The sequence below is a fragment of the Cervus canadensis genome, chromosome 4 (genome assembly GCF_019320065.1).
Source record: "Cervus canadensis isolate Bull #8, Minnesota chromosome 4, ASM1932006v1, whole genome shotgun sequence".
Classification (NCBI taxonomy): Eukaryota; Metazoa; Chordata; class Mammalia; order Artiodactyla; family Cervidae; genus Cervus; species Cervus canadensis.
In genome coordinates this window covers 11,915,186-11,987,274 of record NC_057389.1, presented here as the reverse complement: position 1 = coordinate 11,987,274, position 72,089 = coordinate 11,915,186, and the positions used below count along the sequence as shown (strand labels likewise).

General features: G+C 38.7%; 1 long non-coding RNA gene across 1 annotated transcript; it reads left to right on the top strand.

Moving 5' to 3' along the window:
- Nucleotides 1–29,581: 29,581 nt before the first annotated feature.
- LOC122439500 lies at nucleotides 29,582–50,216 on the top strand. Its single transcript, XR_006268881.1, has 3 exons — nucleotides 29,582–29,694; nucleotides 46,996–47,068; nucleotides 49,882–50,216. It is a non-coding gene; the product is annotated as an uncharacterized LOC122439500 (long non-coding RNA).
- Nucleotides 50,217–72,089: the final 21,873 nt, after the last annotated feature.

Here is a 72,089-nt window from a genome sequence, read left to right as displayed (position 1 = left end):
AAAATCCACCCGCAATGTGGGAGACCTGGGTTTGATCACTGGGTTGGGAAGATCCCCTGGAGGAAGGCATGGCAACCCGCTCCAGCATTCTTGCCTAGAGAATCCCTGTGGACAGAGGAGCCTGGCAGGCTACAGTCCGTGGGGTCACAAAGAGACAGACGTGACTAAGTTCAGCACACACAGCACATGCTTTTATATTATCAAGGAAACGTGAATGATTTTAATTTCTACCTATTCAGTATGAAGCTGAACATGACAGATCAATTTCATTAACTTCAGTTCAAGAAATATTGTTGCTACAATGTAAGAGACGCTCTATGAGGTATTACGAAGAATACAGAGATAACCAAGACAGGATCTCTGAGTTCAGGGCACTCTCCCCTACTCCCAGGTTAATTCAACACTTCCTTTTGATCTTTCAGAGTCCTTTTAGTTTGGACATACCCTTTTACAGTTTGGAGAGATTCATCCTCAGGCTTGTATTGGAGTCAAGTACCACTTTATTTGTTTGTATATCTCTGAAGTGGGGCTACAGTACTTTTAACTATTGGAAACTTTGTTTTTAGATCCTATGCCCAAATTATTTTCTGCCTGTGCATGTAGTCACAACAGAGAAATGAAGATGTTGCTGCTAGCAGAATCTTAAGAAGGGAACACAGGTCGCAAAATCAATTTCTGGCTCGAAAGTCATGTTAAATATTTTTTACACATGCACACACACATGAGTCAGAGCAGCATCTTAAGTTAACCACAGATGCTGGACTGTGGTTGAACCAATGAGGTAGGCCCTCAGGAAGGAAAAGAGGATTTGGATGCAATTTACGACATCCCCTTTTCTAAAGAAAACAAGGAGCCTCAAGACTTTTTAATAGTTTCAGGGAATGTTCTAAAGGCAATTGCATGATTGAACTATCTTGAAAAATGAAAGAGATGTAATAGGTAGAACTATTAAAATGCCTTTATTGGTAAGCGAGTTTCTCTGCTGCCATTGGCTTCTCTGTGTAAAAGAAACTAAGGACAAATATAATAGATGAAATCACTGTTAAGGAAGGAGGGGAAGGAAGATAAAAATCTGCTTCTCCTGGCTCGAGGGATTTAGGGGAACAAAAAGGAGCAGATATAAGAGAGATACCCAGTTGAGACGGGTAAGTCCCAGTGAAATCCCAGAACAGAAGGTATTTCAGATGTTGGAGGGGGCCACTGAAGCAGAAGCCACTTTTTCTCCTCTTCCCGTATGGGATTCTTTAAGGGACAGCTGGTAGCATGCTGTGGTCTGGAGCCCCGGCGGTCCTGGAGAGACTGGACTGCTCTAGTCAGTAATGACCTCCTCCGCACTCCTGAGTGACCCTGGGTTTTCTTTAGTCATGAGGCGCCAGGGTTTCCTCCTTGTCCCCTCCCAGGGGATGCTGAAGGCACCTGAGCCTTTGTGTGCGTGTCATGCATCAGAGCCTAGATGTGCTCACCGCAGACTGTCTCACAGACCCAGTCTAGGACCTCGTGATGAGCAGCGGGGAGGAAAATCGGAGTCTGTGTACATTGCCAGCAGGAGCCCCAGTCAGACGGCAGGTCTCACCGAGGCCCGGTCAGGTTGAGAGAGACAAAAACTCCAAGCTACTCCAGGCAGCAGTTGAGCGGCGGGAACCATCCCATTGCCCAAGGATGGGAACTCAGACAAGGATGCCTCAGAAACCCCAGCCAGCACGGCGTGAGGCTGTTTGCTTTCTGCGGATGCTGTGATGCCAAATAAACTACCTTTAACAAACCTAGAGGCCTTCTCAGAATGGAGTGAATGTAGAATACGGAGTGTCATTTAGACAAGAGGCTGCTTATTGAAAGAGATTGTTAGAAACATTTTATTATGTTGGCAGGTTTATTAATTTTTTTAAAATTGTAGGACAGTTGATTTACAATGTTGTGTTAATTTATACTGTACTGCAAGAGTGTGTATGTGTTTATATATGTTGCTGCTGCTGCTGCTGCTAAGTCATTTCAGTCGTGTCCGACTCTGTGCGACCCCATAGACGGCAGCCCACCAGGCTCCCCCGTCCCTGGGATTCTCCAGGCAAGAACACTGGAGTGGGTTGCCATTTCCTTCTCCAAGTTTATATATATATAAACTTGTACATATATATATATATGTACACTATTTTTCTGTATTTATATACATATACATACACAAATTCTTTTTAAAAATACTCTTTTCCATTTTGGTTTATCATAGGGTAAAGAATATAGTTCTCTGAGCTATACAATAGGAACTATGGTACAGGAATTATCCATTTCTAGGAATTATCCATTCTACGTATAAAAGCTTACCTCCGCCAACCCCAACCTCCCACTCCCACTCCACTCCCCCACTCCCCTCCCCCTTGGCAGCCAATCATTTTTTCTCTGCTTCTGTGATTCTGGTTTGTCAGTTGGTTCATTTGTATCATATTTTAGATCACAGACATAAGTGACATCTTATGGTATTTATCTTTCTCTTTCTGACTTACTTCACTTAGTATGATAATCTCTAGTTGCATCCATGTTTGTTGCAAATGGCTCTCGTTCATTCTTTTTTATGACTGAATAGTATTCCATTATGTATATGTATCACATCTTCTTTATCCATTTATCTGTCAAAGGTCATTTATGTTGTTTATAACTGCAGCATTTATAGTATCATTTATGTTGTTTCTGTGTCTTAGCTATTGTGAATAGGGCTGTGTGAACACAGGGGTGCATGTATGCTTTTGAGTTACAGTTTTGTCTGGATATATGCTGAGGACTGGAATTGCTGGATCATATAGTAATTCCATTTTTAGTTTTCTGAAGAACCTCCATACTGCTTTTCCACAGGGGCTATTCCAACTTAATATTCCCACCCAACAGTTCTTTTCTCCACATCTTCTCCAGCATTTATTTGTAGACTTTTTAATGATGACGATTCTGACTGGTGTGAGATGGTACTCATTGTAGTTTCATTTTACATTTCTGAAATAATTAGTGATGTTGAGCATCTTTTCATGTGTCTATTTGCCATGTATATTTCTTCTTTGGAAAAAAAATGTTTATTTTGGTATTTGGCCAATTTTTCAATTGGGTTGTTTGCCCTTTTTGTTGTTGAGTTGTATGAGTTTGTATATTTTGGAAATTAAGTCCTTGTTGGTTGTATCACTTGTAAATATTTTCTCCTAGTCTGTAGGTTGTCTTTTCATTTCATTTAGTTTCCTTTGCTATGCAAAAGCTTGTAAGTTTGATTAGGTCCCATTTGTTTATTTTTGTTTTTATCTCTATTGCCTTGGGAGACTGACCCAAGAGAACATTGCTATGATTTATATCAGAGAATGTTTTGCCTATGATCTCTTCTAGGAGTTTTGTGGTTATGTCTTATGTTTAAGTCTTTAAGCCATTTTGAGTTTATTTTTGTGTATAGTGAAAGGGCATGTTGTTGGATACACAGCATAATGTTGGGCAAACATTTAATATTTATGTTTATCCTACTGCTTAGAAAGTAGGGTCAGTAATAGATAAAAGAAGATACATCTTCTGTGCACGTTTAAGTGCAATGTAAATAAATTTGTAACCCCATTAGAATTATTTTATAGTTCTAGGTCATCAATTCTATATATACTAATGGGATGTAAGTGACTTGAAGGCAGAGAGTTATCTTACTCTGTGGTATCTGTTGTGAAGAGCATAATGCTTGGCATAGAGAAAATGCTAAAACAATGTTTGTTGGATTGAGATAAATTTTTTCACCAAGAGCATCTGCTTTGAAATCAAGGTTCATTTGTGCTTGAGCTTAATAACCGAGAGGCTAGAATTCTGTTATTTTCCCAGTGATTCTGAATCTTGAAGGGTTGGTTCAAAGGCAATCTAAGCAGAGGTATTAGCATAACCAAGACATAGAGATCAGAAACACAACTGCCTTTGCAGAATTGTGGGTTCTCCAATTTGGCCAATTAGGAATTATTGTCAGGATTAAATTCCTTTAATAATACTAACATTTACAATCTTCTGAGCACTTTCGCCGTTAGCATGTTTCTGGGCTTTGTGATTATCATCTTTAATTTCAATTAACAACTCCCATGTCAATGAACTATATATACTGTTGTATTAGTGAAGTTCTACTTAAGAGACAGAAATCACACAGTAATATAAACAGGCAAAGTTAAATATGAAGAGTTGCTGACTATATCGTGGGATTGGCCAGAAAGGGGAAGAGAAAACTAAAGAAGTTTTAGAATAGCAGCTTCAGGAAGAAGCTGCTACTCTTAGCTGTGAAGAGACATATTTGGATAATTTCTTCCCAAGCAACTGAGGTCCAAATGCCGTTGGAAAGTGCGCAACCAAAGGTGCAGTGGATGACGAAGTTGGCTGAGGTGTTGCAGGCAGGACTCACTGGGAACCCTCCTTATGAATAATACTGAAGCTGTGCCCGGGCAAAGACTGAACCTCAGAACTCCAGGTAAAGCCAGGAAGAAAGCGATTCCTGGGGATGTGCAGATGATCCCAGCCCCTGCAAAAGCTGCTGGAGTGCCGGCCCAAGGAGGCTGCTCATGGACAGAGGCAGAGTGCTACTTGCCAAAAACGGGCTTTCCACAAGTGGGAGCTGGGCATCCAAGCCTTGAGTGCTGCAGGAACATGCAGAAGAGGCATGGCAGAACCAGGAAGAGAAACAACTTGAACGTCTAGTGTCCCTCTAACGCCCTCCATCCGTAAAGTTTAGCTTCTTTCCCACAGGGAAAGGAGAAACAGTTAGGATCTGCTAGCAGGCAAAGAGTGGGACGCAACTGGATGATTAAACAACAAAGCAGGCAATGTAAAGTCAGTTTCAAGCTGAACGATGGTAAATTGAAAACTGGAAGAACGGTCATGTTTGCAATTCATATTCGGAAATATTGTTAGATTTTTGTGGTGTGGCTAGTCACACAAGTGATCAAAAAAGCTTGAAATTCAAACTCGTGTGCTTTTACTTTTCATGATATGTTGCTTTTCTAGAAGATTCATCTGGCAACAGCCTTTAGGCTAGATTGTAGTGGGAGTGAAGCTGGAATAGGAATAACTGGTAAATGTTAGAGTAAGCCAGGTAGAAGAAAATGAGGGTTCTGAAATTTCTAACTACATGGACATTTCTTGTGTAAATTCTGAAGTTTCTTATCTCACTTAAGCTGGTGATTGTTGTTTAGTCGCCAAGTCGGGTCTGACTCTTCGTGACCCCATGGACTGTGACCTGCCAGGCTCCTCTGTCCATGGGATTTCCCAGGCAAGAATATCAGAGTGGGTTGCCATTTCCTTCTCCAGTGAAGCTGGTAAACATGTATAAAAACTCACAGTTCAAGTGTTACATGGTGGTGAAAAGAGTTGACTGAAAAATGTCAATATACTCGTTTAAAAGACAGAATACTTGGGTATGTATCCAAAGAATACATCTTACTGCGTTTAGAGCTTGTGAAATGCAGACTTAAGAACAATCTCCATTAGAGGAACAAGCTCCTCTTGACTTTTAAAACCCCCGGAGACCATTTGCTACAGATATTAACCATCTAATGGGGTGAAGATCCCAACAGGTTGTTTTCAACACCCATTTGCCTTTAGGGATTTTTAGGGATTTTTCCCAGTTGCTTGGGAGTCTCTGTCTCTGGCTCCCCTCCCCCCCCCCCCCCCCCCCCCCCCCCCCCCCCCCCCCCCCCCCCCCCCCCCCCCCCCCCCCCCCCCCCCCCCCTCCCCTCCCCTCCCCTCCTGTGCCTGACTGCTTGCCAGACACAGTAACTGTGGCTCCCAAGCACTGCCGGAGAGCCTAGGGGGCAGGTCCTAGAATGAATTTCTCAGCTGTATCAAACTCCCCAAGAGCCCATGTTTCAGATCTGTCTGGGATATATCCAGCAACTGGATATTACCTTTGTTCATAAGTTATACAGACACAGACTCACAAAGAGAAGTCGTGTAGAATCCCAATTCTCACTTGGAAAAATGTGTAAGGATTTAAGGAATCTGTGTTACCCAGGATTTACTGCCGTACTACATCCTCTTCGCTACACTCAATTTTAAAACAGCCACAGGACTGCTCTTTCTGGCTTTCCCCCTACGTCCCCCCGCCCTGCTTTAGACTGAGCGGCAACATCGAGCCCTGTTCTATGCGCGGTGGTCCTGAGCGCACGCCACGCAGTCTTGCAGCTACAGGGGGCGCAGCTGACCGTGACCGCTGATGCTGTGGTCTGAAGCCCAGAGCCGCGCTTGCTCTGAGGCACACGTCCTGCTGGCTGCTCCTGGCCCATGACTGAGCACATCAGGGGGACGGATGGGGATCCAGTCTGCAGAGATGGGAGATCCTCAAATGGCAGCTTTGGCCTGAGGACTCTGACTGCCCTGGCAAACCTTCCTTGGACTCTCCTGTGTCTGAGTCATTTCCATCTGACCCTCTTCCTCTTCTACAGGGAGGGACCTGTGTAGTGGTCTGACAGCTGTCCCATCCTTTCCTGGCTTTTTCCTCCATTCCCCATTGGCATTTCCCCAAAATGACATCTTTGCACTTTTAATCCTGTTTTGGTGTGTGCTTCTGGGAACACTTGAACTGACTCAGCTGTGGGTTCAAACAAGCTGGTTCAAACCTGGGCTTGGCATCTACAGACTGCATGGCCTATGTCAGCGACTTAACCTCTGTGTTCTTCAGTTTAGCATACGAGATACAGGAATAGTAATGGTTATCTACTACATGGGGTTGTAAGGAATAACAAAATTGTAAATAAAAATACCTGGCTGTTATCATGCTCTCATGTTCATAACACAGTTTACTATATAAACGTCTAGGTGAGAAAAGCCTGTATGAACTGTCAAAGATGTTGTTCAGAGTATTTTTTAGGTACTTCTTGAATTCATACTTTTTGCAAAAAAATTACTGTATCTAAGGAAGTCGAGGAATGAAAGCAGAACACAGGAGCAATATTTAACTTTTTCGTACATTGTCAGCACATTAACATAGTGATATTCATGTTTTCCATATATGTCGGTAATTACTGTAGCAAACATTTCCACATGCACAATTTAAAAGATTCGCTTTGCTGTATTTAATCCCCTTATATGAGTAACGAGAGGCTGTAAATTACAGAAATCAGTGGGACATCATTGAAGGCTGAGGATACCCTGCATGTAAGTGATCTAGATGTGTGAAGGGTAAGAGCAAGCAATAGGCAGTTATCTAATAGAGTAACCAGCTTCTTGTGCAGAATCACCTTTATAAGTGATCCCAAACATATTTGCAAATTTATTTTATTTTATTTTATTTTCATTTATTTTTATTAGTTGGAGGCTAATTACTTCACAACATTGCAGTGGGTTTTGTCATACATTGACATGAATCAGCCATGGAGTTACATGTATTCCCCATCCTGATCCCCCCTCCCACCTCCCTTTCCACCCGATTCCTCTGGGTCTTCCCAGTGCATTTATTTTTTAAATGCTTTCTCAATGGGATATTAGTATGCACACAGTATCTTGGAATAGCTTTTCTAGAATACAATCACATGATCCCATTCTATATTATACTTCATACTTAGTAAAAGCATTTTTATACAAATCTTAAATAATTCTCATAACCACATGAGAGGTAGCAGAACAAATATTAACAATCCTATTTTTTATTGGAGTTAACAGATAAATGAGCCCGTTATGACCCTGTAGGGGATACTTTGCTCATTGCTCATTTATAATTTCGTGGCGTTGTTGACCTGGTTAGGAATTGGATAAATTCAGTCTCTTTCAGAATTTCTAGATCCATTCACATCTCTTCAATATTGCGTCGATTAGATCTTACATGGAACCTCTGAGATGTTTTAACTTGTGTAGAACAGAAATCACCCTGGGCTTCAACAAAATTGGACTCTGTAAGTTGGGTGTTTTCTGGGCCATTTGTCCAAAGATACTTGATGCAGTGACAAGTATGACTTTCAAACAGTTATTGAGATCTTATTCAACCAAGCTTTCTAAAATGTATAGCTGTTTGATCTCTCATGTTCCCACCAGGAATCTGTCCAAAAACAACCAGGAAGTGAACCACATGAATTTTAGCCCACCCCACCCCCACGTCAGCAAAAATGTGTTTGATTCCACAGCTGAAGGTTTCTAGAGAGGAAGGCCAGCACATGTGTAATGGATGTGAGCTCCTGCTGAATCCTGCTATACATCTGCCTTGAAAGTGGGCTGTCATTGAAAGCATTAGGAATCATTTCCAGGGCTCCAAAGAGCTCTGACACCATTGTCCTTTATGTCTCAATGTGGAAGGGAATTCAGCGAGAGGCAGTGATAGATAAGAAATGATTTATTAGAATAGTATGCTTGTAAGGTTCACAAGAGGGCAGGCAGGCATTGCACTGCCCAGGTACTCAGCGGTTTACATTTTTATAGTCAGAGGAAGAGAGGGGATGAGGAGGTGATCTTTGTCTTTCTTGAGTTCTTGAATAGACGACACATTTTCATCATCATTTCCTCCCCCAGATAGGGCCAGGAAGTTTATCTGTCCCTCTCTATACGGTCAGGCCAGGGCAGTCGTAGCACTTCGGAAAAAGTATTTTCAGATCTCAGTACAATGAGGATCTTTCATTTTGAAAAGTCAACTTCCCATAACGATCATTTTTTTGTGTGTGTGCACCAGAGCCTATTTCGGGAGTCATTAACTTGATGATACCACTGAGCAGATTGTAGGTCTTATTTTCTACTATTGTTTGGGGGCATGGGTGCAAAGAACATGTCTTAGGGGCCAAAGAACATATTTTGGAGGTTACTAACTCACTGAGCTTACTGGAAAGATGAAGGTCTCTTGCCACCATTGTTTGATTGTTTGGGGGATGTCTCCTGTTTCTGTTGCTTGGTTTTGTTGCTAAGCAAGTTAGCTGGACTTGATCGTTAAACAAGCCAATCTGACTTTGGTGCCAAGTGCCTTGTTTTGCTTTGTGAGTCAAGCAGGCCCTCATTGTTGCAGAATTTTCCCATTACTTTCTTGAGTGATCATTAGTCTTAGGGTGGTCTCCCCAGTCTCCCTAAAGTTGCCTCTGTATCTACAATTCCCTATTTTGTCCCTATGACCATATATTTTCTTGTATTTTCTTAAGTCCCTGGTCGTTGTGACTCTAAAGCAAAATTTCTCTAAGCCTTCTGGAATGAACTCATGTTTCTATTTTAATCTTTCTGGTCTCTGAGTTTGGGTGAAATAAAGACACGAAGTAAGATAAGGAATGAACACTTGAGAAAGAAGCAAACCTTGTAGAATTATAGGCCATTTGTTACTTTAAAATTTTATTGTTTAATTTTCTGTTAAACTTAAAGATTCTCATCTTTTACTTTAGTCAACCAGTTGTGGAAGGAAGTTAAAAAGGGATAGTGACTCAGAACAGACCAGTGTTTTCTTGAACTCACCCTGAGATGATCAGGCCTAGAAGAGAACTGTTGTTTTTCTCTTTCTGAAAGATACTGGTCTAGTAAGCAATAAAAGTAAGCACCACTTTAGATGACTAACCTGGCCTGCCTCTTAACTCTTTTTCCTAGCAGAAGCAGCATTATTGCATATCAAAAAAGACAAGATTCTTAGTAAATTGCAATTTCCTGGGTCCCACCTTCAGAAATTCTGATTTAGTGTATTCTCACAGCATTCAAGAATCTGCATTTAGGTGATTTTGATGCTAGAGACTTGGGTCACACCTTGAGAAAAACTGCTCTAATAAATATATATATATTTTTAATTACAATTTTGCAGTTGAATCATCTTTCCCCAAAGACTGCATTGACTGTACGTTTATAGCTAGTTGTAGGTTTGATAAGAACAGCTGAGGAGTCCTGAATAGTGTTTAATTGTAGGACAGCTAATTAGCATCTCAAAGGACAGATAATACATTGAGTTATAACTTACTTTAATAGCCACAGATTAAATGGACAGCATGATGAGGTGTAAGCATTCAACTTGATGAATATACTTCAGAATGCATTGAATCTATCATTTTCTTTTCCACTCCTTCCTCTTTGATCTTCATTTCCTCTTTTTACATAGGTTTTTAAATCTTCTTTCAACAGATTATCTGTGTATGTTTCTTCCTCATCGTTTCTCTTGATTTACATTGAATTCCCCAACCCTTTTTTCTTCCACTCCATCAGGTTATCTTTATACCCCACTCAAATCTACTCCTATTTCTTTTTTATTTCCTCCTCTTTCCTCTCCAGTAGGGGTCTTTCTACCCTATAGCCACACTGTGTACTGAAGCACCCTCTTCCTGGTAACATTCCAAGTGAGTAATAATGTTCAGAATAACATTATTGATGACCAAATGAGATCATTTCTATGGAAGCGCTTTGACAATTAGTGAAGATTTATTAAGCTAAAACATAGACTTGTTTTGGGTTGAAAAATTGCAAAATGATATTTGAGAACAAGTTCATTGCTTTCACAAAGAGTGAGAAGAATACACATGTGATAAGGCTACAACAAATTGGGACTCTCCATTCTCTTCCTTGAGAAACATCAAGCTTAGAGAGTGTGCTCACGTGGAGAAAGGAAGCCGCGAACCAGAGGAGCTCAGAGCTCTTATCCGTTGGGAGGAGTGTGGGGGAAAACACATAAGCACTTAGGAAAAATTAGGAATAGTCTTAATCTTTAGAGAATTTAAGAAAATTTTGCCTAAGAGATTTCAGGAAATTTCTATTTTTACATCTTTACATACTATGTAGTTCTATTTATTGCTGTCCTATCTTATACTCTTTGCTTACCCTAAATGTAATTCATAAACTGATTGCTCAATTGTTCCCTCCACCAGTTTTCAGAACAGTGAGTGGATATCCTGATTACCTCCAATTATAAGCTATATGTTTTAAAATACCATTATGAACTTATGAAACTTTATTTATTTGACAAAGCTCTGTACATTGCAGTTACTATTATTACCATTATTATATTTTGCTAAAACAGCTCCATCTTTGGACAACAAGAGCCTGTCTTCTGGTTGGCTCCTGTATCTTTTAATATAGTGGTCTTTGTTTTCTGTCAAAATAGAGTATCTCAGACATCTCTGGTCTTCCCAGGTGGTACTAGTGTAAAGAACCCACCTGCCAATGCAAGAGACATAAGAGACGGGGGTTCGATCCCTAGGTTGGGAAGATCTCCTGGAGAAGGAAATGGTAGCCCACTCCAGTATTCTTGCCTGGAGAATCCCATGGACAGAGGAGCCTGGCGGGCTACAGTCTATGGGGTTGCAAAGAGTCAGACTAGAATGAGTGACTTAGCATAGTACAGACATCTCTTATGTATTATCTGATCCGGCTGAAATTATTTGTCTAAGAAGCCTTTGTTCCTTTCAGTAAGGAAAGTATAGTTATAAATTCCATAATCTAAAAGTTCTGTGGTATCTTAGCATTTATTAGAAGTCAAAATAATAACTGAGAAGAAAGGACATTATGATCAGAGGAAGAGGACAGTAGTTTGTGTAAATACTTTAAGAAAACAGCAACACTTGAGACCTCAATAATTTAAAAACATTTATCTGTAAATTAAACTTAAACTTTTATTCTAACTCTATTTTTTCCTTGTATTTTACATTTGTCCTCATTTTGCAGATATCTGTTCATTATCTCTTTTTCTTGTTATATCTCCTAGGTATTAACTTTCTTAACTAAAAATTAAATAGCCACCATATGTGAACTGAACAAGCACACACATTATCTATGTGTGTTTCTTTCCTGGCTGGTTTATATTTTGCTGAGCAACTTGGGAATGCATGTTTGGGCTGAAGATCTGGCTCATTAATCATCTACTACCATAGCCTCCCTTCTAAGTATTAAAGCTCTTGTTAATGAAACTAATGAGTAGTGAAAAAGATCAAATGAGTCCTTGAATTGCATTAGCAAAGAAGCATGTAGAGAACAAGGTGTCTTCGAGCTGTAAGACCTGAAAGAAGTTCCTATTTTCTATCTTAAAGATAGAAATCCAAAGAGATCAGGTAATTTCCTCAATGTCACATAGGTGATATAAGAAAAAAATATTAATTAAAAATCTAACCTTTAATGAAATGCATTTTCATCCTCATATATCAAACTTCACTTTACTTGGGGAAAAACAGATGAGCATTCAATTTTATTTTAAAGTATGCTTAAATGGTAGTAAAATAAGATTGTAAATATTTAGTTGAAATAAGTAATTATATCAACAGGGCAACAAAGCATATTTTATACAGTATTTTCATCATGGAATTCCCTCATAGAGGGCAAGGTCAATATGTTTGAAAAAATGTTCAACTGTTAATCAAAAATATATCCATCCTCAAATGAGAGTGTTTAAGTCATTGTCTCACTTTTTGGAAGGTTTATTTTATAATATGTGTCCTTTCTGAAGGTGATTTTATAAGTTTCCTTATACTGCAATTCCATTTGGTGTACAAAATCCAAATTAGAAAAGGAAAAAAATAAATCTAAACAATTGTTTTAAAAGAAATTTTGCTGTTTTCCCCAAGGACACGTAGCTCACACTTCTGTTAGCGGAAGTCAGACTGAGCATATTAGAAAGGCTGGTAATTTTCATGAGTGCTTAATAACCACTAGGTGTTTCCCCAATTTTAAAAACATGTTGTTGTCTTAAACATTTGCATAGACATATGACTAAGACGTAATGCCACTGTGACCCTTAAATTTTGTAGAGTTAATATTAAGTAAAGATAAATAACAAACAGTGCCAAATAATACAGGCGCTACCCTGGTAATAGAGTCCCTAACCTAGAGGACTGGTAAGAATAAGGGTATCTAATGAGAGGTGCGCAGTAGAAATGTGGCCTCACGTTCTCTGCCTCAATGTGGAGTCTGTTTCTTTGCTCTTTGAATGGGAACCGACGCTATCAGTTTCTCTGAGCAATAGAATGAGATGGAAGTGACATTGTGCAGCTCTCCCTTGCTCTCTTGGAATGCTGCCCCGAGACCATCATGTCAAAAAGCTGTCACTACTGACTGAAGAATGAGGGGCCCCATGGCAAGGAACCGAGGCGCCCCAGCTGGTGGGAAACACAGACTGCCAGACCTGAGCTGGAAACCTGTCCTGCAGTAACGAAAGCCTAAACGGTTTAGTATTTGGGACGCAGTGACAGAGGCAGGGGGACTGAAGGTAGGTAAAGGCTAGGAAAGTAGAGAAGGCGCTGTGGGAAGCCATGGCGTCTGGCTGAAGAGTAGTTAAAACTTGCACTTACTGTAATTCAAAAGATAGGTGTTGCACCAAATACCCATGGGTCTGACTGAGAAGGTCTCTAGACAGAGACTAATGGTGTCCATGTGCTTTTCCTGACTGTGTGTGATTTAGTATGGGGAACTAGAGATGCACTAAAGAAGGAAATGTCTGATTAGAAAGCAAATGTTAGAAGAAGACTAGAAGGCCATGTGATTTCTAGATTAAAGAATATTTGGTTTTGAATTGGTGAAAAGGGTACCAACTTGGACTTGCCCTTTAGGGACAGAAGTACTTAGAAAAGAGACCTCTGGATAGAGAGTATGTCATGAGAACCACTTAAACATGTGCAAAAGTGTCTTTGAGAGCAGAGCCATGAATGGAGAGAAAGTCCCAAGAATTTACAACAATGGATTGGAGAACCATTCTTCAGGAGCATATATGGGTTATGATCAAGGATTATCCTGTGCCTTCAGTGTTAGGATAACTGGCCATAAGTGGTGGGCTCCATTTCAGATTTAGCCTGAGCCAGTAAATTCTGTGTGTTCGCACTCTCCCTACTGAGTTTATGTATTCACATTATTTCTATTGAGAGTATTTTGTCCGCACGTTACCAATATATGTTACATGAACGGATGGGAGTGTGTGGGTCTGTGTGTATCTGTGTGTGTCTGTGTGTGTGTGTATGTTTGTGTCTGTGTGTGTGTGTGTCTGTGTGTGTGTATGTTTGCGTCTGTGTGTGTGTGTGTGTGTGTCTCTGTGTGTGCCTCTGTGTGTGTGCCTCTGTGTGTCTGTGTGTGCCTGTGTCTGTGTGTCTGTGTGTGTCTATGTGTGTCTCTGTGTGTGTGTCTGTGTGTGTATGTATATGTGTGTGTCTGTGTGTGTGTGTGTGTGTCTCTGTGTATGTGTCTGTGTCTGTGTGTGTATGAATGTATGTCTGTGTATGTGTGTGTTTTGTTACATCAGTATTTTTAGCTTACAAATCTCTGGACAAGATACAGGTAATCAGATATTGGAGTTTTAATCCAGTGCTACTTGTGGTGGAGAAGGCAATGGCAGCCCACTCCAGTACTCTTGCCTGGAAAATCCCATGGATGGAGGAGCCTGGTAGGGTGCGGTCCATGGGGTCGTGGAGAGTCAGACAGGACTGAGCAACTTCACTTTCACTTTTCACTTTCATGCATTGGAGAAGGCAATGGCAACCCACTCCAGTGTTCTTGCCTGGAGAATCCCAGGGGTGGAGGGGCCTGGTGGGCTGCCGTCTATGGCGCACAGAGTCGGACACGACTGAAGCGACTTAGCAGCAGCAGCATCAGTAGCAGCAGCTGCTGCTGCTTATGGGGTAAGACTCGCAGGATCCTTTAGGAAAGGTAAATGTATTTTACATATGGGAGGATGTAAATAATTATGGCCAGATGATGAATGGTGGTAGATTTAATATGGCCATAAATTCTTCGTAGCTTCTTCCGTCAAGAAGTAGAGTGTCCTCTACCACTTGTGATGTGACCTTGAGTCACATCTGGCTTTGACTCACTGACCCTGATAAAATAGATGAAATGATGTGGGATCTCCAAAGTCTAGGACTCACGAGATCTTGCAGCTTCCTCCTTTGCCCTCTTGGAATTCTGCTCTGAGACCACGACATCCCTGAGTCGGTCTTGCTAGCGCAGGATGAAAGGACGTGTTGAAGACAACAGAGGCACACCCGCTGGTAGAAGCCTGCCCTGCCACACACGGGGCAGGGGTGTGTGTGTGTGGTTTGGAACTTTCCCGCCAAGTGCAGACACTTAACTGAGAACAGGCAAAATCAGCAGAGAACCTCCACACCAGTACTCGGAAACATAAGAAATAATAAATGTGGTCGTTGTTATTTTCTAAGGTTTTGAGGGGAGTTTGTCACAAGCCAGTCTTTACTGGGAACAAGTTTCAATGTTCCATAAAAGAGCAGAAAGGATATTTTAGGTAGGGAAGGACCACAGTCAGTTATAGAGAAATGAATGTGCTATCTGAGATTTGTGCTAAAAGATGTGTCTGAATGATGAGCTGAGAACGTGTTGTAGAAGACCTTTGTAACTGGGGCGTGGTATTTTAAACTCTGAAGGCAGTGGGGAGCTGGCCTCGTTTGCTTAGAGAGGAGTCACACAAAACCACTGCATTGCTCATAACCAATAGAGGAGCAAGAACATTGAAGGCACCTCTTGAGTGACCAGTGAATGTATGACTAGAATTGCTTTTTTTTTTTTTTTCTAAACCATATGTTAGAATCCAGTGCAATCCAGTGTAGTGCAACTCAATCCAATGTGAGAAAGTGCCAGGTAAAAAACACTTTAATGCTCCTCAAAAGGCATGATAATAGAAGTAATAAAATGTCTTCATGTATTCTTGAGTATATTGGCATGCTGCTGACCTACATGGGTATCTACGTGTATGTTTTGGGCAGATAAGGCTTGGGAAAAAGGCTGCAGTCAACAAAATGACCTTTCTGGCAAAGTGACTAACACTTTTTTACGCATGGTAACAAGGTCCTTTATGGCATACAGAGTTCGTGTCAGAAACATTTGCCCTCCTTGGTCGTTTGGATTAATATGTACCATAAATGCCACTTTTACCATTCTGTTCCCAGATTCCTGGGACTGATACCGTGGCACTGTGTAGGTCTTTATTTTTTTTCCTTTTAAATTGGCCTGAGGGAGTGTCCCCCTGTGACCAGGCTGATTGATGACCCCCTTGCAGTGCAGTGACCGACCTCACAGAGTATGGTGAACGGCTTTATGGTTCCTGGAGCTCTGGGAACATTGCCAACTAGTTTCACTTTTTTTCCCTTGTTCTTTGCTCTCTTTCAAAGAGAGGTTTGCACTCACTTTCTTCCTTTATTTCACTGGGATAGAGAGCTACTCTTGCGTCTTGATTTCGGCTGCGACCTCCTAGTCTTGGCTGTCTGACTGAGGCAGTCGGGGAGCCCTTGGCCTGAGCTCACTTCTGCTGTCCTCCGTCATTGGCTGCCCTCCGCCTCTGCCTGTGGGTCGTGTCTGCACCGCGCCAGGCAGAGCTGTGTGTTAGAGAGGCTCAGTACATATTGGGTTTTGCTGATGAGACTCTGTTGTATTGATGTCTCAGTACATTCGGTTTTCTCTGTAGTATAATTTGTCGCACATAAGGCATGTGCTGTGTGAATTTGCTGAAATGTCAGTGATGATTTTTAGCATTTAGATTCTTCAGTTTCTTGTGCTTGATTCTATTTTCTAAACTCCTGCTAACTAAAACTGCCCTTCTCTTGTCATGTCTCCTGCTAATTCAAGATACAGTAGGTGTTTTTCCAGTTATTAGGCTAAGAAACAGAACACATCAGTTATGGTTAACCTAGAGTAAAGAGCAAAAGCTTTTGGCTTGAAATTCAAGGTTCTCTCACCCTTTGCTTCCGTCTACCTGTCTTCCTTCCCCCCCCCTCCTTCTCTTGCTTTTCTTCTTCCGTGTTTTCCCCTAAGATAATAGTGTTTAATTTCTGCTTGTTTAAGTTATATGAGTCTACTGATAAAATTTTGGCTCAGGGGTAAAGAATCGGCCTGCAATGTGTGAGAGATGTGAGTTCAATCGCTGGGTCGGGAAGATCCCTTGGAGGAGGAAATGGCAACCCACTCCAATATACTTGCCTGGGAAATTCCATGCACAGAAGAGCCTGGTGGGCTACAGTCCATGGGGTTGCAAAGAGTTGGACACAAATGAGCGACTAAACAACAGCAGAGGCAACAATGGAAAAAAACCGCCTGGGTTGTTTTCATTCCCTGAAGGTCCATCAAAGTCTACTTTTCTTGCACAGTTCTTCTTCCTGGAACCAAGTGAGACATATTCTCTTATACAGTCAGTGTTGCCAGCAGTTGTTTCTGCCCTGTGAAGGTAATGATAGTGATGATGACATTAATAATAGTGATGCCAATCTTCACTGTACACTCATCATGCATAATCTCATTTTAATCCTTATTTCCAGTTAGGCTGGGTAATTGCCTAGTCACCACCTGTTTGCAAGTCCTCTCTGCCATGCAGAAAAGCCAAAGCCAAGGCCTTCATTTTTCAGAATTCCTCTCCCTGTAGGTTGCAGTTGGCCTATGCCAAGCAGAAGCATTTCTGTTTGATAGAAAGGCAGAAGGAAGGAGTAGGTCACTGTTGTCTGCAAACAGTTTAGCCAAATGCTGCGCAGATGAGTGAACACACTGGCTTCCTGGCCAGCTCCTGAGAACCACCCCCTCCATTACTGCAGACAGAGTCTATGGGAGCAGAGTCAACCGCAGAGTCAGTGGGAGCTTCTGTGTGTTTGCAGGGACTGCAGCAGCTTCATGTGAGCTCTTGAAAGCAAAACAAAGCCTTAGCACTGCTTCAGGCTGAGGTGGTCAGCTGTGACTTCTCCGGACTTCGCTGCCCAGCCCTTTCAATGGCTGGGTAATTCTCTACTTCTTGTGTTAATCCCTTCACAGTTAGAACACATAAAGTGCCTTCTGTCTTCCTGACCAACGCTGATAACGTGTTGGTATTGATATTCTCCTCTTCTATTAAAGGGACGGGTTTACTGAGTCATGAACTTTAACAAGTGCGCGAAGCCAGCAAGGGAGGAAGAGCGTTAGTCTACAAGCCTGTCTCGGTGCAGCTATTTCTACCACCTTCTGGAGGCTTCTTGCGCTCACTTCCAGCGGTGCCGCCCCCTTGTCCCCTCCTGTTCTGTGGCTGCAGTGACTCCCAGGACCCAGCTCAGCCACTGATGCTCTGAAATATGAACCCCCTTTTTACTCTTAGGGTTCTGCCCTGGGTCCTGAAATTTGAGTGTATCTCTTTTTACTACTTTATGAGGATAAAGATGCTTCTCTCCCTTACTCTGCCCCCGAAGGCTTCACTGCTTGTGAAGACTCCACCTATATTTTCTGGTTGCAAGGGAGCTGCATTTCATCTTAAATCTCATGACTGATGGTTGGGAGCAGGGTCACTAGTTTCATTTCTACTATCATCCAGATTCCCCTGTCTGCAAGATTCCCTGTGTTGGTAATCAGTATGTAGATTTTTATCCTCCTGTGTTTTTTTTTTTTTCTTTAAAATAAAGGATCAAAGAAGTATGAAAAAAGTTAGTTGTTTAGTGTGTCTGACTCTTGCGACCCCATGGATTGTAGCCCACCAGGCTCCTCTGTCCATGGGATTCTCCAGCAAGAACACTAGAGTGGATAGCCATTCCCTTCTCCAGGCGATCTTCCCAACCCAGAGCTAGAACCTAGGTTTCCTGCTTTGCAAGCAGATTCTTTACCATCTGAGCCACCAGGAAAGCAGATCTGAGATCAATTTGTGTTTCTTATTTCACAGTGTTTCATTATCTTCTACATCTCTCTACTAAAGCTCATTGAACTTTAGTTTCTTCTGAACTAATGAAATACTTTTTTTTATTTTTTTACATCTACATTTGTGACCACAACCCCCAAATCTAAGGTTGCTGTTTTGGAATTCTGTCTTGGAGCTCTCCATGTTACTATTAAGAATTACTCATGGTAAAGAGTTTGTATATTTACAGTGAACATTGTAACTATCACATAAATCTGGCATTGTTTGTTAATTTTAGAAGTAAAATGTCAAAGTTATCTAATCTTTTGGTCAAAGATTGAGATTGTGTGACAGTTAACTAAAAACTAATTGCTAAATACATCAGTAACTTCATTTTTCTTTAGAGATAAGTGATTCATTGGAAAACTGTGGAATAGGATTTCAGTATGTCCTGCTTTATTTCATGAAGCTTTCCAATTAAATGAATGCTTCTGCTATCAGTTATCATGGGAAGATAAGTTAAATCCACTCAATTAAATGCTCATTTTTGAAGATTCTGAATCTAACTTTGACTTATCCTAATATTAATTTGGCCTCCTTTCAAAAGGAAGTCAATGATTTACCTAAGGATTTCTGTTCATTGTTACAAATTAGCGAACCCATTTGACTCATGTCCAGAAGAGATAAGAGATCATTTGATGGATTATGATAATCTTAAACTTGTCCCTACTCTCTTTCCAGTGCTATGGAAAGATACAAATGCTTTTCCCTTTTGAACTTTATTAAACTGTTTTTACACCTGCTACTGCAGTAAATTATATATGGACTATAAGGAAATATAGCACTTAATTTTATGATGCGGTTGTACTGAATTTTAGTCATCACAGTTCGGTACTTTATGTCTTCTCACTGTGTTTATGCAGTAATTCCAGATCTTTATTGAGTCTCTGTTCCAGGTACTCAGTATATCCTATGCACCAAAAATAAATATATATGGTCCTTTATGTGAGGGACACCAAATTTCAAGGGTAGTACAAATATGTAAAGTAATAACTGTGTAAAGTAATAACTGTAATGCAAACTAGGAATATTGAAAGAGGAATACAGTTGCATTGGGTATCATAGAAGAGGAGTGGATAGGATGTGTTTAAATTGTCTAGGAAAGCCACACCTAGAGACTGAGAACTGGGATCCGAGCAGTATAAGCAGGAACTCTTTAGGCAAAAAAGTGGATTGGAGGATGGGTTGAGAATAAAGAATCCCAAAAGGAGGAACAGTGTAGGGATTTCTTTGGGGGTATAAGAATAATAACAAGAATATGATAGTCATCATTTCTGTATTTAATATTTATAACTAGGTTTAATTTAAAGTTCCATTTTGTATTTCCTCTCTTATACCAACTAGACTTACAACAATAGTTTGCCATGTACTTGAGGACGTATATGTACAGTTTTGGCATTTTTCTTAGTTGTTACATAATTCCAGTTGCTGTAATTTAAGCTAAAGTATGTATGGAATGCATTAAGAACTTAGTATTTGTATAGCTACAGTGAGTTAAATGTGGGTATAATGGTTTCTCCAAAGAGATCTTATCAATGATTCCTTCCAGGAGTTAGCAAGAGCTCAAAAAACACTAGCTCAAAGTGATTCTAGTTGTTTCTCATAAAAGATAACCATATTCCCTCAAAGGTTGGGCAGCTAGATTATTTAATTTGGGTGGGGATTTATTAATTTAGACAGAAGTGCTATTAGCACATTAGCAAATTTTTCGTGTGCCTTGGTCTCTCTGACCAGTCTTTTTGATATCTGAAAGCTTTATGGGGTCCTGGACCAAGAGAGCTTTCTAATCAAATAATAAACCCACAAGGACTGAGAAAATGTAGGTTATGGTACTGATTTTGGCACTTTGTAGCAGAATGCTCCTATAATTTACTTCTTATAGGTGCAGCAGTTTCCCTACCTGTTAGAGTCTGTCCTATGGAGAGGTGAAAATGAAATAATGTAGAGAGGAAAGAGCTATGTCAATTATAAACTACTTTATCAACTCCCTAAACAACACCAGATATTCTTGACTCAAAAGTATGCACAGTGTGGAAGGCACCCTTCCAGGGCCGATGAGGGACCCATATGATGCATGGAGTCATTCAAGGGTGGGATAGAATCTTATCTGATGTCTGTTTAGGGTTCTTTCTGCTACAGGATGTTGAGTTTCTCTGTGGGATTGTGTTGGGAAAATGGACTTAGAATATTGCTGTGTTAGCAGTTCTGCTACTAAAAATGACCACTTGGCAAAAAGCATATTTGTGGCCCATCTGCTTTCATTGTGGGAGCCGTAAATGTAGAAGGAGATACACAACTTGCCATTAATCTGTGCCTAAGAGTGCTTTTCTTTTAAAATTTCTTGGAGCATCTGTCATTTCATACTTAATGCTATAGTAATTCACACTAAAGACTCGAGTATTCCCAAGAGATAACTAAAGTTTGCAAATGAGTAGCAATGAATGTTAAAAGACAACATTATAAAATTAGGAATGTGGAATGCTGAGATGTACTTGCTTTATTTATTTTGACAAGGGTAGTTTACTATTGGTAATTCATAATAAAGTGCTACTGTAAAATAGTAAATGTACTAAAATTGTTTTATTAAAGTAATAAAGCCTGAGTGGGAGTCTTCATCAATGCCCACTACCATAAAATTGTTACTAAATATTGAATTTAAAATGTCAGGTTATTGAGTTTTTTATTTTCTATGTAAAGTTCTATTTAGTATTGTAGAACTTCCAAAAAGAAAAAAAAAAAAAAATAAGGAATTTGGTGGCTACTCTTCTTTCCCGTACTTGTTTTCGGAAAGAAAACATTTTTCTGATTATCTGAATGAGTCGAAGCGTTCCTTTCCAGTTGCTTAGAATACTTGACTAATAAGACCAGATCATGAGCAGATTCATGGAAAAGTTCCATGCTGAAAGAATTATGCTGAAATCTTACTCTTATGGCACTTGCAAGCACCAGGCAGAGGCACAGGTAACGATGTGGTCAATGAGTGGCTTCAAGGAGGCACACCTAGACAGTGGGCCCGCTCTGGCCCCTGAAATCCTTCAGCTCAGTCTTGCCTACCCGTGGTGTCCATGGCCATTCACTCAGCCTCAGTGCGGTCACCAGTTTCTCAAAGTTCAACACCATACCTTCGTCTCTTCTGGTTTCTCTTAGGATTCGTGATTTATACAGATGCTAAATGCATGTTGTTGATCATAAGAAGCTTTTTCAGTTTTGCTTGTCGTGCTAAGGAGAAGGGGAACTATATTTTTTATTTCATGTATAATTTTTTTGGATACCAAATGCATGTTGTTGATCATAAGAAACTTTGTCAGTTATGCTTCTCATATGAAGGAGAAGGGGAACCTTATTTTTTATTTCATGTATAATTTTTTTCTATAAATTTTAGTATAAGATAAACCCAGTAGTTCATAGTGAGAAAGAAGATTCAGTGGTTAGCGGTACCTGAGAAAAACATATGGCGTCAGTGTTCTTGCTTGTATTATTAATAAAGCACCACATAAATGAGTTTGAAAAGCTTAGTAAAACCCATCACCATTTCTGAAAATAGTAAGTGCTAAAGTGCTACTGACTCGTGTCCTTTATTCTGGATGATCAGTAACTCCTTTTGTTAATTGTGTGGAACTTGTAGCCAAATATATAAATGATATCTGGACTCTATTCATACACCCTTCAGTTCAGTTCAGTCGCTCAGTCATGTCTGACTCTTTGTGACCCCATGAATGGTAGCACGCCAGGCCTCCCTGTTCATCACCAGCTCCCGGAGTTTACTCAAACTCATGTCCATCGAGTCAGTGATGCCATCCAGCCATCTCATCCTCTGCCGTCCCCTTCTCCTCCTGCCCCAATCCCTCCCAGCATCAGGGTCTTTTCCAATGAGTCAACTCTTTGCATGAGGTGGCTAAAGTATTGGAGTTTCAGCTTCACATCAGTCCTTCCAATGAACACCCAGGACTGATCTCCTTTAGGATGGACTGGTTGGATCTCCTTGCAGTCCAAGGGACTCTCAAGAGTCTTCTCCAACACCACAGTTCAAAAGCATCAATTTTTTTGGCACTCAGCTTTCTTCACAGTCCAACTCTCACATCTATACATGACCACTGGAAAAACCATAGACATGAACAGATGGACCTTTGTTGGCAAAGTAATGTCTCTGCTTTTTAATATGCTATCTAGGTTGGTCATAACTTTCCTTCCAAGGAGTAAGCATCTTTTAATTTCATGGCTGCAATCACCATACACCCTTAGCATCACTTAAATTCATGTTAAGCTGAATTCTATTCTACGATTTTTCCACAGTCTGAAAACCCAGTGTGTATAAGTCAGATTGTTAATCAAAATTTCTAATAGATTATGACCCCATAAAAACAAACAAAAATAGCAAATTCATGTTTTCTTCTTTTGTTCAATTTTTGTGGTCAACGTGGTATATCATGAAGGAGAAATAGTAGCATATGATTTATATATGATGCTTGTTTTAATTGTAATTTTTATTTAATCTCTTTTTATTAAGTGGCATGTATTTATCAACTGCTACTTGTGGTTCGCCAGGTTACAAATAAATTTCTGACCTAAACATTTAACAAGAAAGCATGAAACAGTTAAAGTATATCGATTTTTGCATGGTTCCTCCCTCTCTTGTTTTTCCTTGGCTTCTTTACTCTCTTATCTGGACTGCCCTGGCTCATTGTGTGTTATGGACTGAAAAGTAGAGGTAGATTAATGATTTGTGAATTTTAAAGACCCAGAGAAAGAACTTAAAACCTTGTTTGTGAAGTATGATGTAATACAGCATGGCCAAGGTTAGAAATTCCCAGATCCGTACGAGAGCAATGAGTTCATCGTTAAAATATAAGGAATTGAATATTTCTGTGGATATTAGCTTTTGATATCTCACAGGCTCAGATTTCTCTGAAATGTTCCAATCTTTCTCCTCTGCTCCTGTCCTGTTTCAAGGTTTCATGCAGTAAGCCACTCAAGAGGCCTGAATTTATATTTTAGCCTTATCAGTTGCTAGTTACATGGCTTTTGAATGTATTAACCTTTCGAGCCTTTGTTTCCTCATTACTTTCATAGAATTAGTAATTGTTCTAATTGTTCCCTCCTATATGAAATGTAGTGGGGATTATATGTTTTAATACAGGTGATATTTGAAACTTGGATGCTGCCATATTTTAGGTGTTTAATAAGTCCTTATATTGAAAAGAATATTTACTCATGGTTCATCTAGCCCCTTATCCCATCGATCAAGCTTCTTGGTAGAATCTACATCGTAGTCAGGTAGTATATTAGGCATGAGAGAGAGAGAGGTCTGGGCTGGGCCCTGGTCCCCTCCCTGGTGAAGCTGGTGATTAATAGAGGAGATGAGTGTGCAAGCAACCTGATATAATACAGCGGGCCAGGTGCTGAGAGATCCATATGAAATCCAATGTGGCCCCAGGAAGAAGGAAATGTCAGCTGAAATATAAACAAACAATTCAGAAAACTCTCTCGGAAAGATGGTTCTTGAGTCTAGACCATCGACAAGAAATAAATCAGGTAAACAAGGGGTTGGAGTATCCTGGTCATTCTTGACAAATAACAAGCTGGCAAATGCCACTGATACTTAAAATTTCATTAAGTTTGGAGAATGCTCAACGTTTTCCCCAATGGCGAAAAGAGATCTCTATTGAATAGGTATAACTTTAAAAAAAATGGACAGTTAGTGTTATTTCCATTATTTAATAAGATTGAATTAAACTGCAAAGAAAATCAGTTTCTCTCAGATTTATAACCTGGGCCAACTCTTAGCTGGTATGAGAGTGTTTATTTCTTCTGCCTATGAAGAAGTCCACTAAGATAATACAAACTCCTGTAATTATCTTGTTTTATGTAAGTAAAAATGTGTAATACTTGTCAGTCTGAGTGGACACTGTGTTCCAGTAAGCAAATATTTACTGAATATACTCTATTTTGGCCATGACAATCAAAGACCTGTTATCATAAGGCATGGTTTCTATCTCTGATCATAAACTTTACAAAATAAATGATTTTCTTTCTTTTTTTTTTTTCAGTTCTGCCAGTTTATTGCTACCAACCCATCTCCCTCCACCCTCACGCACACCTGCTCAGTCATGTAACCCCATGGACTGTAGCCCGCCAGGCTCCTCTGTCCATGGACTTTTCCAGGCAAGAATACTGGAGTGGGTTGCCATTTCCTTCTCCAAGTGATTTTCTTATCATGGAGTTTTCACAAAGGAATTTATATAAATCTTACTTTTAATTAAAAAATGTTGTCCTATATTCTACAAAAAGGTGACAGGTCCAGTAAATGTATTAATTGCTTATGAATTGATAAGTACTTTGCCATGCCTCTTTCAAGTGGCAAAGGGATACCTCCTACTTATAATTTTACTCATTGTGATTAAATAAACACAAAGCAGGAATTATCAATAAAGGTCTAGTCAAAGCTATGGTTTTTCCAGTAGTCATGTATGGATGTGAGAGTTGGACTGTGTGAAAGCTGAGCACTGAAGAATTGATGCTTTTGAACTGTGGTGTTGGAGAAGACTCTTGAGAGTCCCTTGGACTGCAAGGAGATCCAACCAATCCACCCTAAATTAAATCAGTGCTGAATATTCTTTGGAAGGACTGATGCTGAAGCTGAAACTCCAATACTTTGGCTACCTGATGTGAAGAAAGACTCATTGGAAAATACCCTGAAGCTGGGAAAGATTGAAGGCAGGAGAAGAAGGGGATGACAGAGGATGAGATGGTTCGATGGCATCACTGACTCAATGGACATGAGTTTGAGTAAACTCCAGGAGTTGATGATGGACAGGGAGGCCTGGCGTGCTGCAGTCCATGGGGTCACAAAGAGTTGGACATGACTGAGTGACTGAACTGAACTGAACTGAGGAATATTTAATTGCATTTTATTGCTGTGTATCTGTGGGCTTTGAGGATTTTATACCTTCATCTTTTATTCCCTTTTTACTTGATGGACTTTAGCTTCTTTATGTGATATTTAAGATAAGAAACTTGAGATTGCCCAGGGAGTTTCAGAAAAGAGAGGACTATGGTTTGTGACATTGGAAAAAATCATATTTCCTACTTTGCTCTAGCAACTTACTAATGATACATAGTATTTTGATAGTAAAGATTTGTTCAAGCTGCATTTTTTTTTTCAAGCTGCATTTAATTTTAAAATATCTTCTTCCATAGTGGTAGTGGGTTTTTTTTTTTCCAAATATATTTGGAGGTCAGTCCTTATGGAAGTAAATTCTATATCTCCAGGGGTCATATAAGAAGGGGAGAGTAAAGGGGAAAAAAAATAGTCTCTTTAATGGAATTAATTAAGCTTAGAATAAAAGGCTGATTGAAATACTTTTCTTTAAACCAGATATTTGTGTTCTGAAGTTTCTGCACTTATGAGTTTATATAAATTAATCACATATTCATGAAATTTCTTTGAGGTAAATTTTATTTCACTATCTCTGATAACTTTGTCAATATGTTGAAACAAGGGTAATTAAAAAAAAAACTCATTTAAGAGGCCTATTTCTTTCATTTCAGTTTTCCTATTCTACTTTACTAACATTTAAATGTATAAAGTTAAAATACTCCAGATGATTTCAAGTTACTTAAAGACAATTTATGTTCTTTCTTCCATTAAAAACTGTGTCTCTGTATGTGTGAGATAAATGTTTTATCTCACTAATCAATTTTTAGTAATACAAAATTTAAATACTTTCTCTTAAAAATATACATGAAATTTTTTCTTAAAAATATACAACAAAAATTCAAATTCTAGGTGTTGTTAACAATTTATAAGTGAATAATCTAGTGTGTAATACTAAGGACCATTAACTAAGATTCTAGATGTACTGTACTATTACTGATTCCCTGAATAAAGCAATAAAGCAAATAAAATAATTCAACTTTTAAATTTTCTTATTACTCTGTGAAATAAGTTTTAACCTGCACACATCAAGATACCTTATATAGAGCAACTGTATAGATTCTTTTAAGTAAAACATAGTCTGAGCCAAACCTGAATTATCGTCCTAGCACCAGCAACATCAGCATTTCCTGAGAGTGTGTTAGAAACGAGAAACCACAGGCAGCATACCTTAACCGCTTAAATTCTGCTTTTTAACAAGATCCCCGGGTGACTCACTGTACCTAAAGTTGGAGAAGCACCGCTCTAACTGCACTTCTCTTAGTGAAAAGAGAGTATGAAGCATAGAGGTTAAATTTTCCTGATGGAATGCAAAGTCCTTTTACCAGTCTTTTGCTGATGCACAAACATTTCAAAGAATGTTCAGAGAAATCCTTTGGTGCTTGAAACAGTTTGTAAAATCTACACTCATATATTGAGAGAGAAAACCATTTCCTTTGTTTTTTTTTTTTTCCACTCTTCTCTTCCTGTATTTTCTTCTTTTCCATCATTCCCCTTCCAACAGTACATAGATCCTATGTTCACTGCCTTAAGAGAGCAATGTGATATGATACAAAAGCAGAAATTGTTGGGACTGACTGTGGTTTTCCAAAGGCTGAGTCCTTAAATCAGAAACCTCAAAATTAGGATCTGCAGACTAAAAGCACACCAGACTTGTGTTTTATATTTTCTGGTAAAATGTTTGGTGATTTTAGTTTTTAATTAGAAAGTATGTGGGCAGAGGAATTCCCCTGTGCCTGCTTCCATTGCCACGGAAATAGGGCTGGGGGCTCCTTCAAAGGCCAATTTAAACTTCCCCATGAAACCTGCTGGAAACCAAAATCAAAATTCAAATTCAGCTAGCAAAAATATATATATATCTCAATCAATAGTCAACAGTGACTACGTCTAGGCACGGACCTGAGTAGGCTCACGGAGGGTGTTAGCCAGGAAGAAGCGTGCTCCAGGGAGAGAAGAGCCATTTCAGAGCCAGTGGACACCCTCGCCAGGCAGCCCGCCTGCTCGCTGCCCGCCCAGCAGGCCTGTGTGGTTGGAACAGAGTGAGCCAACAGGTGACTAAAAGAAGCTGAGGCCAGAGAGGTGACAGGGACCTTCCTTGCTTTAGGGCCTCGAAGGCCACTGGAAGGCCTTGAAGGCTGTGGCCTTCAGCCCTGAACGAAGCAGGAGCCATGTGCAGGCTGACTGTTTTCTTGGTTCTACATCATGCTTGCTCTTTGCGCCTTTCAATTGTTAGCTCTGATTTCATCGCCAGAGAAAGACTTCCCCCAACGCCCAATGCGATTGCCTTTCCAACCTGATCTCTATCCATTTACCTTGATTTGAATTTTTAATGTTTCCTGCCAACTGAAGTTGCGTGATGTAAATGTTTCCTTTTTCTCGGCCTCTTTTGTCTAAGGATTTCATTCATTAGAATGGAAAAGCTATCGAGACAAGGCTTTTGTCTTGCTCATCTCTGAATCCCCCAAGCCTAGAGCAGTATCCAGCATATAGGAGCCATCCAATACATATTTGCTAAATGAACTGACATATTTAAGTGGTAAATGATCAGTGTATATGCATGTTTTATTCAGGAAGTGCTCAGAACCAGCCTTGGAAGAGTAAGAAAATTGATCCCATGCAAGTTTGGAATTTGTGTATGAAAGAATGAAGGATGTTTTAAGGAGGTTTATAGGAACAGAACTCTCTGTATGAAGTATTGGACTGATGGTTTTGAGGAAGTTAAAGCACTGACTGTGGAAACACGGCTGGTGGAGGAAATCAAGGAGACCAGTGGCAGTGTTTCAAGAGTGAAAAAATAAATCAGAGGAAGTCCAGTTAGTAGGTAGATGCAGACCTTGGGCTTGCATAGCTGACGATACAAATACTGGAGATGAAGATTTCAAAAGTCCAAGAGGTGCTGGGTGTCGGGTGTCATATGAATCATTTAAGTGATGGTGAGTTTCCCAGAAAGCAGTGACAGAGAGGATGACAATAAGTCAGTGTCTAAATCTGTATGAATGGTCATATTTAAGGCTATTAGTGCAATGCCTTAATTTATACCTTCCACATTATTCTCTTGTTAGCTATAATGGTTCCCCCTGCTTTATAACTTTCTTTTGTTCCAATGTGCCCATCATACCCCAGAGAATTTTACCTTTCTAAAATGCAACTATGATATACCATCAACCATGCTGACTCCTTTAATGACTTTTCATATCTGAAACAGTTTTTAATTCTTTATGTTTCAAAGAACTTCTTGATGTTGCCTTTACTTTCTTTTTCAGTGTAATCTCCTATGATTTCACCCACGACATTTTAGATGCAAATAATAATGGTCTGCTGTTAAACACTTTATTGTATGCAGAGTTAACATCTCTATCCTCTGCTCCACTTTTATTTCTCATTTTTTTCCATTTATTTTATTTATCATAATGTCAAATTTTGTCTTCTTCCTCTGTAAGACAGTAAATATCTCTTCACTGAATCAGTGAGTGAATAAATGAGTACCTAAATCAACAACCTTGTTCAGTTAACCGGAATCGGTTAAAGATAATTTTTTAAATTTAATTTTGGCCCAGAGACAATTAGGCTTCTAGGTGTGCAGTGCTGTGCTGAGTTGCTCAGTCATGTCCATCTCTGTGACCCCATGGACTGTAGCCTGCCAGGCTCCTCTGTCTGTGGGGATTCTCCAGGCGAGAATACTGGAGTGGCTTGCCATTCCCTCCTTGAGGGGAATCTTCCCAGCCCAGGGATCAAAACCAGATCTCCCGCATTGTAGGCGGTTTATTTACTGACTGAGCCCCTAGGGAAGCCCATTTAATACATAGTTGGTGTTTAAAGCAACAAGACCATCAAGGGAGCCCCAGGCCCTCTTGGGAGATTCTAATGAGTCAAAGAAATGCAGAAGAGACTGAGAACGGGCCAGAGAAGTAGGAAGAACCAGGCAAATGTGTCTGCTAAAATCCTAGCAAACAAAAGACACTCTCTAGTGGAAATTAAACATCTGTGTGAAAGGCTGCTGAAAGATCAGGTAAATGATCTTTGAAGTCTGACTCAAAATGACTCAAAGGTCACTGGAGACTTAAAAAATCTGACTGGAATGGGTTCAGGAAAAAAAAAAGTGGAAGTGAAACAAGTCAGCTGTGAATATAGACTTTTCAAGGAGTTTGCTGTAAAATAAGAAATGCGGTGTTTCCGTTGGCTCCAGTTGGGACAGACGGCATCCATAAGAGGAAGGGAAGATACGTGGACACAGGTGTGGTGGTGGCATCTTTTCGAAATGCTTTTCTGATTGTTTTTATTTTCCCAGTGTGGACAAGGGAGCAAGGCCAGAGGGAGGAGGTATCAGAAATGTGAGGGGAGAGATGAACCCATGAAATAATCATTTGAGATGAATGTAAAAGAATGGGGCAGGAAGCAACCAACTAAGGTTACGGGGATGGTTCGTCTGAGACTGGTGATCACTTCCACTTTAAAGAAAAATCCACTCTGTTGTCTGTTCTGTTCTTTGGCTGAATAGCCTCTCAAAGTAGTTTTTCTTCTGAGTCCTAGCTTCCGTGACCTTAAGGCAGAGAGGGAATCAGATCTACATTAAAATATACACGGCAGTAAGAGTAGCAACCTACACAGAAATGTGTCCTTCAGGGAGCATTCAGTATTTCTCTTCATATACATATAGGGTATGTGTGCACACATATATGTTCAGTTTCATATACATATAGGACCTAAATGGTTCCCACCTTGGCCTCTATGCTCCTTTTATGGATCTTGTGTTACTTCTGTTCCTAAGTCTTATTTTAACCCTTCCCTGCTGTAAATTTTCAGGATCTCTTCTCTCTTTTTCTATTCTTGTTTTGTATGGACCCGGCCACTTCCAATTTCTGGAACCATTTTCTTTGTCAAAAACCTATAATTTCTTCCAGATCTTTCTCTGCATTGACCCAGTGTCCAGTTGAAATCTTTATATGACATATGTGTATAGCACTGATGCATCGAAATGGCAGTCAAGACTTTTGCCATTATTTCAGCTGAGCCATTATTTCTCTGAAAAAAAAATCTAATGAGATCATCTTACAACAAACATTTATTTGGCAGACCGTTTTGTAGAAATAGACGCTAAAAATCAAACTGCTTCTTCTTTAAACAATAGACAGGTGGCGATAGTGGTAAAGAAACCGCCTGCCAATGCAGGAGATGTCAGAAACGTGGATTCAATCCCTGAATCAGAAAGATCCCCTGGAAGATGGCATGGCAACCCACTCCAGTATTCTTGCCTGGAGAATCCCAAGGACAGAGGAGCCTGGCAGGCCACGGTCCGTAGGATCGAAAAGAGTCAGACACGACTGAAGCGATTTAACACACATGGAGAAAATAGATATCCAGCTTTAAGTTTGCTGTTGATAGGAGCTTTGTTGCTTCATACTGTCTAGAACAGTAGTATTTTGGACATTTTGGGGGATATAATGTAATGATATGTAAATATAAGCCATTGCCACAAAGTGTGCAAATGTCTTTGTGTTTGCTTGTTGTTTTCAAGCAAGAGCGGTGTACTAGATGGTGTGTGCCACACCAACATCTTTTCCACTGGGAGACCCTCTTTATTTCCTGCTTCAGGGTGGTTTTTTCATCTATCAAACACAGTTCTTTCACCCTCTACAGATACAAGGAGAGGCTCTAGCCCCAGCTAAGCCATCCCGAGGCAGCAAGCTAATGGGATGGTCTGAATGTCTGCCACTGCATTTGGTCTGATTCCTGCTTCCTATGGCCTGGTGGTTCAGCTCTTTTGTGATGCCATGAATTAGTCTGTATTCTTAAACATGTTTTCCTTCAATTCCTCTGGTTTTTAAATGTTCCTACCCCTGGAAAATAAATGGTGGCCTGGATATTTGAAGAAAGCTTGCTGGTGGGGGACGTGGGGGAGGCCAGGCATGGGAATGGAGGAGTGGTTGTCCAGGACACAGAAGCTCACATGTAAGTTTGCTGAAGGCTCTTCCAAGCCACTGTGAGCCTTGATGTCTGCCTGCTGGAGCCTAATACGTGGAACCAATGTGATATCTTTGCTTACATGCTTGTTAGACGTGTACACAGGAATACTTCTTTTTTCCTTACAAGGAACTAGGCTTTCTATATTACAGAAGATGAGTTGCCACACTGAGGGGACATTTTTACCCAATATCTATAATTAGCCATCATGAGTTTAATATAAATATTGAATAAAGAAAACTATTCCAAGACAAGGGCTTCAGGAGACACAGGTTTGATTCCTGGGTGGAGAAGATCCCCTGGAGAAGGAAATGGTAACCCACTCCAGTACTCTCGCCTGGGAAATCCCATGGACAGAGGAGCCTGGCAGGCTACAGTCCATGGGATTGGAAGAGAGCAGACACGACTGAGCAACTAAACAACAACTCCTAGATTAAAAACTTTACAGTTCACCAGGTGCCATCTAAATCCTTGCTGGCTTTGTCGCCAATATATTTCAAGTGAGAATTTGGAAATCAACATCTTGAAGAAGAAAAACTAGTCTAATGTTTCCCAACTCTTTCATGGTTCACCTCTATCGTAGACACTCTTGTTTTTTTCTTGTAGAAAAATCAGTTAAGTGTAAACTGTTTCTGTGGCTTTTACCATCAGCTTTTGACTGCAAAAGGCAGGAATTGCTTATAGGTCATGCTGTATAATCTCAATATTGATCCCTACCTCTTAAGGCTTTTTCAGAGCTTTTGTTAAAGCACTTGCACTAGAATTGAAATGGTCAGAAATTGCTTTCTGAGAGCAAACATCTGAGATCAAATTAAAAAGAAAAAAACACAAGACTACGATCTTACCACTCTCCTTTTTCACTTTTACTAGCTCAATGTATTATAATTTTAGATGTTTTCTTGTCTCAGTAAATAATAAGGTAAGCATCTTTTCAGATGTTGCTTCTGTGAGCATGGGAATAAATTGGAAAGAGAAGGGAAACTGTGTATAATCTGCTGTTGGGGACTAGAATCTCAGGTTTGACTGGTCTAGATGTGACCTGATTCCTGTGAGCTGAGTACTGACACAGGAAACTTCAAAAAAGCAGCTACACAGCATGATTCTTAAATTTGGCATCCTTTGGCCAAGATATGTGAGCTCTTTTGACGCCCATTGCTTTCTCTCTCCATTAACATCTACCAGGCCAAAAGAATTGTAAACCTGTCCCTAATATTTTTTCAAAACCCCTTTCCAAAAAGGTGACGCTCAAGACCTGGAACCCAGCAAGGCAGACATCTAAGAGCCACATGGGGGCTGTGAGCCTGGCAGGTGAAATCTAGGACAGGGAGTCTAGGGTAGTTCAGAAGAAAGCATCAGAAGCTGAGATCAGATTGAAGTCCCAGTGAACAGTGCAACTGATGGCTCTTTCCATATTCACAGACACTGGTATAAATTCCAAGATGAGGTACTGAAATCTGGGGACACAATGACACAACAAATTTATAGGATATCAGAGGCAGAGAATGGGTGGATCCACTGAAGCCTAGGAACTGAGATAGGTGATTTTCACAGGGAGCGGTACATCTGCCTTTGGTTGAGGATGGAGCTGATAAGGACCAGTTTCCACAGTCCTCTCTGAAAAGTTTAGGGCTTCATAGTTTTAACTGTTAGATCATAATATATATTTCTAGTGCCAGCAGTTAGACTCCCGTTACCATTGATTCCTCCTGCCAAACCCTTCCTAGAGAACCAGGTACTGCATCTGATCCTGACGTGTTATTATGTGGCAGTGATACTAGGTGTTCTGAACCTTCCTTGCAACATAACGCACTTCCAATGCAGAACACTCGGGTAGGTCTCTCAGAAACAGAGCCGAAGTTAAGTTCTCAGTGGCCAGGGCATAGTGGAAAGGAATAAGATATGCACACCCAGGTGGAGTCACGTGGATAACGGCAGTTAGAAACACAAACTGATCAGACTGATGATTTCCACCAGCTAGACTGAGTGATGCATGTATATCAGAAAGGGAGTTATGCAGTGTCTTTCATTCATGTGCTCTCTGCCTGGACTCAATACGTATTTGGATCTTCATTCTTCCCAGCAGTAGTCTGTGAAGTCATTCTGTGTGGTATGTTTCTGATTTTTAGGACATTGGTCATAGCGTTGGGTGAGATAGGTGGGGAAAGCCGGTGGTGAAAGCAGGTCATGAGAATGCAAACCATAGTTTCTCTTAGAAAAAAAAAAAAAACTCACAACGCTGTGAGTGGGTATATGCAGCAGTAATTCTGTCATGGTATTGCACGAAGAAAAGCCATGCTGTTAATCAAACACAGATATAGACCATCTGTTAGGAACTATTTCTTGAGAAAGAGGTCTTCAAGGCATATTTTGCACCTCATTTTTCTTTTTTTTTTTGGAAAAGAAACTCAACAATAATATTGAAATATGCAGGACCTACCAATTTCAGGTACTTTAATGGAAATACTTGGATAGAGTGGATCTAGCAACAACTCCTCCAAATTTTAAACAAATGGAAGCTTTATCCCAGAAAGAGAATATAAATATATAGGTATACATATTTCCAATAATCTATTGATTATTTCAATATTCAATATTTCAATAATCTATTGAAAATATTTTGTTACCAACTCTCAAAGTTTACAGCACAAACTAATGTACTAACATACTAATCCTTTCCTCAGTGAGGACATGGTGAGAAACTTTAGCCCTTATGACTAAGCTGTTTTGTCTGCTCTTTCCTCTAGTCTTTAATAACTTCTGATGTGACTTTTGGTTTCATCTCAGCTAGTTTGATAGGGAAGGATCAGTTTTAACAGAAGATGGAATTTATCAACCTAGTAGGTATTGGCACTGGGCCAAGTACTGGAAGCATAAATGAAGGGAACGAAAGAACCGCAGTCTCTGTGTTCTTAGAGTTTAAAATTTAATTTGGAAGAAGAGACATCATTCAACTCATCTTCTAAACAAATATAAAATTGCCATTGTGAATAAATGTGAAAAAGAGGCATGAAAAAGGCCGATTTGGCCCAGGTTAGGAAGTTAGCGGAAGGCGTCCCTGAAGAAATGATCTGGTTCATTGGGGTATGGAAGAGGGTCACTGGAGGAGAATAATATTACAAGCAGTGGGGAAATGATCTGAGAAGGAATGAAAAAAAAACTGAGGTGGCTGAAGTGGAGTCAGCACAGGGAAACGTGGTGTGAAATGAGGGTGGGAATCTCGGTGGTGGGTCAGGACAGAACGATTCTGGACCTTAGAGGATGTTGCCTTTATTCTAAGAGTATTGAGTGTCCACCAGAAGAATTCAAAAGCAGAAAGAAACATCTGAAATGATCAGATGTTTCTTTGGAGATGATTTCTCTAGGGTTAGGGTGGAGAACTGATTGGAAGTGGAGACCAAGCTTGTCTTTTTCTATTTCAAGAAATACCTTAGTTTTCGGATTTGCAACTCTTACAAGTTCCCCTTTAGTACATTTTTGTTGCTGTTGGGGATTGTTTTGAAGATGTCTGTCTCTCTCAGTACTGTCTGCTAAATGTGTGATCCTAGCTACTCATTAGAGGAAACTTGTGTTTTGTGATGCTGTGACTTCTAACCCGAGCATTCTTAGTCGCATCTGCTGCAGTAAGTCAACTGCGGTAGCAAGCATCGCGTTCCCTACTACGGTCAAAACAAAATAAAACAGATCTTTCTTCTGCTTCTTCTCGAGCAATTGTAAAACCATAAAATACAAGTTGAGAGGGAAGGTGTCCTAGAATTACTCCCCTGACATTTGGACAAATCTCCTACCCAGTTGTTGAAGCCAGATCTCGCTGATTTCCTTTCTGTGAGCGTGTCGTGTTTTGTAAGTTAATTTGTAAACCTTAAAACCTGGAACTGATTTTTCTGTAGAAGTAAGATTTTCGAACTGAGATAACAGTTTCCATATCAGGTTGGCTCACAAAGTTAAAGGAAAAGAGAGAAAAGGAGGGAAAAAAAATGTTAAAAGTTATATGGCAGTGCTATCGTGTGTTTGACAGATGATATTTCTCACGCAGCCCTCACATTCAGATGAAAGCTATTATTAGAATCCTTATACTTCAATACTATAGCTGAGAAAATGGGTTTATTATTTTATGTGTTTATCTCATATATATCATTGTTTTCATAAACTAATACCTTCCAGGTTTCAGATAAAATCCAGGAATACATCTTTTCTTCTGTAGTTGTAACAGCCAAGTTAGATGGTAAATGTTTATCTTTTAAAGAGAAGTTGGTGAGTCTCCTTACTCCTAATAACTTGTGATGGCAGAAATAGGGAAAAGGTTTCAGGCAGGATGGGTGTAAATTGATAGGTGAAGGGAAAGATTTTTCAGGAGTTTCGATCCATCATTATCACCCCACACCTACCACCTTTGCCGTTACCAGCACCTTCCAAGCTACCATAATTGCCCTCATCACTGCAATTATAGCCACTTACTATTGCTCATAATATCAACATGGGTCTCATGACAGCCATCATCAAAAACACCACCACTGGTGCCTCTGCCTCCCTATTACTACCCCAGGTCTCCTCCCAATAGGACCACCACTTCCTCTGCTGTTTGCCTTCACCAGCATCCTGGTGATGACACTTCATGTAGCTAAGTCAGCTCTTAATCCCACTGATAAGTGTGCCTGGGCTTAACTGTAAGGGATTCTGACCACATTTTCAAAGTTCTGTGCAGTCCCCCTCCAGCTCCTCAAATTAGGGAAGAAAACCAAGGGGAGACAAAAACTGTAGGCATATAGCCAGGGTAAGGCACTTAACCATGGGAAAGGGTGAAGAGGTATACACTATAGAGATAAGGTGAACTGAAGGAGAACAGGCTATCTCAGATAAGATTAAAGACCAGGTGTGTTAACACCATCAAAAGAGGGTAGTTGTGACTACAGGGACTGAAGGAGAACTTAACAAGAGAGTTTGGTGTTGACTGGTAGGGGTGAAGAAGTGCAGACTGTCACTCGAGATTCAAAGCTCTTTATCGCTACTGTGGGGGAATCATCACTCACCAAACACGGGAGAAAAACTAGCCATTTGCCATTTGCTTTACCTGACTAGTAAGAACCTACAAGGTGATCTAGATAATGATCATTCAGAACAAAATATAAAAATAAAAAGGAACAGGGGTAGATATGTAAACTATGGTGGTAATAGGTAATCTGATATGATACTCGCCTCCTTTTCTGATGATTTATAAAACAGTATTGGTCAAAACCTATACGTTTTGCCTATTTATTTTCCCTCCCCTGGCTGGTAGGAAAGAGAGAGATGATTTCTCAAAGTTCCTTGGATTGATCATTTCTATTGGAAATGAAGTCTCAATAGCTCACCCTTGATGGAGAACAAGCAGAACCTGAGGGCATCCACGTGAGTCCACTCCGGCCAGTTCCCTTAAAATAAGAGAAGCACAAACAAGTTTCAGACCAAATCCGTAATCGTGACTGCTTAAACCCCTCGGCTGAACAGGAAGAGTGCTGTCTAAACCTACAAAATTAAGCCTTATGACTGTAGCTCTGAAGAAAATTTTCAAATAGGCTCCAAATAAGTTAGAAAAAGAACCAGTGAAATTCTGTCTACAACATATGTGTTCAAATTAAGGCCAGGATAGGGTTTCCTCTGCCAAAAATATGATGTGATAAACAAAAGTGCTCAGTGACCTTGAAAACATCTCAACAGAAAAGTAAACAACCAAACAAAAATAATCATAGAAACAAAAATAATCATAGTAAACAACCAAACAAAAAATAATCATATAAATAATCATAGAAAAATAACCATGGAAATCATAGAAATAATCATAGAAATAAACAAAATGAGGTTTTTGTTAGTCCAAACCATAAATACAAATAAGGTTTAAAAAAGTGCAGAAAAAGTGTCTGGTTATAGACTATTTGATAGTGATATAGAAAGACAATGTAACAGAAAAAAATGAAAATAATAGAAAATACTATGTAAAGAATATAAAGAAAGTAAAAAGGAAGATAAATTTTAAATAATATAACTTAAAAAGCAGTAATAAAAATGAGTGCATGATTAAGGTTGAGATTTTCTGAAAATATTAATATATAATAACTTATAAGCCTTTAACTGTGGAAAATTCTTAAAGAGATGGGAATACCAGACCACCGGACCTGCCTCCTGAGAAATCTGTATGCAGGTCAGGAAGCAACAATTAGCACTGGACATGGTCCAATGGGCTCGTTCCAAGGCTGTATATTGTCACCCTGCTTATTTACATTATATGCAGAGTACACCATGGGAAATGTTGGGCTGGATGAAGCACAAGCTGGAATCAGAATTCCCGGGAGAAATATCAATAACCTCAGATATGCAGATGACACCACCCTTATGGCAGAAAGTTAAGAAGAACTAAAGAGCCTCTTGATGAAAGTGAAAGAGGAGAGTGAGAAAGTTGGCTTAAAACTCAACATTCAAAAATGTAAGATCATGGCATCTGGTCCCATCACTTCATGGCAAATAGATGGGGAAACAGTGGAAACAGTGAGAGACTTTATCTTCTTGGGCTCCAAAATCACTGCAGATGGTGATTGCAGTCACGAAATTAAAAGATACATGCTCATTGGAAGAAAAGCTATGACCAACCTAGACAGCATATTAAAAAGCAGAGACATTACTTTGCAAAAAAAGGTCTGTCTAGTCAAAGCTATTTTCTTTTTCGGTAGTCATGTATGGATGTTAGAGTTGGACCATAAAGAAAGTTGAGCCCTGAAGAATTGATGTTTTTGAACTGTGGTGTTGGAGAAGACTCTTGAGAGTCCCTTGGACTGCAAGGAGATCCAACCAGTCCATCCTGAAGGAAATCAGTCCTGAAAATCCATTGGAAGGACTGATGCTGAAATTGAAGCTCCAATACTTTTATCACCTGATGCGATGAAATGACTCATTTGAAAAGACCCTCATGCTGGGAAAGATTGAGGACAGGAGGAGAAGGGGATGGCAGAGGATGACATGGTTGGATGGCATCACCGACTCAATTGGCGTGAGTTTGAGTAAACTCCGGGAGTTGGTGATGGACAGGGAGGCCTGGCATGCTGCAGTCCATGGGGTCACAAAGAGTCGGACATGACTGAGCAACTGAACTGATCTAAGTTCTTAAGTATATCTCCATCTCCACTTATTTTTTAAATATAGCTTTTAGTCATCTATCGTAATTTTGCACCTTATTTGCATTCCTGAAGAAATTAATTATAGTTAGGAGGTTTCATTATGTGTCTAACAAATCTAATCTCCAGCTCTCCTGTGAATATGTTTTTATTATCATTTTTCTCTTGCACTTTGAGTGATCCTTGTGCTTTTTTCATAACTGATTATTTCTTTTATTGAATATTGGACATTATAGGTGAAAATTGTGGAGTTAATTTTGAAGCTCAGAATGATGTTATTCATTGGAAATAATTTACTTTTGATTCTGTCAGGTAGTTAGGATTAAGAGATCATCTTGAATTTCACTGAAGGATTGAAGTTTCATTCTTTGTAGAGTTTAACTGTTTCTGGTTCACTGTTATTCTTGAAGTTAGTCCTTCGGGATTCCTATTACCTCAGAATTGCAAACAGACAAGACACCTGCCATGGTCTCCACCTCCCTGGTGGATGTGCACTGATTTGGTCTTGCAGTCCTATGAGATTTTCAGGAGTTCTGCTCAACCTCCCAGTCATCCTAGATTAGTAACCCTTGCTAACAGTATTCAAGTGATATCAGTTTCGAGTGTTTTAAACTATTTTTACTTCCAATGCAGTAAATTTTTTTCACTTCTCTTTGTGATTTAAAATTCTCTCATTTTCTTGGAGGTTTGAAATTTCATCAGGAAGATTTAGATGTGTCTTTTTCAGGGGAAAAAAAAGCAAACAGTCTTGATTGGTTCTTGAAAGGCTCAATACATGAGATATTTTGGGATTTCTCTTTAGCAATGACAAATTTTATTTTGTTGTGTTTAAGTAGTTCATTCCTTCTGTTCTTTCTGGAGCTAGTAATACAATAGATTTTTTATTTCTCTGAATCTATTCTTTGCTTCATTAAGAAAAAGCAGAATAGTGAGGTAGTTAAGAAGGTAATCTTCAGATGAGCAATGTTGTTTCAAATTCTCATTTTAACATTTGGTTAACTGGGTGACTTTAGGCAGGTTAAAAAAACTGTCTGTACACAAGTTTCTTATTTAGTAAAGTGTATTAAAAATATCCATTTCATAAATTATTGTGAGAAAAAGTCAAATACAATATGTAATTATTATCATGCATTTGTCCAATGCTTTGTTTTTGATTAAACTTCCAGATTACTAATTTACTTTCCACTTGTTCCCATTTTAGTGTGTTTTCTTTTTTTCCTTTAACAGTCAAATTTAAAATGCCCAATATCTCTAATTTAATTATATAATTATTTCTTTTTGGAGATTGCCTTTTTGAGAATAAAGATTTGCATTTTAAAATTCTTTTATTTGCATTATCTGTTTACTTTAAATTTATCTTAGCCCCCCCCCCCCACTTTGTTTTTGCTGTTGGAGTTTTACTCCAAATATTTGATAATTCTTGATTATTTGTTTATATTTTTAAACAAGGACTGAGAGTGATGAGTATGAGTTGTTGTTGTGACCTTTGCAGTTTGTCAAAAAAGTCTCTTATTTGAACAGAAGAATTGCCTGTAGGCTCTGAAGCAATGGAACTTGTGTGTCAAGGTAGTTTTGATTTTTATTTATTTTTATTGAAGTATTGTTGATATATTACACCATATTATGGAGAAGGCAATGGCAACTCACTCCAGTACTCTTGCCTGGAAAATCCCGTGGACAGAGGAGCCTGGTAGGCTGCAGTCCATGGGGTCGCTGGGAGTCAGACACGGCTGAGCGATTTCACTTTCACTTTTCACTTTCATGCATTGGAGAAGGAAATGGCAACCCACTCTAGTGTTCTTGCCTGGAGAATTCCAGGGACAGGGGAGCCTGTGGGCTGCCATCTATGGGGTCGCACAGAGTTGGACAGGACTGAAGCGACTTAGCAGCAGTAGCACACATATTATATAAGTTATAGGTGTATAATATAGTGATTCACAATTTTGGAAGGACACAATCCTTTTACAGTTACTATAAAATAGTGGCTACATTCCCTGTGTTGTACAATGTATCCTCGTAGCATATTTTATGTGCTGTGCTATGCTTAGTCACTCAGTTTTGTCCAACTCTTTGTGACCCCCATGAACTGTAGCCCACCAGGCTCCTCTGTCCATGGAGATTCTCCAGGTAAGAATGCTGCAGTGGGTTGCTATGACCTCCTTCAGGGGATCCTCCCAACCCAGGGATCAAACCCAGGTCTCCCTCCCAGGTGTCCCACACTGCAGGTAGATTCTTTACTATCTCAACTACCAGGGAAGCCCAAGAATACTGGAGTGGGGAGCCTATCCCTTCTCCAGGGGATCTTCCCAACCCAGGGATTGAACCAGGGTCTCCTGCATTGTAGGCAGATTCTTTACCAGCTGAGCTACCAGGGAAGTCCCAGCATATTTTATACATAATATTAATAGTTTATATTGCTCCTCCCCATTTCTCTCTCTCTGCTAGTTACCAGTAATTTGTTTTCTATATCTGTAAATCTGTTTCTTGTTGTATTAACTAGTTTGTTATATTTTTTAGATATCACATACACATGATCTCATGTGGTATTTTTTCTCTGTCTGATTTAGCATAATACTCTCAAAATCCATCCACATTGTTGCAAGTGGAAAAAATTTCATTCATTTTATGACTGAATAGTAACTCACTGTGTGGGGGATATATATGTAAATATGTATATATAAATATACACACACACACTCATCTTCTTTATCTGTTTGCCGTGTGTTGAGAGACACTCAGGTTGTATCCATATTTTGGCAATTATAAATAATGCTGCTATGAACATTGCAATACATAAGTATTTTCAAATTAGTGTTTTAGTTTCTTTCAGATATATACCCAGGAGTGGAATTGCTGGGTCACATGGTAGTTCTATTTTCAGTTTTCTGAGAAACCTCCATACTATATTACATAGTGGCTGTATCAAGTTACATTCCCACCAACCACGTACAAGTGTTCTCTTTGCATTTGTTATTTGCGGTCTTTTTGATGATAGCCATTCTGACATGTGAAATGATGTCTCACTGTGGTTTTGCTTTGCATTTCCCAGATACTTAGTGCTACTGAGTATCTTTTCATGTCCTTGTTGGCCATCTGCATTTCCTCTTTGGAAAAATGTCTATTCAGGTCTTCTGTCCATTTTCCAACCAGACTGCTTATGTCTTGATGTTCTGATGTTTAGATGCAGTGGCATATAGATGAGATCTGGGGAGGGAGGGGAATTAAAGGTACGTTCAAAGTGTGCCATTTTGAACTAAACATCTTTTAACTTTTAAAATATAACTAATAAATACACTAGCAGTGGTTTTAAAAAAATCTTCCTCTCATCTATGGCACATTATTAGGTTTTTATTTCTATGTTTAGAGATACCGTCCATGAATTAAGATCCATACATATCCAGGGAATAACTTAGTCTTTACAGGAACTATGGTAAGGTTATATTATGCAGCCTATTTTCTTTCCCCATCGGAAGTGAAACATTTGTTATAGTTCTCATTCAGATCTGGGGTCAAGCTGTTGGTCTGCAACCTCAGGAGCTTCCTGGGTGAAATTATAAACCAGCCCTCACACCCTGGCAGGCAAGGAGAGACTGAACAAAGAGGTAAATCCCTCGAGGTGGCAGGGATGGTAAACCAAGGAACTTAGAGATGACACTTGTGTTAGGTGATCACAAGATGAGTAGATCTCTGCACCTGCCCTTCCAGAAGCTGAGGAAAGTTTATGTGGAGGCCTTACTCGGGTTCAGTCACTTACTTTATCCCGATGGTCTCAACAACACATGACTATCTCAGGCTGTGTCCTAGCACAGAGACGGTGAGCAGAACGCAGACTTCAAGGTCAGGAGTCAGGTGAGGAACCTCGGTGGCCCATGTCTAGCTAATGGTTCATCCAGCAATCATGTTTTCTTGATGACCTCCTCCAAAACAAGTTCTGTGCACTTCTCAACCAGGGTTATTATTAATTTTTTTTTGGTTGCACTGTTAGAATTTATTCTCCAACCTAATCTTTATTATACGCTGTCAATTTGTACAAGTATAAAGGAGGATGTGTCAGAATTCATTTAGGAAATTTCAGCTATACTTTTAGAAGTTTTGAGAAAAAGGAGAAAATGTGTGGCTTGGAATACCAATATCAAACTTACTACCTTCTGAAATTTAATGAACTTTTACTGGAGGATATAAAAAGACAGTAAAAGATGAAATTACATTTTCCACCCTTTTTGAGAATTTTATAGGTATGGAGAAACTTTCATATATTTCCTCAAAATACTTCTAAAAAATGAACACAGCTTACAAATAGTGATGTCTGAAACATCCATCACATGAATTAAGATGTTGCTCCTGAGTTGCTAAGTCATGTTCAACCCTTTGTGACCCCAAACTCTTTGGACTGCAGTATGCTAGGCTCCCCTATCCTTCAGCATCTCCTGGAGTTAGTTCAAACTACACCTATCGAGTGGTGATGTCATGTCTGTCGACCCCTTCGCCTCCTGTCTTCAGTCTCTTTTCCAGCATCAGGGTCTTTTCCAAAGAGTCAGCTCTTTGCATCAGGTGGCCAAAGTATTGGAGCTTCAGCATCAGTCCTTCCAATGAATATTCAGGGTTAATTTCTTTAAGGTTTGATCTCCTTGCAGTCCAAGGGAGTCTCAAGAGTCTTCTCTAACTCCACAGTTTGAAAGCATCAGTTCTCTGGTGCTCAGCCTTCTTCTTGGTCTGACTCTCTTATCTGTACATAACTACTGGAAAAACCAAAGCTTTGACTATATGGACCTTTGTTGGCAAAGTGGTGTCTCTCATTTAAATATGCTGCCTAGGTTTGTCATAGTTCTCTTACAAGGCATGAGTGTCTTTTAATTTTGTGACTGCAGTCACTGTCCACATTGATCTTGGAGGCCAAGAAAATAAAGTCTGCCACTGTTTCTACATTTTCGCCTTCTTTTTGCCATGAAGTGATGGGACCAGATGCCATGATCTTAGCTTTTGAATGATGAATTTTAGGCCGTCTATTTCTCTCACCCCTTTCACCTCCATCAAAAGGCTCTTCAGTTCCTCTTTGCTTTCTGCCTTTAGGGTGGTGTTATTTATGTTTTTCACGGCAATCTTAATTCCAGCTTGTGCTTCATCCAGCCTGGCATTTCGCGTTATCCTCTGCATATAAGTTAAATGAGCAAAGTGACAGTATACAGCTTTGACATATTCCTTTCCCAGTTTTTAACCAGTCCATTATTCCATGTCTGGTTCTCTTGCTTATTGACCTGCATAAAGGTTTCTCAGGAGGTGGATTAGATGGCCTGGTATTCCCATCTCTTTGACCTACACAGTCAAAGGCTTTAGCATAGTTGGTGAAGCAGAGGTAGATATTTTTCTGGAATTTCCTTGCTTTTTCTATGATCCAACAGATGTTGGCAATTTGATATTCAGTTCTTATCTCTTTTCTAAATCCAGTTTGGACATGTGGAAGTTCTCTGTTCCCATACTGTTGATGCCTAGACTGAAGGATTTTGAGCACTACCTTTCTAGCATGTGAAATGAGTGCAATTGTGTGGTAGTTTGAGCATTCTTTGGCATTGCCCCTCTTTGGGATTGGAATAAAGACTGATATTTTCATCGTCTTCTAGGATTTGAAATAGCTCATCTGGAATTTCATTACCTCTATTAGCTTTGTTTGTAGTAATGCTTCCTAAGGCTGATATCACAAACATCAGTTTTTTTCTGATATTTGTCCATTTGTAATAACAGATGACAGAACTTTCATCTTCCTAAAAATAAAAAGATAAAGGATTTGTGAACATATTCACATTAGTCATTTCAAGTCATAGTAAAAAGTCAGGTGTTCAGTAGAATAATAACGATGATGGTAGCAGTGAAGTAATGATAAGTTTTTTATCATTTATGTGCTGGTTATATCTATGATTCTTAGGTAATTTTTAATGTTTTTTATAAACATAAATATGAAGTATTTATAGTTAACTTATATGCCTTACTATTTATGGAAACCTAATTCTAGTGCTTATAAAATTTTCCCTGATTAAAGGCTACTTTGCACTAATTATATCCAATTTAATTCCCTAAGTTATCTTATCCTATTACCATTCTCTTCTTTTGAAAATGAGTCAGCCAAGTAAGAAGCAGTGTAAGTGTGTAAAAAGCCTAATTTTTGTTGAGATGAAGTCTCCTTACATTTTTATTAAAAGGGATGTATTATATATATATATATATACGTATCCAGCAGAGTTATTTGCTCAAATACACATATCAAGGCAACATAAACACATATTTGAAATAAACCAGCACAAAAAAAATGGGAAGGAGAGAGAGGGAAGGAGGAAGAAAGGAAGGAAGGATGGAAAAAGAAAACCTTTTCTTCAACAAAATCATCTTGCTATTTTAAAGAATATTCCTATTTTATTTGGGTAATAAGTATATTAATATGACAAATCATTTTAAATTTCTTCCATTTTTTATTGGCATACTATAAATATGTACAAAACAGTTAATAAAGAGTAATGTTTATTCTAATTATAATACAAAAGTTTAGTTTCTCAGTTTAAAGGAAAAAAAGCTTCTCAAAAGTGGAATGAATTAAAGAAATAGAAAAAAACACTAAATTTAGATCATTTAAGCATATGAAAAAACAAGCGCTGTATTAAAATGCATCTGTTCCAGTGTATCCGTGACAGCTCAATATTTTTCCTACATTGACATGCTCATCAGTTATTGGCATTAAATATTAATAAATTTTAAGTACCTGGATGAAACCTGGGAAAAGCGAACCATCTTGTGACACCAAAAACCTAGAATATAGGGTAAATTCATATGAATAAATGCCTTTTTAACAGTTTGCTACTTTTAATAGTATTCTTTTTAATGTTTTAGTTTCCGTGAACCATTGACTTATAGTATCTTTACTTTTTTTTTTTTTTTTTACTGTGGATATGTATACACAGGAGCATATATATCTGAACAAATATGTATATTCACATATAATGGTCTTTTTATGCCTTCCTGCCTAAGTTTCAAGGATTTTATATAGTATTAAGTATTATCTTAAGATAACAAATATTTTAAAATAATGATTTTTTAAACAAGAGGATTTCAAAGTGATCAAAGAATCATTTTCAAAAATTAAAAAGAAAAAAGACAAATTAAAAAGTTTGTAGCAAACATGATAGGAAATGTTTTATATGATCACTCAGCAACCGTTTACTAAACACAACGCTAAGTCAAATGTGTTAGATGCTGAAGATTGCGTGAAGAGCTCACAGAAGTCAGTAAAGGAAAGCTGATGAGCCCAGGGATGCTAGATCTTTGGTCTGCTTCACGTACCACTTTTTGCCCAAGGCCTGACATAGATTAGCTGTTTAACAGAGAAACTCAAGTGACTGATGATAGACACACGTTCAATATTGCTTGAAATAAAAAATGCAAACTAAAGCAACAGTAGTTTCCAGTAGTCATGTGTAGATGTGAGAGTTGGACTATAAAGACAGCCGAGCACTGAAGAATTGATGCTTTTGAACTGTGGTGTTGGAGAAGACTCTTGAGAGTCCCATGGACAGCAAGGAGATCCAGTCCATCCTAAAGGAGATCAGTCCTGGGTGTTCATTGGAGGGACTGATGCTGAAAGCTGAAACGCCAATACTTTGGCTACCTGATGTGAAGAGCTGACTCATTTGAAAAGACCCTGATGCTGGGAAAGATTGAGGGCAGGAGGAGAAGGGGACGACAGAAGATGAGATGGTTGGATGGCATCACCAACTCAATGGACATGAATTTGGGTAAACTCTGGGAGTTGATGATGGACAGGGAGGCCTGGCATGCTGCGGTTCATGGGGTCGCAAAGAGTTGGACACAACTGAGTGACTGAACTGAACTGAAAGCAAGAAGATTTTTTATCTAGCAAGAGTTTGAAGATTAAAATATAGTATTGTGAAAAGTATCTGCTCTTGAACTTTTGTGGAAAATTTGTACAACCTTAATAGAAGGCAATTTTATTAATACTTCCCTATAAAGTATTAATAAATAGCTTTAAAAAATTAATAAAATAAAAATTTAATAAATACTTTTTAATATGTAAAAACCTTCATATACTTTGAACCACAGGTTTGTTCTAATAGTATATCTTTAAGGATAATTAAAAAGAAAATCAATTATTTATATAGAGAAAACTTTTATTCTGATGCTTTTCCTAATAATAAACGCATGGGACTAATCTAATCATCCATTGATATAACAGTAATATAATGCAACTGGTCACTTAAAACATTCACAAAAAGCTTTAATATTGTGATCAAATGAATATATTTTGGCATTTATTAGCATATATTAAACACATACTGTGTATAAAACACTGTACCAAATTTATGTTTATAATTTTCTTATTTTCATATTAATGAAATATGAGGAATGATGTCATCATTCCTGTTTTACAGTGGGTAACACTGAGACAGAAAGGTGTTGCATGAACTTCTTGAACTTACATCCTTAGAAGGTGACAGAATTTAAGTGAGTATAATTTGACTGTTAGAGCCTATGCTTTTGTTAACCTGTTTTTAATTTTTAAAATGGAGTATAAAATATGCAGGTCTTTTCCACACAAAGGAGACATGGGTTTTATCCCTGGGTTGGAAAGATCACTTGGAGAAAGAAATGGCAACCCACTCCAGCATTCTTGCCTGGAAAATGACATGGACAGATTTGCCTGGCGGGCTACAGTCCATGGGGTCACAAAAGAGTTGGACACAACTTAGCGAGTAAACAACAATACACACACATACATGAATGAAAATGTAAATTAATAGGGATAAAATGGCCATCTCTGGTAGAATTATAGGTGCGAATTTTAGACAAACTGTTAAGCATTGCCTTGAGCCTTATCATTGATTTAAAGTCTGACTCTCCAATTTGAGTGTAAGCCCCCCAAGATCAGGGATTTGATTCATTCAATGCTGTCTCTGGAATGTAGAATAGAACTTTCATAGAGTGGGCTCTCAGAAAATAGTTGCTGAATGATTGAATGAATGAGTGAAATGGCTAGGATGTACGAAATGGATTAAAGTTGCTTCCTATTTGTGTCAAGTCCTAAGTTATAGGTTTATTGAAGTGTACGTGCATGTACAAACTACCTATTCCAGAAGTATTTTTTAAATCATACCTCTCCAAAACAACATTTTCAGTGTGTTCTGTAGAAGATCAGCAATGCAAGATGATAATTTAACATCAGGCCCTATTATCAAACAATTTTGGAAATGCTACATATTACATGTCCCTCTTACAGATTTAAAATGCTCACTATTAATATTTCAAGGAAGAAGTCTTATGGTTAAAAAGAATTGTATTTCATTGTTTGGCCATAAACTCCTTGTAAGAAGTAATTGCTAACATCCTATGTAACCAGTGTACCCTGGAACATATGAAACACTTTTTGGTTAATGATGCCATAGGTGATGGCCATTCAAGATGCTTACCATGATATAATTTTCTCTTTTAATTTAGGAATGTCTTTCCTGGTCAAGTGTTCAGTAATTCAGACATGAATTCTGACCATAGTCCCTTATTTGAATTTCAGTATATAATTACATACTTTATGTTCCTGGATAATAAAGCTATGTTGAAACAGCATCTGAGGCAAGAAATAAAGGAACTTAAAAGTTTAGTCTTGTTTGGAAGTCCATGGCTTTCTAAAGTTTTTTTCAGAATTAATTCACTGAATTTCTCTCATTTATGGTACTGCTTACATTAGATCATCTTGGCAAGTTTTCTAGGAGTATATATTTAGACCAATGATTTCACTTGCACTTGAATAGTATTGTTATAAAAAGTATGAAAATTCATTGGTTAAAAAAAATAGCTCAGAAGATATTATAAACTGTCTGGAATTATACTTTCTATAAATAATTCATACTAATATTTTGGTGAACAAGCTTCAAAATATCTGTAGTATATAAATCCATACATTTACAGCTGTACCAATTCCCATAAATGGGTATTTTATTCCACATATTATTTCAGATCCTGTCTACCTCAGCAACTTCCCGTCATCCATCCATCTCCCTTAGCTCTCTCATCTAGCCTCAATTCAGTTCAGTTGCTCAGTCGTGTCCGGCTCTTTGCTACCCCATGGACTGCAGCACACCAGGCTTCCCTGTCCATCACCAACTCCTGGAGTTGACCCAAACTCATGTCCATCACATCGGTGATGCCATCCAACCATCTCATCTTCTGTCATCCCCTTCTCCTCGTGCCCTCAACCTTTCCCAGCATCAGTGCCTCTTCCAGTGAGTTAGTTCTTTGCATCAGGTGGCCAAAGTATTGGAGTTTCAGCTTCAACATCAGTCCTTCCAATGAATATTCAGGACTGATTTTCTTTAGGATGGGCTGGTTGGATCTCCTTGCAGTCCAAGGGACTCCCAAGAGTCTTCTCCAACACCACAGTTCAAAAGCATCACTTCTTCAGTGCTCAGCTTTCTCTATAGTCCAACTCTCACATCCATACATGACTACTGGAAAAACCATAACCTTGACTAGATGGACCTTTGTTGGCAAAGTAATGTCCCTGCTTTTTGATATGCAGTCTAGGTTGGTCATAACTTTTCTTCCAAGGAGCAAGTGTCTTTTAATTTCATGGCTGCAGTCACCATGGCCTCAGTGATTTTCTAATGTTACCTTGTATGTCTCTGTTATCTTATGAGAATATCTTTGCCTGGGATGTTTCCCTTCTAGTCTTCCCCTAGTTAACACATATGACACCTTCAAATTCAGCTAAATAGTTATTTTGTCAGAGAAACATTTACATTTCTCCCTTTCTAGACCAATTCCCAATACTATATGGTCTTATAACACATGCTTGATACCTCTCCATCTACACCGTAACAGATGTAATAGTACATTTTTTTCCAGATAAGCTGATCGTTATGTTCCACCCAGCTCTCCACCCCCACCCCAAAGAGGAAGCCTTCTATGAGGGCATGGCTTAAAACGTTTCCTTACCATTTGAAGAATATTTGTTAGTACCCACCCCTAGTCCCAGTTCCGGGAGACGGTGATGGACAGGGAGGCCTGGTGTACTGCAGTTCATGGGGTTGCAAAGAGTCGGACATGACTGAGCAACTGAACTGAACTGAACCCCTAGTCTCATGCTTCTGTGTTATCTTTACAGCAAGGGTCTAGAAGTTGAACATGACATTTTCCATTCTCTTGCAGTTGAGTGTTTCACAGGTTCTGCCAATAGGTGTTCTTGGACAGAGAGGTAAGATGCCTGATAGGAGGGTGTGTCATTCTATCTCTGGCTCTAATACTAGCCTTGGTAATAATTACAGGTGACTGCGGGCCCCTGTCAGCAGCATTGGTAATTTCAGTGATGGGAACAGAAAAGCGGCTGCTTCGTTAAAGCAGACACCTCAGCAAGCACCAGCAGTGGGTCTGAGTTCATGGAATCCCGCCTAGGTAGTACTCCTCATCTCTAGGTGACATCATCGTCTCCTCTGTGCCCCCTCCTCCATTCCATCACCTTTGCAACAAATTTCTTGGGTTGGAACCCTCACTTCCTACTTCCTCTCATAGACAGGATTCTGATTTCCTAACTGGCTCCTGACAAATGAATCTAGTTCATATTGTGACTTTCCAATGAATGGATGGCCCCTGCTTTTCCACTCAGTAGTAAAGCTATAGGTATATTTTATGTAAATAAAAACAAATCTGCATCCACATTGATTTTCCAGGTCTGTTTATATTACTTTTTTCTAGTTAGGCTATAACATAGAAATATAATTTGTTAAAATCTTCTCTTAGTTGAAGCTATGTTTAATGTTTAATGCTGTATTGTTCCATCACCTTCAACCTCAAATAACGAGGTGTTGTAATTAGAACTCTAGAATTATATGAGTTTTTAGAGCATGAATGAGGTTGCATTTAAGTTCAATTTTCACCACCAATTTAGATGTAGGAGAACTATTTACTTATATTGATGAAAAAGTATCTTTCAACAAGTATTTTAATATATTAGTTGAGAAGTTTGTTAGAAAATAAATTGTTCATAAATAGTAGCTGAATTTGATACTCTGAAATTTTCTTGAATTGTGATGCTATTGAAAGTGAAACTCACTCAGTCATGTCTGACTCTTTGCGACTCCATGGACATGGAGTTCTCCAGGCCAGAATATTGGAGTGGGTAGCCCCTCCCCCTGCTTTCCCTTCTCCAGGGGATCTTTCCAACCCAGGGATTGAACCCAGGTCTCCTGCAATAGCAGGCGGATTCTTTACCACTGAGCCACAACAGAAGCCCAAGAATACTGGAGTGGGTAGCCCATCCCTTCTCCAGCGGATCTTCCTGACCCAGGGATTGAACCAGAGTCTCCTGAATTGCAGGCGGATTCTTTACCAACTGAGCTATCAGGATGCCCATTAGGGATAACAAATCTTCTAGAATTCTATATAGTCCTAATGACATTTCTAAAGCCTTAAGGGAGTAGGATAAAGTTTCAGGCATGAAGAACAATTGCCATATAATTGAATAAATCCCTAATGTTAAATTATTTGAAAGCAGAATAATATAGATTGAAAAGAGAAAATAATGAATTAAGAATGTCATTCTCCCTTTAAATTTGAAAATAATTCTAATTAAAGGGAAACCATGAAGCTGTGTCTTTGTACTAAAAAGCCATTTGTTGTATTATAAAAATGTCTCAGCTTATACAGAAGAGGAAACGAAAATGACAGGCATTTGAACTAAACAAAGAGCTGATTAATTTTCAATTGATTAATCAAAGTTAAATGAAGTTCCCTAGGAAGACTCTTTTCAACTATCTTCTCTTCTCTAGTAAAAATGATAGATTTTTCTATTATGTGATTTATCACACAATGTAAATAATTAAGGACCCTTATCAAATGTTGTTTTACATAGTCTATGTCTACAAATGTAAATTTTAGACCTTTATATTTGAGTGGGAGTTCATGTAACATGTTTCAAATACATGCAAAAAATTGAAACATGTCTTTGGAAGGAGATAAACTTATTTTTAAAGTAATTGTTTTATTTTATTTTTTTCTTTTTTTGTTTGTTTTTTTTCCCCCATTTATTTTTATTAGTTGGAGGCTAATTACTTTACAATATTGTAGTGGGTTTTGTCATACATTGACATGAATCAGCCATGGTTTTACATGTATTCCCCATCCCGATCCCCACTCCCACCTCCCTCTCTACCCAACCCTCTGGGTCTTCCCAGTGCACCAGGCCCGAGCACTTGTCTCATGCATCCAGCCTGGGCTGGTGATCTGTTTCACCGTAGATAATATACATGTTTCGATGCTGTTCTCTCGAAACATCCCATCCTCGCCTTCTCCCACAGAGTCCAAAAGTCTGTTCTGTACTTCTGTGTCTCTTTTTCTGTTTTGCATATAGGGTTATCATTACCATCTTTCTAAATCCCATATATATGTGTTAGTATGCTGTAATGTTCTTTATCTTTCTGGCTTACTTCACTCTGTATAATGGGCTCCAGTTTCATCCATCTCATTAGAACTGATTCAAATGGATTCTTTTTAACGGCTGAGTAATATTCCATGGTGTACATGTACCACAGCTTCCTTGTCCATTCATCTGCTGATGGGCATCTAGGTTGCTTCCATGTCCTGGCTATTATAAACAGTGCTGCGATGAACATTGGGGTGCACGTGTCTCTTTCAGATCTGGTTTCCTCAGTGTGTATGCCCAGAAGTGGGATTGCTGGGTCATATGGCAGTTCTATTTCCAGTTTGGGAATGCAAACTAGTACAGCCGCTATGGAGAACAGTGTGGAGATTTCTTAAAGTAATTGTTTTAAAGTAATTGTTATGTAAATTTAGAGTTTCTCAAAAATCTTTCCTCACCACTCTGGGTCTTCAGTTTCTAAGAATTATATAAGAATAGATTAACTCATAGTTCATGGGATATACATTAAATTTGAAACCTCAAATCTGAAGACATAACACGCTTTCATTAAAAAACTCCTTTATATAATGCTTAAACCTAAAGACACTGAGGAACTCAGTTCATGTATTATGTCAGTATCTGTCCTGTGACTTAAGAGAAGCATCTATTTCCTTTGTAGTTGTGAAATCTCACTGTAAATTCTTTTCAGACGTTCAAATTTTTGAAAAGAATAAGAGTACCTCCAGCTCCATCTCTTCTCAAATTATTTGCTAGATAGAGGAAACAGTGAAAGATTAAAATATATCCTCAAAGCTATCCTTCTAATGGAAAAGCCAGGAAGAGAGGCAAACAAGAGTAAAGAGGAGATAACATATAATACAACAAAAATTGATTAGATTAAAACTTCCCTAGAATAGAATAGAATAAGTTGCTCAGTCGTGTCTGACTTTTTGCGACCCCGTGGACTGTAGCCTACCAGGTTCCTCCATTCATGGGATTCTCCAGGCAAGAATACTGGAGTGGATTGCCATTTCCTTCTCCAGAAAACTTCCCTAAGCTTTCTGTAAAATTTGTCTAATTGCTGTGCATAAACAACATACACACATGTACACACACACAAAATACAGTTGTTGGTGTTAATCATTTTTTTGAAATACAGGTTCATAGAAATTTGAAATGATAGAACAGATTCTGTGTATCAGTCACTCATTTCCCCCCAGTAGATACATATAACTATATCAATATCAAAACAAGGGAACTGACAGTGATACAATGTCATTTTACCTATGTATTTTTTTTGTCATTTTATTACATATATAGATTTGTGTAACTATCTTTGCTATCAAGCTGTAGAATAGCATTGAAACATGTATATTATAAGTGTGAAACAGATCGCCAGCCCAGGTTGGATGCATGAGACAAGTGCTCGGGGCTGGTGCACTGGGATGATCCAGAGGGATGGGATGGAGAGGGAGGTGGGAGGGGGGATCAGGATGGGGAACACATGTAAATCCATGGCTGATTCAAGTCAATGTATGGCAAAAACCACTACAATATTGTAAGATAATTAGCCTCCAACTAATAAAAATAAATGAGCAACTTCAAAAAAAAAAAAAAAAAGATGTAGACCTATTCCATTAAGAGCAGGATTGCTCTTCTGTTAACCCTTTATAGTTCCATCCCCCACTTCACTGCCAATCCCTAAACCCTGGCAACCAGTAATTTAAACTCCAAGGTCCAAAGACAAAATTCAAATTCTTCCAATAAAAGTGTAACAACAACAACAAAGCAGGCTGTGTGTATGTGTGTTCGGTCCTGCCTGACTCTTGGCAATCCCCAGACTGTAGTCCATCAGGCTCCTCTGTCCTTGGGATTTCCCGGGGAAGAATACTGAGATGGATTGCCATGTTCTGCTCCAGGGGATCTTCCCACCTCAGGGACTGACCCCACATCTCTTGCATATCAGCAGGCAAATTCTTTACCTTTGGTCCACCTGGGAGCTACTTATAGTTAGCTCAGATGGAGAAGAATCTGCCTGCAATGTAGGAGACCCGGATTCAATCCCTGGGTTGGGAAGATCCCCTGGAGAAGGAAATGGCAACCCGCTCGGTAATCTTGCCTGGAGAATCCCATGGACAGAGGAAGCTGGTGGGTTACAGTCCATGGGATCAAAAAGAGTCAGACAGGACTGAGCGACTAAGCACGCAGCACGCATGAGAATCAGACTGATGACTTCATTAACAACCTAGAACTTACCTTTGGAAGAGAAATTATCCCTGGGGAAACAGTAAAGTAGAAATATTTATTTGAAGTAAAATAAGTGAGAACACTGTTTCTTATTCTGTAAATTTGTCAAATTTTATCTCTTCTGAGGAGTTTAGTTTTCCATCAAACAATAAATGAAAGAGGGATAGTTTAAAAATATCTATAAGGAAATGTTATAAAAGAGGCCCATATAACATGCAATTTATTATTTTTCCCTAAAACTATTATGGGATTTTCACGGATAAAAAAGTTTCTTCAAAGTCTGTGAGTTGTAAATTTTAATATTTAAATGATTATTTATTGATAGTGAGAAGAGTTTATATTTATATATACTATGTACGGTATGTGTTCTCCTAATTGAAGAAACATTTTAGAATCTCTCCCTTTCTTTATTTTTATTGAGGTAAAATTCTTCTAATATAAAGCTAACTGTTTTAAGGGTGCTCGGGGCTGGTGCACTGGGATGACCCAGAGGGATGGGATGGGGAGGGAGATGGGAGGGGGGTTCAGGATGAGGAACACATGTACACCCGTGGAGGATTCAAGTCAATGTATGTCAAAACCAATACAATATTGTAAAGTAAAATAAATAAATTTAAAAAAATAAAGTGTGTAATTACTGGCAAGTAGTGCATTCTCGATGTTTTGCATCGAGAATAACCTTCATCTAGTTCCAAAATCGGTGTCATATTTCTTTGAGGCCATTTGACTGCACTGCTGAAAGCCCCTCTATGTAGCTTTCTGCTTATATAGTAATAGTACCCATACCCTGGTGTAAACTCTTTACACATTGACTCTGGGCTTGTTTTTGTTGCTTGCTTTGGCCAAATGAAAAGACCCAGATGCTGGGAAAGGTTGAAGTGGGAGGAGAAGGGGACGACAGAGGATGAGATGGTTGGATGGCATCACCGACTCAATGGACATGAGTTTGAGTAAACTCTGGGAGTTGGTGATGGACAGGGAGGCCTGGAGTGCTGCAGTTCATGGGGTTGCCGAATTGGACACGACTGAGCGACTGAACTGAACTGACTGACTTGGCCAAATGAACATGGAGAACATGACTAAACCAGACTTGATAAGTCCTTGCACACTGGGGCTTGCTTTCTTGAAACTCAGCCACCAAGTCAAGAAGTCCAGTAATACTCTGCTGGAGAAGTTATGCGGGGAGAGTGGAAACACCCGGGCCAGGAGTGCTAGTTGAGTTCGTGAACAAGGGAAGCCCTCTGGGACTTGCTGTCTCTGAACCAACACATGGAACTGAGATGCACTCTCCCGGATGAGCCTGTCAAGATGGCCAGCACCAATGGCAAAGAAATGGCGCTTGTTCCAAGCTGATACATTCTGAGGCAGTTCATTGTGCAGCAATTTGTAATTGAAACAACGACTTTTAACATCTTTCTGTAGCACCACTGCCCACCCATCTACGTGCAACCTCCAACCACTACAGACTTCCAGCTTTGGCAAAGTCTATGCTTTCCTTACTGAAATACTGCAGAGGGAAATACAGAAAGAGATGGTGGGAAGCAAAGGGTGCCTGAGCCCTTCACGTGTTCGTTCAAAGAGCCCCTTATGTCTGCCTGCTTATGAAATGCTGTGGACTCAATTTCCTGTTAGCATTCTTGAAGCAGGAAGCACAACAGTCTTAACTGGCTCAGGGCGTGATTGCCCTGATTTATTGATGCTTCTGCTGTCCCCCTGTATCACCATCTGGGGACGAGTGGCAGGGATTCCTTCTGATTATCATGACCTGAGGAGAATGGCTAGTTATTAGACATGTATATTAAACAGGTCCATACTGCCCCCCCGCCTCCTGTCTGCTCTAGCTTTGCAAATACTAACGGTGCTCTTCCGACGTTCCCAAGTAAGAGCTGAACAAAAAATTTCAATTAACCTGCGGTTCCTTCCACAGTGTAACTTGTCATTTTCATAGCTGAAATAACCGCAGCCAACGTCAAGGCAGTCCATTTGTCTCCTTTTGTCATTAGCTTATTTGCTGTGCCTGTTGTTTTAATTTCATTCTAATACTGGGAAGTTCAGTTCTTACGGTGAACTCATGTTTAAAATAGCATTTTTTTGGATGCATGATTATATCAAAATGATAGGGTAGGCCCTATGGGAGATACAAAAATATGTAACAGATTATCTTTCACTGATACAAAATTAGACTCCAGTTAATGAGATGCTGTGTATATCCCATTTTGGCTGAGATGTGTGGGAGGAGTTGGTATTTTAAGCCTCTTAAAATAAAGGAACTGTTTGAAAAATCAACTCTATTTTAGATTATTTACTTAGACTTTTTGTGTGTATAAATAAATCCACAGAATGCTCAGAAGAGAGACAGACACAGACCTGTTATCAGAATGAGAGAGAAAGCAAAAACAGAGGTAATCCAGATCACAGTGTAAATCTTGCTTATATCTTTATTATGTACTTAAGCTTAGATTGTATGGCAACCATTACTCCTGCCTGGAAAACCCCATGGACGGAGGAGCCTGGTAGACTGCAGTCCATGGGGTCGCGAAGAGTCTGACACGACTGAGCGACTTCACTTTCACTTTTCACTTTCATGCATTGGAGAAGGAAATGGCAACCCACTCCAGTGTTCTTGCCTGGAGAATCCCAGGGACTGGGGAGCCTGGTGGGCTGCCATCTATGGGGTCGCACAGAGTCAGACATGACTGAAGCGACTTAGCAGCAGCATCAGCAAGCTTAGATTGTAAACATTTGCCTATAAATTCCATAGGCTTCAAAAATTTGATTTTCAGTGACTATAGAGCATTTTACTTTTTGGATATAGCATAAAATATTCAGCTATTCACCTATTGTTAATATCCACTGCTGCATTTTATTCCATATCTAATGTTCTAGCATATTGAAATGCTTTTAGTTTCTATAATGAAATAATATTTTTTTTTAAAAATAATTCTAGACTATTATATATGCTGTTTTTAATTTCTTAAATACTTCTCCTCCTCCATATACCACCCTCTCTTTACTGAATTAACTTCTCCTGATTGAACTCCTGTCCAATATTTAACATATGTACAACCAGGAACATAGGTGCTGTTGGAGGCCACATATAATGTCTAAATATTTTAAAGGTATAAATCAAGCTAGCAGATGATATATAAAACAAGTTGCTTTTACTTACCCACACAAATAAACCATCATAAATAAAAAGTTTTTTAAAGCATGATTTTTCCGCTATTGAATGATGGCAAGAATATCAGGATCAAAGATCACGCCATCTAATTGAGACTGCCCTTATCTGATGTGTTTTGATATACTGAAGATATTTGGATAAAACACATCATTTACAAATTACTGATCCATAAAATTGTTTTCATTTCAACAAAGTCACTGCTCAGGTTGTTCTAAAGAATATTTTCACATGATTTGATTCCATTCTTTTGAATCTTATGGATTTAAAATTGAATACAGTTATTTTGGCAAAGTAGTAGAACATTTCTTAAAGCAGTATCTAGATTGGAAAAATTATTTTATACATCATGTTCAAATATCATAAAAGGGTTGTGTATGATAAATTATCATAATGAGAAAGTAGTTCAACTTATTTTAACATCACATAAATCAGTTTTATTTATAGTTACAATCCTCATAATCTCTTATAGCAATATGTGGATCTACACAGAGTTTCTATTTTCAAATATTTTAATGATAGAATGTTTATAAAAACAGCAACTTTAAAAAATAGTACTGTTTTCCTCAATTTGTTTATCCCTCTATTTAATCAAAGCTATGTCTTGGTCTGTAGAGACAGAAAATAAACTCTATATTAAGTAGTTTGCAATATTTGCATGTGAATCTTTTCCTCCAGGGAAACATTTTTATTTCTGTGTTGTATTTCATTGGTTAACTTTTTGCCAGTTTCACATGCAGTTTGTTTTAATGGAAAAAGTATAAAAAATTTTTCATCTTTAAAAAAATTAACACTTAAAATTTGTTCAGCTTTTTAAAGGTTTGTTAACATTATTAGTAACAGATAAAAGTTACTATCAAATAGCTATTGATGTGCTGAAATTCAAAATTAATTTTTATTTTACTAGACCACACGTCATTCTTCATCTGAGAATATTTGTTTCCTTTAATTCTTCTGGTATGCTGTAACTTTGTTGAATGAGATTCACTTGCTATAACAGCAGATTATATTCCTACCATATGTTTGAGAGAGGTTGCTGGGTGAAATATTTAATATGCTCTTCATATATTGAACAAATTGAGAAAATGTCATTTATGGTATCTAACTGTTTTAAATACTGTCATCCGTCTTGCTGCACTTGAGACTATTTCTTCCAATAACATAAAAAATAACTGGCAAAAAAATAGTTCTTGGGATTTTTCAGCTAAATTTCTGTTTCATTCACATTTCTTTCACTATCTGTATTGGCAATATTATCGGACACTTGCTATCTTTATTTAAAGCAAGTTTTATTGAAATATAATAGATTTACAATATTAGTTTCAGATGTACAACATAGTGATTCAGTAATTTTCTAGATTTTACTATGATTAAAGCTATTATATTACAAAATAATGGGTACCTTTCCATTACATGGGTTGTTTTAGTTCTGGGATAAATGGGCTTCCTTGGTGGCTCAGTGGTAAAGAATCCACCTGCAATGCAGGAGACACAGATTTGATCCCTGGGACAGGAAGATCTTCTGGAGGAAGGCAGGGCAACCCTCTCAAATATAATTGCCAGAAAAATCCCCACGGGCAGAGGATCCCTGGGGTCACAAAGAGTTGGACATGCCTGAAGCAGATGAACATGTACATACTGTGATAAATGTCGTGGGTATTTTGGTTGGGATTGCATTGAATCTGTAGATTTGCTTTGGATAACATGGGCATCTTAGTAATATTAATTGTTCCAAACAATGAACATGTATCTTCCCATTTGTTTGAATCATCTTTGATTTCCTTCATGAATGTTATACAGTTCTCAGACTAAAGGTTGTTTACCTCCTTGGTTCATTTTATCCCTAGATATTTTATTCCTTTTGATGCACTTTTAAGTGAAATATTTTTCCTCTTTTTGATAATTTGTTCTTCAGTTCAGTTCAGTGACTGAGTGGTGTCCGACTCTTTGCGACCCTATACGCTACAGCATGACATGCTTCCCTGTCCGTCACCAACTCCCAGAGTTTGCTCAAACTCATGTCTATCGAGTTGGTGATGCCATCCAACCGCATCACTCTCTGTTATCCCCTTCTTCTCCTGCCTTCAATCTTACCCAGCATTAGGGTGTTTTCCAATGAGTTAGTTCTTCACATCAGGTGGCCAAAGTATTGGAGCTTCAGCTTCAGCATCAGCCCCTCCAATGAATATCCAGGACTGATTTCCATTAGGATGGACTGGTTGGATCTCCTTGTAGTCCAAGGGACTCTCAAGAGTCTTCTCCAACATCACAGTTCAAAAACATAAATTCTTCAGAGCTAAACTTTCTTTATAGTCCAACTCTCACTTCCATACATGACTACTGGAAAAACCATAGCTTTGACTAGACGGGCCTTTGTCGACAAAGTAACGTCTCTGCTTTTTAATATACTGTCTGGGTTGGTTATAGCTTTTCTTCCAAGAGCAAGTGTCTTTTCATTTCAGACTGCAGTCACTGTCCGCAGTGATTTTGGACCCCAAGAAAATAAAGTCTGTCACTTTTTCCAGTCTTTCCCCATCTATTTGCCATGAAGTGATGGGACTGGATGCCATGTTCTTATCTTTTTGTATCTTGAATTTTAAGCTAGCATTTACACATAACCCCATGAACAGTATGAAAACTTTGTTCTTAGTGTATAGAAAAGCAACTGATTTCTGCATATTAATTTTGTATCCTGCAACTTTACTGATTTCATTGATGAGCTCTAGTACTTTTTTTGTAACATCATGAGGATTTACTCTATATAGTATCTTATCGTCTGCAAACAGTGACAGTTTTACATCTTCCTTTCGAGTTTGAATTCCTTTCATTTACTTTTCTTCTCTGATTGTTGTGGCTAGGAGTTCAAATAACATCTTCAACAAAACCAGTGACAGTGGGCATCCTTATTTTGTTCCTGATTTTAGAGGAAAGGCTTTCAGCTTTTCACCATTAAGCTTGACGTTCGCTGCTGCTGTTGCTGATCAGTAGCTCAGTCATGTCTGACTCTTTGTGACCCCATGGACTGCAGCACACCAGGCTTCCCTGTCCTTCACCATCTCCCAGAGTTTGCTCAAACTCATGTCTATAGAGTCAGTGATGCCATCCAGCCATCTCATCCTCTGTTGTCCCTTTCTCCTTCCACCTTCAATCTTTCCCAGGATCAGGGTCTTTTCTAATGAATCAGCTCTTTGCATCAGGTGGCCAAATTATTGGAGTTTTAGCTTCAAGATCAGTCCTTCCAATGAATATTCAGGATTGATTTCCTTTAGGATCGACTAGTTTGATCTCCTTGCAGTCGAAGGGACTGTACTCTCAAGAGTCTTCTCCAACACTGTAGATTGGTTATAAATAGTCTTTATTATGTTGAGGTATGTTTACTCTGTATCAACTTTGAGAATGTTTATCAGGAATGGAGTTTGAATTTCACCAGATGCTTTTTCTGTGTCTATTGAGATGTTCATGTGACTTTTATTCTTCCTTTTGTTAATGTGGTGTTAAAATTAATAAATAATTTTATTTAGCTTTATTTTGATTTCTACTGTTACTCACTTTTAAGAAATATGAAAAAGTAAAATTATTATAAAGCATATAAATGTATATTTTCACAAATGGAAATTAATGTAAATTTAAACCGTGAATATAATTATTTTTCATGTTTTAAAAAATTATTTTTCCTATAAAATCTTAATACCTACTAAAATTTAATGGTAAGGGAAATTTTCAATTAATATATGAATTAATAATATACTAATATTTAATTTATATATGAATTGACTCATGTAAGTCAATATATGAACCAAGTTATTTTTTATGAATAATTTTGTACTTAATTCTTGAGCATTTAGTAGAATCTTATTAAAAATTTTTAACAGAGTAAAACTATAATTCTGGCTTTCCATTTGCATCTAGTCAGTCTAACAGATTGTCATTATGTTTCATGTATTTGAAATATAGGACTACATATATACAAACTTAGGAGTAATGTGAATTTTTAAATTTCAAAATATTTCTTAGTTGCTAAGTGCAAATATTTAAAATACTGTACTTTTCTCTGAGTACCTCTGGACCATGAATTATAACCCCCAACAAAGAATAAAAACAGATGTTTGACAAGAGTAGTTAAAGCTACTTTGTTATGCATGATTTGATTGCATTCAAGTAATCTGATAGGGAATTTCAACTAAGAGAATTTTTAAGTAATTTAGTTTATTTCTTTCTCATATTTAAGCACTTCTGTCAATCAGTTCCCCCTCACACTATGAAAATGCCCATTTCTGATATTGACAAGGGTGTAATACACAAACATTGAAGGCATTTAGAGACAGGTAGTGTTTGCTTTAAAGACAGAAAAATAAATGTGTTCCTGAGGATTGAATGATGTGTTGGTCATGAGTGTGGATGTTTTGTGCCGGATCCTGAGTGGTTGAGGAAGCCACGTGTTCTTGAATGAATATATAACATCCTCTAAGAACAAAGCCCAGACAAGGATCCTTCATGCCTGAGTCTAAGGGCAGTGCTATCTATCAACCATCACGTTTCATTTTATATATCATTTTCTCAGAGGCTTTTATAATTGCCCCAATAGCTCACATCTTTTACATACTTTCACAACACAGTAATATTGCCTGTTCACTGTAACAATTGTGCTACTAATTATCTGTTTAAAGTTTATATTGGCTGTTATTACACAGATTTCATATCTCATTTATTGCAGTACCTTTAGTACTATATTGCCTGGAATATTGTAGGTTCTCAGTAAGTATCTGCTGAGCTTTTCTAGAAGAGAATGATGCTTATTTCTTGTATACAACTACTAATTTACATTTCTGATTGCTGTTTTATTTTTCAAATGGATTCTACTAATTGGAATTACTGAGTCAGAAGGCACAGACATTTAAATGTTCTTGCTTGCTCTATTGCTAGATTTCACTCAAAGTTTGAGCCAAATTACATGTAATAAGCATTCATAATAGTATGTATTTTACTGTATAGCAAGTCCCGTACATATGAACCTTCAAGTTTCGAAGTTTCAAAAATGTGGACATGCTTGCCTGTGTCCAGTCACAAAGTTCACATGTCCGGCATGCATCGTCACATGCATGCGTCCTCTGCAGGTGGTTCTGCCTTTGTGTACTTTACTGTTCAGCACTGTATAGCCTACAGTAGTACAGTATCTTTATTTTAAGCCCAGGATGTCTGGAAGCTGCAGAGATGTAGCTGGTGCTGCTAAGAAGTGCCAAGAGATAACAATGGATATAAAAGTGAAAATAATTGAGTTGGAGTGAGGTGAAAAGATGGCAGATATCTCTCATGTTTGGAACACAAATCATGCAACCATCAGCATGATACTCAAGATTGTGGAAATGCGAACAGTGTCAGAAATGTCCACAGTAATATTGAAGAAGCGTGGAAAAGTAATGGGGGAGATGGAGAAACTTCTGTGTGTGTGCATGCAGCATCAGCGTCAAGTCCTGCTCAGCTTAATGTTGATGCAGTGAAAGTGAAGTGTTGGTCAGTCATGTCCAGCTCTTTGTGACCTCATGGACCCCATGGAGCCCCACCAGGCTCCCCTGTCCATGGAATTTTCCAGGCAGCAGTTTTGGAGTGTGTTGCCATTCCCTTCTCCAGGGGATCTTCCCAACCCAGGAATTGAACCTGGGTCTCTCACATTGCAGGCAGATTCTTTGCCATTTGAGTCACCAGGGAAGCCTAAAAGCCTTTATGAAAACTTGAAGAAGCAGCATGGCAAAGAATCGGAGGGTGTATCTTTTCATGCCAGCCGTGGCTGGTTTCACTGGTTTCATGACTAGAGCCAACATAAAAGTTAAGTGATGAGGCCACAAGTGCAGATACCATAGCTGCCTGAGGATTCCCTGAAATGCTTCAAAGAAATTATTGATGAAGGCAAGTGTTTACCTGAGCAAGTTTTGAACATGATTGAGACAGGACTGTACTGGAATATAATGTCAGACTGAAGTTACATCAGTAAGAAGAGAAGTTGATGCCAGGCTGCTAAGCGACAAAGAATAGGCTAACACTGTTGTTTGGTAGCAGTGCTTCTGGCGCTGTGAAGCTGAGGCCTCTCTTAGGTCATTCAGAGACCCCAAGAGCCCTTGAACACATAGCCAAGGATTCTTTACTCTTATGTGGAAGAGTGACCCCAAAGCCTGGGTTACACAGGCCATTTTCCAGGACTGGTTTTTCCATCATTTTATCAAAGAGGTAGAGAAATATTGCTTGGAAAAAGACATTCCATTCAACACTTTTTTTCTGTTCAACAATGCTCCAGGCCACCTCCACTCATGGGTGTCTTTCATCCCAACATCAAAATAGTGAATCTGCCACCAAATACTCCCTATGTACCCATGGACCACAGAGTTATAGTGACTTTCAAGAAATGCCATTTACACCACACTTTTTGTCAGGCAGTAAAGACAAGTCACAAATCAGGAATAATTGTACAACAATTTTCAAAAGACTATAACATCCTAAAGGAAATCAGTCCTGAATATTCATTGGAAGGACTGATCTCGAAGCTGAAACTCCAATCCTTTGGCCACCTGATGTGAAGAGCTGACTCATTGGAAAAGACCCTGATGCTGGGAAAGATTGAAGGCGGGAGGAGAAGGGGACGACAGAGGATGAGATGGTTGGATGGCGTCACCGATGCAATGGACATGAGTTTGAGTAAACTCCAGGAGTTGGTGATGGACAGGGAGGCCTGGCATGCTGCAGTCCATGGGGTCACAAAGAGTCGGACACGACTGAGCGACTGAACTGCACTGAACTGAATAACATCTACAAGGCCATAAAAAACATTGAGTTTGTTTGGTGTGAGGTTACAGCCATCACCGTGAATGGAGTTTGGAAGAACCTTTGCCTGAAGTTTGTTTGCAGTTTTTGTGGCTCTGAGAAGGTGGATGAGGAATACAAAGAGGCCTTCAGCAGCTCAGTGACTCTCTGTGAGAAACTGGAGCTGAATTTGCAAGATGATGCCTTCATTGAACTTGCTGGGCAACACAAGGAACTTACTAATGAATGGAATTGGAGGCCCAGAGAAAGGGCAAAGAGAGACAGGAGGAAGAAGTAAATGAAGAACTGAAGGGATTCACAGCATAGGAAATGGCCAGGTGATGTTCTTTGTTTGAAGAGGCACTGTTAGTTTTTGCATCACAGGACATGAACCTAGAATGGAACAGGAAGGTTGCAGCAGTGATTCAGAAAGCAGTCCAGTGTTGTCCCATCATTAGTGATGAGAAAAAGAAAAAAAATAAGAGAGAGAGAGATACGACGCAGACATCACTAGATCATCTCTTTCAAGAGGCTAGATAGAACTGAATCCAGCAAGGAGGCAGAGCCTGTGCCATCAGCGTCAGGCATCTGTGAAAGTGCAGCTTGCCTTCCATCTCCTATTTCTCCTTCAGCTCTGCCGTCTCCTACCTCCTCTCACCCCTCCGGTCAGTGGCTCTTCTTGCCTCTTCACTCAATGCCAGTCCCGGTATGCCAGCTATTGTACTGTACTACTGGACTTTTCAAGGCACTGTACTGTGAGATTGAAAATGGTATCTTTGTTTTTTTGTGTATCATTTGTGTGAAAAATATTAGAAACCTATTACAGTACAGTATATAGACAATTGTGTCCGTAGTTAGTCACTTAAGCTAACTTTGTTGGATTTATGAACATGCTTCTGAAATGGAAGTTATTTGTATGTAGGGGACACACTGTACTTCATTGTTGTTGTTGTTTAGTCACTTAGTCGTGTCTGACTTTGGGACCCCATGGACTGCAGCACGCCAAGCTTCTCTGTCTTTCACTATATCCCAGAGTTTGCTCAAACCCATGTCCTTTGAGTTGGTGATGCCATCCAACCATCTGATCCTCTGTCATCCCCTTCTCCTCCTGCCATCAATCTTTCCCAGCATCGGGGTCGTTTCCAATGAGTCGGCTCTTCGTATCAGGTGGGCAAATATTGTAGCTTCAGCTTCAGAATCAGTCCTTCCAATGAATATTTAGGGTTGATTACCTTTCGGATTTACTGATTTGATCTTGTAATCCAAGAGGCTCTCAAGAGTCTTCTTCTTCCTCCTCTAAATATTATATTTTTACTTTTTATCAATTTGCTAGAAAAAACATTTTTTTATTTGTAATTTTAGTTGCATCCACTTGATTTACAAAGTCAAACAGTTCTCATGTGGATAGACTATATATTTTATTTATTTTTTATGTTGTCTATATCCTCTTTATTTCTGCTGTGCTGCTTTTCTTAGAAAAATACATTTACAGCTTAGGAGCATTCTTTATATGCTACAGATAATGTTACCGTTTCCTGTCAGAGGCTGTGAAAATATATTTCCTATCCTATTGTTTGCTTTTTAAATTCTGCTTTTGAGTTTTCAACGACATTTTAAAATATGAAAGAAAATACTTCGATATTTTCCTTCACGTTTTAAATAGTTTTACAGATAGACTTATGCAACTGAGTAATAGAAAAATAATCTTTTTGGGTGTCGTTTTAGATATCTTTGCTTATTTAACTTTTAATTCCATATAGAATTTATTTTCTAATACACTGCGAGAAAATAATCGAATATGACCTTTGCTTACTCCAAAAGGTGATACCATTTCTCAGCATTGATTATTAACTCTTCTTTTTAAACCTATATTTCAGGAGAAAGTCATAGTTGTAGTTTATAGTTATAAACATGGCTTATAGAAAAGTTAGACTCAAACTCAGTGCTTCAAATTATGTATTTTTTTTAGAATTGTTATAAGCTTTTAATAAATAATAATTTATTTTTATCTCATCCTGAAACACTTCTTTTTTTAAAATGAAAGCATAAGTTAGACATGCACACATCTTAATTGTCCAGCGAATGTTTATGAATATGAGAGACACCCGACTCTCAAATCAATGCAGAGTATGTCTCATGCTCTGGAAGAGCTCCTTGCTTCTTCCAGGCAATACTGCCCTCTCAAAGAAAACACTTCTCTCACCAGTCACCAGAGTTCAATTTCCCATGTTTTAGGCCTTTATGAAACCAAACAGCCTACTATTTTGTTTCAGAGTTCTGTAGCTCCATTTTATGTCTATGAGGTACATAGTTGTCCTTTTTCGATTGCTATTCCAATGTATGAATATATCACAACCTGTAGAATTAATTTTATTAGGAGATTTTAGGAATTTATGGAATTTGAGGCTGTTTAGAGTTTTAGGCTATTACTAATAATTCTGATATGAACACTCATATGCATGGCTTTTAGTAGACATATTCACTTATTTCTTCACAGTCCATACTGTACCCAGCATAGGATTACTGGTAACTGTGTACCTCTTTCTTTAGCTTTAGGAAAAACTGCCAAATAGTTTCCCATGGTATTTGTACCAGTTTACACACACACACTACTTTACAATAGCGGGGAAGAATAGCTGCTTTTTCTTCCCTTTGGGTGTACTGCTTTAAAGGTGAAAAGATAATGCCTTTAAAGCTTTTAGTTAGAGTCACCTATTTAATCTTTTTTCTTTTTAATAGAATTTTAGGGGTGTTAAGGTTGGTTTCTTAGGAGAAACTTAGAAAAATGGCTGAAAATCTCCATTTGGAAGTCATACAAAACCCAGTTTCTAATTAGACCTCTTTGGCCTACTTTGCGTGTGATCTCAATCTTGAGTAACACAAGTACCATACTTGAATTATGTTGCTTTTTTCCACATCTGTAATAAAGTAGTTAGTCAATACTCTAGAATCTATTCACTGAACAGTGTGTTTTCAGTTCCAGTGAAAACTCAGGTACCATAGTAGGTGCATGTACTACTCAAAAGATGATGCCAGTCGTCATCATATTATTATTATAGCCTTTCCTTTTTAACCCTACAATTGCAATATTTAAGTATATAGTAGGGTCCCTGAAGCCAATGGGATTTAAAATGAACTTTGCTTGTTTCTAAATTATTCATACTGTTCATATAACAATTTATTTAGTTTGACTTGACTCATGAAGAATTTATTACATTTAAACTAGCAGTCCAAGAGATCTTGAAAACCACCGTGTGGAAACATTATCAATGTTGAGTATTTTGCCTAAAAAGAAATGGGACCAAATGTTGAAATTTGTCTAATATGTTAAATTCTAGAATAGAAAGTGTCAGTGGAACTTTATAGGCATAGAGGCTGTGAGTGAGATAGGTGTTAGGAGCAGAAGCGGAATACAAAACCAGGCTAAATGAAACAAACTGAAATATGAGATGGGAGTCAGGTAAGCAAACTGCAAATCCAGGAAGTACACAGATATCAGAAATCACTCCAAGACAAATTGCAGTAGTCAGGAAGCAAAAAAAAAAAAAAAAACATCCAGAAGTCAGTTGCCATGCCATCAATTCAGAAGCCAGACAGGAAGCTAAGAGTCAAAGCTTCTCCTGGGAACAGAATGAACAGATAGACAGAAGCTTCTTAATTGATTACCGCAGGAACAAAGCTAAACTCTCTTGGCTCCAGCATCAGAGATTAAAGTAACAGCAGCAATAACAATAATAAGAGAGGCCGTTTGTGGCCTGGCAGTAACAGGAGGCATACTTCACATGGCAAGCTGTAAATGAGTCATATTTTCTTTTTTCTTTCACCACACATTTTCAGTGTATAGTTAAACCAAAGCTTTTCCTTGAAAACGGCCTCTGTAATATTCATGATTTTGATAAACGTTATTAGTGAATTTTATCCAATGAGTCACAGTCAGTCGCGTCTAGTTGAATTATAGGAGTTAGGTGCTCAGCGCTGATGCAGACGGTTTTATGAATTGGTGATTCTAGAGTATTTTGTCCTTCATTTCATCAGTATCTAGTCTACCTCTTCACAGGTCTATTTGACTTATGGGGGGAAAAAAAAGTCCATCCTCATAAATTATTAGAAGTTAATTTTTAAACTTCTGGAACTCACTTTTCCTCTTAACATGTCCACCCTCTCCCTTGCCATATCTTGTATCATTTTTTCCTCTTTGTTAAGAGATTGATTTAATAAGTGGATAATGAAAGTGGTTCCTTCTAAAGAGTAGTTAGTTTATACCAACATGTGTACTTACTTTGTTGCTAGACAACCAGCCAAGCTCTTTCTTTCTGGTAAGCACTTCACAAACTTACTGTCACCGATGGGCATAAAATGTAACAAAATTGATTCCTTTACTTTCAACATCAAGGTTATCCATTTGAAGGGGTACATAAAGATTAAATGACAGCAGGCTTAGGGCCCTTTTCTTTTGCATCTTGGTCTATTGCTTTGCTGGCTTTTTTTTTTTTTTTTTTTGAGACAATCTCATTACTTTGTAACATAGATTCTTTTGAAGTTGATACTTTAAAAACAGGATCTTGGATAAATTTTGTTTTTAACATTATTGCAGTTTGAACAGTATTGGTGGGCTTTCCTGGTGCCTCAGAGGGTAAAGAATCTGCCTGCAATGCAGGAGACCTGGGTTTGATCCCTGGGTTGGGAAGATCCCCTGGAGCAGGGCCTGGCAACCCACCCAGTGTTCTTGCCTGGAGAATTCCATGGACTGAGGAGCCTGGTGGGCTACGGTGCATGGGGTCTGAAAGAGTTGGACACGACTGGGCTACAAAGCACGGAACACACGCAGTTTGATCAGCAGGATCTAGCCGCTTCTTTGTTACGTGGATGAAGCAAAACATGGCCAAGTAAAATTATGGGTAGGGTGTATTGGGAAGAGCTGGAAACCAGAAATCAGCCTTACTTGTTAGCAAAACTTGTATAAATCATTTAATCTCCTTGGGTTTTAGTCTTCTTATTTCTCAGAGGAAGAAATTTATTTGATGGCCTCTTGATTCTTCCAAGTGGAAATTAATTCTTTTATTATTCATTTCCAAGTCTCTTCAACCAATACTTTCCTTGAAATTGGAAACAAAACAAATGGCATTTAGCTTTAGGTGTTTGTTTTGTTTTCCCTACTTACTCTTTTATAGTGGCATAAATAAACAATTTAATTCCCAATGGGTAAATAGCAGGAAGAACAGAGAAGAATGAATAAACCTTAAATTGGAAAATGTGATTTTGTTGTAAGAAAATCATTCTGTTTCTGGACTCAGCTGGTGATTTCCTTCTGAAATAGTATAAAATTCATGTATGAGACCTGTTTTAAAGGAAGGCATTTTATCTTTGTACTTGGAAGATAATCATGAGATTTTGAAAACAGAGAAATGCATTTTGTCTCCATGCTCTGTGCTGCATTTTCTCCCTTTTCCAAGATGTAGCTTTTTATTTGAAGGGTATTCACTCAAACTGCATTTGGTGGTATATGCTAGTTTCTATTTCCAAACTTTTAACATTGTTTTAGGAGAAGAATGGATTGTTTTACATTTATTTGCAAATTCCTTATTGTAATGGAAATGGATAAGAATATAGCAGAAGTTTATTTATATTTATTTACTATTTCCCTTGTGGCTCAGCTGGTAAAGAATCCACCTGCAGTGCTGGAGACCTGGGTTCGATCCCTGGGTTAGGGAGATCCCCTGGAGAAGGGTAAGGCTACCCACTTCAGTATTCTGGCTTGGAGAATTCCATCGACTCTGTAGTCCATGGGGTCACAAAGAATCGGACATGACGGAGCAACTTTCACTTCAGACCTTATTTCCTATTTCAGACTTCATATATATTACTTTGAAAGTGATTCACACTTTTTACTTAAGAGATAACAAGGCATACCATCAGTAATGTAGACAGATAGTAGACCTGACAAAGAGGAATAGAGAAATCACAACTGTATCTCTTTTACCCAGATGTAACGCAGCAGTCTTTTGGGAAGAGTACCCTAGTGGATGAACCTGTGATGGAAGGAGCCGTCAGCTCAGGTCTGGGTCTGTGGTCCCTGCTGGTCCCAGGCCATTCATTAGCCATTCATTATGTTAGCCTCTCCCACTGCCTCACTACTTGTGCGGCCTGGGGCAGGAACCGTTTCAAGTCTCCTAAATACTATGGTCCCTCCTGCTTCAGAGGCTTCCCCCTTGCTTCACACTCTCCTTTGGGTCATCATCTTCTCTTTATGTTTCACTCTCCCGATTTTCTTCTGCTTTAAAACTTCCCTCTGTCAACGTTTCTACCAGGAACGATTTATCCTGACCTCTTCCACCCTACCCTCTCTTCTGTCTAAAGAGGTTTCCCTCTCCACAATGTCAATATCATCCTGGATACATTTCTTTCAGTTGTGAAATGTGACCAACCAAGTAATCCATTGTTTAATGTCTATTTTCTCTGCTAGGCTGTAAATTCTAAAAACAGCAGAGGCTGTCTTGTTTCTCTCTCAATTCACTGCGTCTAATACAGTGGCAGCATCTTGTGTCTAATAAACATTTGATAAATATTTTCTGACTGAATGAGCGCAATGAAATTTAATTCCTTATCTTATTGGAAAAGTAATTATAAGCCCCTGTGTTGGAACTTAGGAAGTGACTGTCATTTCAGGGGAAAAATGAAACAAAATTGTATCTTAAAGTTTTAATATATAAGTTTTATTTAAATTGCAGTCCCTTATACAGTCTTAACAATTCATTTCTAATTTATAGATTCATTTATGCATTCTCTTTTTTTAAAAGTTTAAATTAGAAATTGCATGTTTCTTACAGTTTTTCATTCTGAATATCAGGCTAATATTGGTCATACAAGATTTACTCCAATTGTCTACTTACAATTTCAATTGAGTTAAAGTATTTATATTCAGTTTTAATGATTAAAGTTAGTGGCACTTTAGTGAAATAAAGATGGTCATGTTTCCAACTTTTTTATGCATTTGCTTTTTCATACCTTTATTAAAACTTATCAACACTGATATATACCTTGACCTCTAAATTAAAACATTCCAAGAAATGTTTTTTAAAAAGCTTTTTTAACCTCAACCAAGATGAGTTAACACTTACTCTGAGCTCATTTTTATCTTCTAATTATATGTAAAGGATTTTTCAGGTTCATTATTTACAATGCTACAGTCAGAAGAGTTAACAAGAAAAGTACAAAAGAGACCATGATCAGCACTAGAATTAAACATATTACTATAATATCCACTCAGAGACTGGATGCAGAGGAACTGCTGTATCTCGGGACTGGAAGTCTGTTCAGAGGCCATCTAGTTCCAGTCTGATCCCCACTCACTCCACAACAGTCTCTCATAAGTACTTGAATATTTCCGAAATATTTTACTGCCTTTTCTAGTACATTCTCATATTTTAGGGCATCCAACACTACTAGAGAGTTTTCCTTTATATTCGTATAAAGTATTTCATGTTATGACTCCCACACATACCTACCTTTTGGTTTGGATACACACAGAACATGACCCGTTGAGTTTTTACTGTCCATTCAGAAAGCACATCTTTGCTGTTGCCCCAGGGTTGCTGTTGGTAGCTCAGGGATCTTCTTTGAAGTTGGGCTCAGTGCTCTAGAATCTAGTTAATTCAAATCAAGAAGCTTGATCCCATTGGTAAAGCTTAGGTTTACTCTTCATGTTCTCCTTACCATCTTGGACTTCAGTTTGCTCTTGTCTGGGTTCGCCACATCCTTCATGTCTAAAGATGATTCTATTTGCTAGAGGAGATAGGAATAAAATGGAAAGAGAGAAGAGATGGGTCACTATCATCTATTACTACTATAGCGATGGGCTATTCTCTGGGACGAAGGTAGGCAGGAACAAGTCCTGCCTGACA